This window comes from Glycine soja, chromosome 3 (assembly GCF_004193775.1).
Source record: "Glycine soja cultivar W05 chromosome 3, ASM419377v2, whole genome shotgun sequence".
Lineage (NCBI taxonomy): Eukaryota > Viridiplantae > Streptophyta > Magnoliopsida > Fabales > Fabaceae > Glycine > Glycine soja.
Window position 1 is genome coordinate 18,812,786 of NC_041004.1, and position 60,948 is coordinate 18,873,733.

The 60,948-nt window shown below is 35.7% G+C and overlaps 1 protein-coding gene and 1 non-coding gene across 4 annotated transcripts; both read left to right on the top strand.

The window, feature by feature from the left end:
- The first annotated feature begins 39,481 nt into the window (after positions 1 to 39,481).
- LOC114407894 lies at positions 39,482 to 39,588 on the top strand. Its single transcript, XR_003665706.1, has one exon. It is a non-coding gene; the product is annotated as a small nucleolar RNA R71 (small nucleolar RNA).
- Positions 39,589 to 55,502: 15,914 nt separating this feature from the next.
- Positions 55,503 to 60,274, top strand: LOC114406247. 3 transcript variants are annotated; one of them, XM_028368895.1, is made up of 3 exons: positions 55,503 to 55,725; positions 56,823 to 59,523; positions 59,622 to 60,274. In XM_028368895.1, exons 2-3 carry the CDS (start codon positions 56,923 to 56,925, stop codon positions 59,901 to 59,903), a joined length of 2,883 nt encoding a protein of 960 aa, XP_028224696.1. In that variant the 5' UTR covers positions 55,503 to 55,725; positions 56,823 to 56,922; the 3' UTR covers positions 59,904 to 60,274. The 3 variants fall into 3 exon arrangements, with proteins under 3 accessions (XP_028224696.1, XP_028224698.1, XP_028224697.1); XM_028368897.1 differs by lacking the exon at positions 55,503 to 55,725 and adding an exon at positions 56,126 to 56,337; XM_028368896.1 differs by lacking the exon at positions 55,503 to 55,725 and adding an exon at positions 56,426 to 56,539.
- Positions 60,275 to 60,948: the final 674 nt, after the last annotated feature.

Consider the following 60,948-nt stretch of genomic DNA (forward strand, 5'->3'; position numbering starts at 1 on the left):
GAGACCGATTGACATTGACATAATTAATTAACACTACTTAATTACCTGTTGATACATGAAGAACAACTTTGAGTTTGGTGCATTGTTTAGCAAAGTTCATCACATGCTTAACTCCAAAGGTATTTAGACCCAACGCTATATTGTACCTGCATTTAATTTTCAATGGAGAGAATTCAAATAAAGAAAATCCATATCACTCGAGAAAATAGATTATATGTGTTGACAACATAAAACAATTTAATGTTGTTGAATGCCATTTAATTACATATTGACAAGTTTATTAATTTCTATAATAAATATCTTTAAAATCATATTAATATATATATATATATATATATATATATATATATATATATATATATATATATATATATTTACATTAACGGTGCATATTTATTGAACTCATTAAATTAGTGAAAGAAAAAAAGTCTTATGATACAAAATAAGTCCTTTGTAAATCTCTTCCTTTAGAATGGAATCCTTTAGGCCCAAGTCCTCGTAAGAAATGTCCCCTGACACCAGAGTCACTTTTTTCGAAATAAAGGACTTAAAATTTGCACCCAATTTCTCCTTTAGCACAATACTATCAATTTATTTATTTTAAAATATTTTTTAACGCACTCTTGCTTATTATTTTATTTTCTAAATTATCAACACATTTTTAAAATGGGACATGTTAACAAAACATTTAATTTATTTTTAAATAACAAACTGATAATAAATAGTATGTTAAATTACTAGTATTAATTTCTCTATTCATGCTTTTGGATCGATGGTGTGAAAGCGAAAAATAAACCAAAGACTATGAAACATAAACCAAAGAGATCACCAATATAGCAAAAAAAGTGCACGTTGAAGGAGAAAGGGAGAGAGAGTGCATACTTTTGGTGAGAAAGCCAGTGGCTCCAACAATTAAAATGGTATTGTCCTGAAGAAAGTTAAGAAACCAAAGTGGCTTCTCAGACAAAACAGACAAAATGGTGTGAGAATCTAATGCGAGCCATTTCATATAAGAAGAGAAAAAACAATCAAATAGAGCACTCCAATACTGCTTGCAGTGACTCCAATACTTGGTAATAGTCTAAAAGCTTCATACCAAACATGCTTCATAGCTTTAACAATATAAAATCATTAAATCTTGATCAGTATTTTATATGAACATCAAGACCCCCCCCCAATAAAAAACTTTGAAGTAGTAAGACAACATTATCAGGCCTGGAAACTAATCAAAAGGGACAAAAGTAGTAAGAAAATGAATTACTTTTTTCTTATCAATGTCTGGAATGTCACTTCTTCCAGCTTTCTCCACAATCACATGCACACAATTGCAATATATGAACAAGAGTTTTAAAAGAATAAATAAATATATAAACAGGGTACCTAAACAGAGTACAATCTTAAAGGTATTCTATCGGGATATTTCTCTCTAATGCGAGAAGCTTTAGCCTGCCTTCTCTCTGACACGTAAAAAATTACCAAGCAGTTAGTGTGGTCCAATGAACCAAGGGTTTTAGAATCTCAAAACAAAACACTCACGCGAACATAGTAAACACGTTCGTCCTTCTATCCCTATAGATAAAAAGCTAAAAAGATCCTTTTCATTCCCCAATAATTTCGAAATTATTATTTTTACAATACAAAAGGCAGGGCCAATAAAAAATCTTTCAATTCCCAACAGATTATATAACAAATTAGAGAAAACGAAATATTAAAGGGGAAAAAAAGAGTACCGAAAGGATGCTGAAGCTTGAAGGAGGTTTTGGCCATGACGAAATTGGAAGAGAAACTGGTATCTACAAATTTGAAACACGAAAACATTAAAATTTTCGTATAACTACGAAATCGAAAAGGGGGGAGGTGCAAAGTTTTACAAAAACAAAAGCAAATTCACAAACCTAACAGAAAAGGATCAATGATTGAAACGAGGGTTTGGTTTCTCAAAACGAAAGAAAGAGGCTATGTCTCTGTCTGGGAGTGAATCAAATGAAACAAATGAAGTTGAAACTAGGGTTTGATTTGATGATGGGAAAGAGTGGAGGGAAAAAGTGGACGGAGAAATGAAAAGTCAAGCGAGGGAGAAACGAAGAGTCGAGGCTAGGGATTTCAAATTAAAGCACACGCACACAAAAACAACGACGTTTTTGTATAAAAGCCCGACATTGTTTGTGTTCCCCCTAGGACATTATAAGGCGGTTTCGTGAACCCGTCTTAAAATGTGTGTTATAAAAAAAATTCATTCTTCTTAATTACAAAATTGTCACCGTGTAACATTCTAAGACGGTTATATATAACCGTCTTAGAATACGCGTTGTAAAAAAATGATTTTTTAGTAGTGGGGGGGGGGGGATGCAGAGTGACTGAGGGAGAAGGTACACACAAACATCATCCTAGAGAAAGTTACATGAAAGGAAGGAGGAGATATAAGGTTGAATTCTTGGTAAAAGGTGAAGGGAGGAAGTTACACGAAAGGGAGGAAAAGATATAAGGTTGACTTGGTGGCAAAAAGTGAAGGGAGGAATAGGTCGTGGGTTCAAATTTTCTCACTAAAAAAATCTAACAAACTAATAATTAATATTTGTTGATAAAAAAAACACGAAGGGGAGGAACAATGGACGAATCACTACTTACTTCTTCTCTAAATTTCCAAAATCATTTCATGAGATGGATCTATGGAAATTGTTCAAGAAGTGGGGAAACTATAGGGAATATATATAGTGAATAGGAAAGATAAATGAGGAAATAGGTATGGATTTGGTAGATTCCTGGATGTTGCGAATGCAAGGATGTTGGAGATGAAACTTGACCAAATTCATATCAAGATGAATGTTAACATTCCTAGATTCAGAGGACCTCAGGGAAGATACAACATGGACTATTTTGAAGATGAATGGAAAGCAAAAGGAAAAAAGATTAACAATCAAGGAAAAGAAAAATAAGGAACCTTTCTAGACAAAGGGGAGCAGATCGCGGGGGACAAATGCACGAGTGGTTCATGAACATTAAGGATGTTTAGGATGGAAGAGGAAAGACCAGATGAATCAGACAACTAGATAATCAATATGATGAAGCAAAGAGATACAAGTCGTTGATACTCAAAGAGAATGACTTAATCAAAGTTGGATAGGATGACTAAAGGACTTAATGTTATTTGACAAATTAAGTGATATTTTCTTGTTTCAAGATAGAGGCAACGTGAAATTGCAATACATTGGGGAGAATATGGTGTTGATATCAGAATTTTTTAAGAGATTTTTGATAGAGAAAGTGAACATGAAATAGGAAGGGATCTTATCAATATTTCATTCCATTCATAAATGGATTAAAGACACAACCACAGAGAATCGCCTAACATGTATTAGATGTACTAGCATTCCCTTACACATTTGAGGGGGCTAGAATGCTTTACAAAGATTACAAATCCATTAGGGCAATATGTGGCATAAAAAAAGAGACATAAACCATGGAACGGGTTGAAGATGCTAGAATCCTGATTAAAACTTCTAGCAACATATCAACTACTACGAAAAAATTTAGATAAACAACATTGCTCATATTATCATAGCAGTGGAAGAGGCTCCTTATAAAGGTTAGAAGTGTGAATGTTGGAGATGGAGAAGATGAATCGACAAAAGAAGACTCGGCGAGAAGCATCTATAGGGTAGAAATGTTCATATTATCGTTGAACATGAAGGGGTGCAATAGCCAGAGGGGACCTTCAACGGCGGTCAGAGGGAGATAATAGGAAGTTATTTGAACAATAACATAAGGGGTATTAACCTCCAAATATTCAGCAATACAGAGGTACAAAAGAAAGACATGGTCAACATCCCATCAACAACTGGTAATGAAAGGGAAAAAACCATAGAAATATGTGAGACTGAAGAAGACAGGGGAACAAAAATGGCAAAAAAAAGTAGAGGACACAATAATTGGGTCGAATGAAAATGGGGAGTGAATTGAAAGTAGATAGATAGAATTTGATGATAGGAGACAAGACAAGGAAATTCAAAATAGAAAGGGGAAATATGGAGAAGACGAAGGGGATGGTCCACATATGGTAACAATCAACATAGAAAAGGTTGAAGAGGTAAAGGTAGTTTTGCGCCAAAATAAAGAGGTTATATGCATAGATAATACGACCCATCGACAAAAGTCAAGTGGCCCATTTGTGTGTCATATTGATTGTAGACAAAGGATCAAGCTGAATGTTTTGATGATGACAAAGGTTCACATGCGTCTCAAAGCTTTATTCAAGACAAAGAAATTAAAGATATTCAAGATGGATGATCAAGACAATCTCTAGAGTCTTAGAAAGGGTATATTAAATAGGAAGGGAATTCCAATTGAAGTAGCAAAAGGTTTGGCCAAGAAATTTAAGTTAAAAAGTATTTTTCAAACAAATTTACTCTCTGGTAATCGATTACCAGAGGATGTAATTGATTACCAGTGGCCAAAACTGATTTACAACAGCTATTAAAATTTGAATTCAAAATTTGCACTGTGTAATCAATTACACATATATGGTAATCGATTACTAGCAGTTTCTGAATGTTTTAATTCAAATTTTAAAAGCTTGTAATCGATTACACATATAGTGTAATCGATTACCAGAGCAGATTTTCAGAAAATATTCTCAACAATCACATCTTTTTATGTGGTTCTTGAATGGCTATCAAAGGCCTATATATATGTGACTTGAGACACGAATTTGCTAAGAGTTTTTCAGAACAAAAAAAGTCTTATCCTCTTATAAAGCAAAATTGTTTTATCCTCTTACAAATTCCTTGGCCAAATTACTTGTGATTCAATAAGGAATTTTTTAGTGCTCAAATTGTTCAATCTATCTCTTTCAAGAGAGATTTCTTCTTTTCTTCTTCTTCATTCTGAAAAGGGATTAAGAGACCGAGGGTCTCTTGTTGTGAAAGAATTCTAAACACAAAGGAAGGGTTGTCCTTGTGTGTTTAGAACTTGTAAAAGGAATTTACAAGATAGTGGAACTCTCAAGCGGGTTGCTTGGGGACTGGACGTAGGCAAGAGGGTGTGGCCGAACCAGTATAAATCTGAGTTTGCATTTTCTCTTCCCTTAAACTCCTTTATTTATTATTGTTTTATATTCATATTCAAATTGTTCTATTTGAATCAATATTTAAGAAATTCATTATTAAGGGAATTTATAACTTGAATAGAAAGTGAAATAGAATTTTTAATTGGGGAAATAAGTTGTAATATCTTAATTCAACCCCCCCTTCTTAAGATATCTGAGGCCACTTGTCCAACACTGATAACATAGCAATTGGGCTAGATAAAAAGAACAAAAAAAGAGAAGTCTATAAGGGCATCATCAACAACTGAAGGCATTGGAAATAGGTTTTGGCCACTAATAAGAGGCATTGCAAGTGGGCCTATTAGAGGATAATCAATACTATGTGAAGGTTCAACATCATGTGGAACACATGCAACAAACAAAATCATCAATGTTGGAAGCAATAACAACAATGTGGCGATGAATAGCGAGATTAATAATCGTAACAAAATGCTTTTGGTCAATGAAGAAGGGAAACAATCTAAAAAGTCATGGAAACTGGGCAAAAATTGTGGGGTTTCATTTGAAGGAAAAGATAAGGTGGTGGAAGAAAAGATAGAGGAAATGGAGAGAAAAGATAACCTAGAAGTCACAAAGGCCAAAGAAAAGTTTATGAAGTTAATAAAGGTGGTCAATGAAGATTCTCACACACAATATAAAGGGCATAATGAGGGAGGGTAAAGAGGAAATTTATGAGAAAATTGGTGCAAAAGGAGGAAAATCAGTTTTTGTGCATTCAAGAAACCAAGATAGCGAAGGTGGATTATGCATTTTGGTGTTAAATATGGGGAGATGAAGAGTTACAATGGGTGGCATCTCTAGAGGAGGGTAAAGCCAATGGAATTTTGTGTATTTGAGATAAAGTCATTTTGTGGCAAATGAATTTATTGGTGAGGAAGGGGTGTGGACAAACAATGGAAAAGAAGTAACAATTATAAACACATATGCACTATGTGATAGTTTGGGAAGGAGGTGGATGTGGGAGGACATAAGGAGTAGGAAAGCTAATAGCAATATAGCTACTTGGTGTGTGATTGGAGACTTTAATTGTGTTAGAAGATCTTGCGAAAGAGTTGGTGTCGGAGGGGAGGATATAAATGTAGGTGAAAAAGAAGAATTCAACAATTACTTGGTAGAGATGAGCCTAGAAGACATGCCTTTTATGGGAAAGAAAATTCACATGGTATAGGCAAAATGGTAGAGCAAAAAGTAGGATTGATAGAGTATTGATATCCAATGGTTGACTCAACATTTGGCTGAGGTGCACTCAATATGTACTTGATAAAAATGTCTTATCATTGTCTTATTTAGGTGAAGAATAGTGTGGTGGATTGGGGACCTAAATCATTTAAGGTCCTTGATTTTTGTTTTTTGGATAAATTTTTTTATTAAGTTTATGAAAGATACTTGGAGGAATTTAAAGTTTGACGGTTGGGGGGCATTTTGATAAGAGAACACTTAGGATTGTCTTGAAAACAAGTATAAAGAGAAAGGAACTTGATCCTAATCGCGACTACCGATAGAACCAAAGTTATAAAAAAAGGAGCATGACCCTAACTGCGACCTGCCGGTAGAACCAACACTATCAATTCTTAACCCAAGAACAAAGGAAAAACTCTTACAATAGAAAAACTCTCAAATTTTATTAATCTTCAAATTCTCTCAACAAAGTGTTTGAAGAGTATATTTATACTCCTACTAATAACCCTTGTTAGTGCTTAGCTTTACTGAGTTTTAAAAGATTGGCTAAAATTTTGTTAAAACATAAGCACTTAGACAATGAAGGAAAGCTGGAGTTGCTGCACATGATGTCCAACGTTATGTCAAGGAATCAGATTGGGCTCCACAATGCACAAGGCAAGATAAAATGTCAAATGAAGAATTGAAGCTGCAGGATCCACGATGTCGGATACAATGTCCAGGACATCCTGCCCGAAAATACTGGACACATAAATCTGTTATATCTTTAACAGATTAATGTGCAGTTAGCAACAGATTTGGCGATCTATCTTTAGGAACGAATTAAAAGATAATCAAAGTTCGAATTACAAACTTGAATAGTTCGTTCAGGGATTAAAGATTAAAGATAAAAACTAAAAGATCAAACTTTATCTTTTAGATCTTTAAGTGCAGATTTTCAGGAGAATGATAGATCTTATCCAGCGCAAGTTGTTGCAGCCCAGATACGCACACTGCTATATAAACATGAAGGCTGCACGAGTTTTCTACCAAGTCCGGGATTGAAGAGTTATTTTGTGAGTTTTGGGACTTGAGTGTTTTGTGAGCCACCTTGATGTTACCCTAACATCTAGTGTTGGACCTGAGTGTGTAGAGTTGATCTCTTTTGTTCAGAGAGCAATCTCTGGTGTGTCTTTGATTTATTTGTAAACACGGGAGAGTGATTGAGAGGGAGTGAGAGGGGTTCTCATATCTAAGAGTGGCTCTTAGGTAGAGGTTGCACGGGTAGTGGTTAGGTGAGAAGGTTGTATACAGTGGCTGTTAGATCTTCGAACTAATACTATTTTAGTGGATTTCCTCCCTGGCTTGGTAGCCCCCAGATGTAGGTGACGTTGCACCGAACTGGGTTAACAATTCTCTTGTGTTATTTACTTGTTTAATCTGTTCATACGGTCATATACAATCTGCATGTTCTGAAGCGTGATGTCGTGACATCCTGTACGACATCTGTCCCCAGTATCAGAATTTCAATTGGTATCAGAGCGGACACTCTAAATCACTGAGTGAGATCTAGGGAGATAAATTCTGATGAACATGGAGAGAGAAGGAGGACCAGTGAACAGACCACCAATTCTGGATGGAACCAACTATGAATACTGGAAAGCAAGGATGGTGGCCTTCCTCAAATCACTGGATAGCAGAACCTGGAAAGCTGTCATCAAAGGCTGGGAACATCCCAAGATGCTGAACACAGAAGGAAAGCTCACTGATGAATTAAAGCCAGAAGAAGACTGGACAAAAGAAGAAGACGAATTGGCACTTGGAAACTCCAAAGCCTTGAATGCCCTATTCAATGGAGTTGACAAGAATATCTTCAGATTGATCAACACATGCACAGTTGCCAAGGATGCATGGGAGATTCTGAAAACCACTCATGAAGGAACCTCCAAAGTGAAGATGTCCAGATTGCAACTATTGGCTACAAAATTCGAAAATCTGAAGATGAAGGAGGAAGAATGCATTCATGACTTCCACATGAACATTCTTGAAATTGCCAATGCTTGCACTGCCTTGGGAGAAAGGATGACAGATGAAAAGCTGGTGAGAAAGATCCTCAGATCTTTGCCTAAGAGATTTGACATGAAAGTCACTGCAATAGAGGAGGCCCAAGACATTTGCAACATGAGAGTAGATGAACTCATTGGTTCCCTTCAAACCTTTGAGCTAGGACTCTCGGATAGGACTGAAAAGAAGAGCAAGAACCTGGCGTTCGTGTCCAATGATGAAGGAGAAGAAGATGAGTATGACCTGGATACTGATGAAGGTCTGACTAACGCAGTTGTGCTCCTTGGAAAACAGTTCAACAAAGTGCTGAACAGAATGGACAGGAGGCAGAAACCACATGTCCGGAACATCCCTTTCGACATCAGGAAAGGCAGTGAATACCAGAAGAAGTCAGATGAAAAGCCCAGTCACAGCAAAGGAATTCAATGTCGTGGATGTGAAGGCTATGGACACATCAAAGCTGAATGTCCCACCCATCTCAAGAAGCAGAGGAAAGGACTTTCTGTATGTCGGTCTGATGATACAGAGAGTGAACAAGAAAGTGATTCTGACAGAGATGTGAATGCACTCACTGGTAGATTTGAATCTGATGAAGACTCAAGTGATATTGAAATCACTTTTGATGAGCTTGCTATATCCTATAGAGAACTATGCATCAAAAGTGAGAAGATTCTTCAGCAAGAAGCACAACTGAAGAAGGTCATTGCAAATCTGGAGGCTGAGAAGGAGGCACATGAAGAGGAGATCTCTGAGCTTAAAGGAGAAGTTGGTTTTCTGAACTCTAAACTGGAAAACATGACAAAATCAATAAAGATGCTGAATAAAGGCTCAGATATGCTTGATGAGGTGCTACAGCTTGGGAAGAATGTTGGAAACCAGAGAGGACTTGGGTTTAATCATAAATCTGCTGGCAGAATAACCATGACAGGATTTGTTCCTGCCAAAAACAGCACTGGAGCCACGATGTCACAACATCGGTCTCGACATCATGGAACGCAGCAGAAAAAGAGTAAAAGAAAGAAGTGGAGGTGTCACTACTGTGGCAAGTATGGTCACATAAAGCCCTTTTGCTATCATCTACATGGCCATCCACATCATGGAACTCAAAGTAGCAGCAGCAGAAGGAAGATGATGTGGGTTCCAAAACACAAGATTGTTAGTCTTGTTGTTCATACTTCACTTAGAGCATCAGCTAAGGAAGATTGGTACCTAGATAGCGGCTGTTCCAGACACATGACAGGAGTCAAAGAATTCCTGGTGAACATTGAACCTTGCTCCACTAGCTATGTGACATTTGGAGATGGCTCTAAAGGAAAGATCACTGGAATGGGAAAGCTAGTCCATGATGGACTTCCTAGTCTAAACAGAGTACTGCTGGTGAAGGGACTGACTGCAAACTTGATCAGCATCAGTCAGTTGTGTGATGAAGGATTCAATGTAAACTTCACAAAGTCAGAATGCTTGGTGACAAATGAGAAGAGTGAAGTTCTAATGAAGGGCAGCAGATCAAAGGACAACTGTTACCTATGGACACCTCAAGAAACCAGTTACTCCTCCACATGTCTATCCTCCAAAGAAGATGAAGTCAAAATATGGCATCAAAGATTTGGACATCTGCACTTAAAAGGCATGAAGAAAATCATTGACAAAGGTGCTGTTAGAGGCATTCCCAATCTGAAAATAGAAGAAGGCAGAATCTGTGGTGAATGTCAGATTGGAAAGCAAGTCAAGATGTCCCACCAGAAGCTTCAACATCAGACCACTTCCAGGGTGCTGGAACTACTTCACATGGACTTGATGGGGCCTATGCAAGTTGAAAGCCTTGGAGGAAAGAGGTATGCCTATGTTGTTGTGGATGATTTCTCCAGATTTACCTGGGTCAACTTTATCAGAGAGAAATCAGACACCTTTGAAGTATTCAAAGAGTTGAGTCTAAGACTTCAAAGAGAAAAAGACTGTGTCATCAAGAGAATTAGGAGTGACCATGGAAGAGAGTTTGAAAACAGCAAGTTTACTGAATTCTGCACATCTGAAGGCATCACTCATGAGTTCTCTACAGCCATTACACCACAACAAAATGGCATAGTTGAAAGGAAAAACAGAACTTTGCAAGAAGCTGCTAGGGTCATGCTTCATGCCAAAGAACTTCCCTATAATCTCTGGGCTGAAGCCATGAACACAGCATGCTACATCCACAACAGAGTCACACTTAGAAGAGGGACTCCAACCACACTGTATGAAATCTGGAAAGGGAGGAAGCCAACTGTCAAGCACTTCCACATCTTTGGAAGTCCATGTTACATTTTGGCAGATAGAGAGCAAAGGAGAAAGATGGATCCCAAGAGTGATGCAGGAATATTCTTGGGATACTCTACAAACAGCAGATCATATAGAGTATTCAATTCCAGAACCAGAACTGTGATGGAATCCATCAATGTGGTTGTTGATGATCTAACTCCAGCAAGAAAGAAGGATGTCGAAGAAGATGTCAGAACATCGGGAGACAATGTAGCAGATACAGCTAAAAGTGCAGAAAATGCAGAAAACTCTGATTCTGCTACAGATGAACCAAACATCAATCAACCTGACAAGAGTCCCTCCATTAGAATCCAGAAGATGCACCCCAAGGAGCTGATTATAGGAGATCCAAACAGAGGAGTCACTACAAGATCAAGGGAGATTGAGATTGTCTCCAATTCATGTTTTGTCTCCAAAATTGAGCCCAAGAATGTGAAAGAGGCACTGACTGATGAGTTCTGGATCAATGCTATGCAAGAAGAATTGGAGCAATTCAAAAGGAATGAAGTTTGGGAGCTAGTTCCTAGACCCGAGGGAACTAATGTGATTGGCACCAAGTGGATCTTCAAGAACAAAACCAATGAAGAAGGTGTTATAACCAGAAACAAGGCCAGACTTGTTGCTCAAGGCTACACTCAGATTGAAGGTGTAGACTTTGATGAAACTTTCGCCCCTGTTGCTAGACTTGAGTCCATCAGATTGTTACTTGGTGTAGCTTGCATCCTCAAATTCAAGTTGTACCAGATGGATGTGAAGAGCGCGTTTCTGAATGGATACCTGAATGAAGAAGCCTATGTGGAGCAGCCAAAGGGATTTGTAGATCCAACTCATCCAGATCATGTATACAGGCTCAAGAAGGCTCTCTATGGATTGAAGCAAGCTCCAAGAGCTTGGTATGAAAGGCTAACAGAGTTCCTTACTCAGCAAGGGTATAGGAAGGGAGGAATTTGTTAGTGCTTAGCTCTACTGAGTTTTAAAAGATTGGCTAAGATTTTGTTAAAACATAAGCACTTAGACAATGAAGGAAAGCTGGAGTTGCTGCACATGATGTCCAACGTTATGTCAAAGAATAAGATCGGGCTGCACAATGCACAAGGCAAGATGAAATGTCAAATGAAGAATTGAAGCTGCAGGATTCACGATGTCGGATACAATGTCCAGGACATCCTGCCTGAAAATACTGGAATTGCTAAAAGCATTGAAGCTGCAGGATCCACGATGTCGGATACAATGTCCAGGACATCCTGCCCGAAAATACTGGAGTTGCTAAAAGCATTGAAGCTGCAGGATCCACGATGTCGGATACGATGTCCAGGACATCTGGCCCGAAAATACTGGACATATAAATCTGTTATATCTTTAACAGATTATTGTGTAGTTAGCAAGAGATTAGATGATCTATCTTTAGGAACGAATTAAAAGATAATTAAAGTTCGAATTACAAACTAGAAGAGTTCGTTCAGGGATTAAAGATTAAAGATTAAAGATAAAAACTAAAAGATCAAACTGTATCTTTTAGATCTTTAAGTGCAGATTTTTCAGAAGAATGATAGATCTCATCCAGCACAAGAAGTTGCAGCCCAGATACGCTCACTGCTATATAAACACGAAGGCTGCACGAGTTCTGTACCAAGTCCGGGATTGAAGAGTTATTTTGTGAGTTTTGGGACTTGAGTGTTTTGTGAGCCACCTTGATGGTACCCTAACATCAAGTGTTGGACCTGAGTGTGTAGAGTTGATCTCTTGTGTGTAGAGTTGATCTCTAGTGTGTGGAGTTGATCTCTATTGTTCAGAGAGCAATCTCTGGTGTGTCTTTGATTTAATTGTAAACACCGGAGTGTGATTGAGAGGGAGTGAGCGGGGTTCTCATATCTAAGAGTGGCTCTTAGGTAGAGGTCGCACGGGTAGTGGTTAGGTGAGAAGGTTGTAAACAGTGGCTGTTAGACCTTGAACTAACACTATTTTAGTGGATTTCCTCCCTGGCTTGGTAGCCCCCAGATGTAGGTGAGGTTGCACCGAACTGGGTTAACAATTCTCTTGTGTTATTTACTTGTTTAAACTGTACACACTGTCAAATATAATCTGCATGTTCTGAAGCGTGATGTCGTGACATCCTGTACGACATCTGTCCCCAGGCTCAAGAAGGCTCTCTATGGATTGAAGCAAGCTCCAAGAGCTTGGTATGAAAGGCTAACAGAGTTCCTTACTCAGCAAGGGTATAGGAAGGGAGGAATTGACAAGACTCTCTTTGTCAAGCAAGATGCTGAAAACTTGATGATAGCACAGATATATGTTGATGACATTGTGTTTGGAGGGATGTCGAATGAGATGCTTCGACATTTTGTTCAACAGATGCAATCTGAATTTGAGATGAGTCTTGTTGGAGAGCTGACTTATTTTCTGGGACTTCAAGTGAAGCAGATGGAAGACTCCATATTCCTCTCACAAAGCAAGTATGCAAAGAACATTGTCAAGAAGTTTGGGATGGAGAATGCCAGCCATAAAAGAACACCTGCACCTACTCACTTGAAGCTGTCAAAAGATGAAGCTGGCACCAGTGTTGATCAAAGTCTGTACAGAAGCATGATTGGGAGCTTACTATATTTAACAGCTAGCAGACCCGACATCACCTATGCAGTAGGTGTTTGTGCAAGATATCAAGCCAATCCTAAGATAAGTCACTTGACTCAAGTAAAGAGAATTCTGAAATATGTAAATGGCACCAGTAACTATGGGATTATGTACTGTCATTGTTCAGATTCAATGCTGGTTGGGTATTGTGATGCTGATTGGGCTGGAAGTGCATATGACAGAAAAAGCACTTCTGGTGGATGTTTCTATTTGGGCAACAATCTTATTTCATGGTTCAGCAAGAAGCAGAACTGTGTGTCCCTATCTACTGCAGAAGCAGAGTATATTGCAGCAGGAAGCAGCTGTTCACAACTAGTTTGGATGAAGCAGATGCTTAAGGAGTACAATGTCGAACAAGATGTCATGACATTGTACTGTGACAACATGAGTGCTATTAATATTTCTAAAAATCCTGTTCAACACAGCAGAACCAAGCACATTGACATTAGACATCACTATATTAGAGATCTTGTTGATGACAAAGTTATCACACTAAAGCATGTTGACACTGAGGAACAAGTAGCAGACATTTTCACAAAGGCATTGGATGCAAATCAGTTTGAAAAACTGAGGGGCAAGCTGGGCATTTGTCTGCTAGAGGATTTATAGCAATTAATTCTATCTGAACATGCTCAAACGTTAATAGCACGTTCACTACTGGGCCAAAACAGATTCGACCGTTGCTTCACACGTCCCTCTACATTCCTCATTCAAACTTACATTTTCGTGGCATTCTCGGTTTCATCAGCATTCCCCAACAGCTCTCAGAGATTTACGAAACCACTCCAAAGGCTCTGCTTCTCCATGGCTACCGCACCAAAAGAAACTTCAGCTCCTGGTTCACCCTCTGTACCATCATCTCCTTCATCCACCAAAGCACCATCAAACCAGGAACGACCTGAATTCAATATCCAACCCATACAAATGATTCCTGGTCCAGCCCCTGTTCCTGAAAAACTGGTCCCCAAAAGACAACAGGGAGTGAAGACTTCTGGAAACCCTAGCCTTGCAACAAATCCTAGGGAAGTAGACACGGAGATGGATAAGAAGATCCGCAGTAGTGTGAGTAGCATTTTGAAAAATGCTTCTGTCCCTGATGCTGATAAAGATGTTCCAACATCTTCCACCCCAAATGTTTCTGTCCCTGATGCTGATAAAGATGTTCCAATATCTTCCACCCCAAATGCTGAAGTCCTCTCTTCATCCAGTAAAGAGGAATCAACAGAGGAAGAGGATCAAGCCACAGAGGAGACCCCTGCACCAAGGGCACCAAAACCTGCTCCAAGTGACCTCATTGACCTAGAAGAAGTAGAATCTGATGAGGAACCCATTGCCAACAAGTTGGCACCTGGCATTGCAGAAAGATTACAAAGCAGAAAGGGAAAAACCCCCATTACTAGGTCTGGACGAATCAAAACTATGGCACAGAAGAAGAGCACTCCAATCACTCCTACCACATCCAGATGGAGCAAAGTTGCAATCCCTTCCAAGAAGAGGAAAGAAATTTCCTCATCTGACTCTGATGATGATGTCGAACTAGATGTTCCCGACATCAAGAGGGCCAAGAAATCAGGGAAAAAGGTGCCTGGAAATGTCCCTGATGCACCATTGGACAACATCTCATTTCACTCCATTGGCAATGTTGAAAGGTGGAAATTTGTATATCAACGCAGACTTGCCTTAGAAAGAGAACTGGGAAGAGATGCCTTGGATTGCAAGGAGATCATGGACCTCATCAAGGCTGCTGGACTGCTGAAAACTGTCACCAAGTTGGGAGATTGCTATGAAAGTCTAGTCAGGGAATTCATTGTCAACATTCCCTCTGACATAACAAACAGAAAGAGTGATGAGTATCAGAAAGTGTTTGTCAGAGGAAAATGTGTTAGATTCTCCCCTGCTGTAATCAACAAATACCTGGGCAGACCAACTGAAGGAGTGGTGGATATTGCTGTTTCTGAGCATCAAATTGCCAAGGAAATCACCGCCAAACAAGTCCAGCATTGGCCAAAGAAAGGGAAGCTTTCTGCAGGGAAGCTAAGTGTGAAGTATGCAATCCTGCACAGGATTGGCGCTGCAAACTGGGTACCCACCAATCATACATCCACTGTTGCCACAGGTTTGGGTAAATTTCTGTATGCTGTTGGAACCAAGTCCAAATTTAATTTTGGAAACTATATTTTTGATCAAACTATTAAGCATTCAGAATCTTTTGCTGTCAAATTACCCATTGCCTTCCCAACTGTATTGTGTGGCATTATGTTGAGTCAACATCCCAATATTTTAAACTACACTGACTCTGTGAAGAAGAGAGAATCTGCTCTATCCCTGCATTACAAACTGTTTGAGGGGACACATGTCCCAGACATTGTCTCGACATCAGGGAAAGCTGCTGCTTCAGGTGCTGTGTCCAAGGATGCTTTGATTGCTGAACTCAAGGACACATGCAAGGTGCTGGAAGCAACCATCAAAGCCACCACAGAGAAGAAAATGGAGCTGGAACGCCTGATCAAAAGACTCTCAGACAGTGGCATTGATGATGGTGAAGCAGCTGAGGAAGAAGAAGAAGCAGCTGAGGAAGAAGAAGAAGCAGCTGAGGAAGAGGAAGATGCAGCAGAGGATACAGAATCAGATGATGATGATTCTGAAGCCACCCCATGACCATCAGAACTTTATTTTTGCTGTTACTTTTACTAGTTATTGGTCTGTAATATTTGCACATTAATTTCATGCATTCTACTTTTGCCAAATTCTATCTAAAAAGGGGGAGTAGTATCTATGATGTATGATGTTGAGCAGCAGTGAGTAGTAGGATATTATATTATGCATGATTTATGACTTTGAGGGGGAGTAGTAGTTATATGATGGAGTAGTATTTATACTACTGCTGCTGATGATGATTGTTGTAAGCTACTAAAACTAGTAGCTGATAGAAGCTGCCGCAGTGAACTGCTTCACAGCAGTAGGAGCATGGAGACAGGGGGAGCAGAAAGCTGATGTCACGTGAGATGTCTTGACATCCTGGAAACGACTTGCAACTTGCAGAATGCCGCAGTGAACTGCTTCACAGCAGTAGGAGCATGGAGACAGGGGGAGCAGAAAGCTGATGTCACGTGAGATGTCTTGACATCCTGGAAACGACTTGCAACTTGCAGAATTTTGCTGTCGCCACTACAGATACCGCTGTGCTTGATTACTCTGATAATGAAAGTTGCTGATCCCACTTGCATAACTGCTCGTACCTGCTCAGGAAGTGTCTAAGTATGTTTTAGACAAAATTTGCCAAAGGGGGAGATTGTTAGTGCTTAGCTTTACTGAGTTTTAAAAGATTGGCTAAAATTTTGTTAAAACATAAGCACTTAGACAATGAAGGAAAGCTGGAGTTGCTGCACATGATGTCCAACGTTATGTCAAGGAATCAGATTGGGCTCCACAATGCACAAGGCAAGATAAAATGTCAAATGAAGAATTGAAGCTGCAGGATCCACGATGTCGGATACAATGTCCAGGACATCCTGCCCGAAAATACTGGACACATAAATCTGTTATATCTTTAACAGATTAATGTGCAGTTAGCAACAGATTTGGCGATCTATCTTTAGGAACGAATTAAAAGATAATCAAAGTTCGAATTACAAACTTGAATAGTTCGTTCAGGGATTAAAGATTAAAGATAAAAACTAAAAGATCAAACTTTATCTTTTAGATCTTTAAGTGCAGATTTTCAGGAGAATGATAGATCTTATCCAGCGCAAGTTGTTGCAGCCCAGATACGCACACTGCTATATAAACATGAAGGCTGCACGAGTTTTCTACCAAGTCCGGGATTGAAGAGTTATTTTGTGAGTTTTGGGACTTGAGTGTTTTGTGAGCCACCTTGATGTTACCCTAACATCTAGTGTTGGACCTGAGTGTGTAGAGTTGATCTCTTTTGTTCAGAGAGCAATCTCTGGTGTGTCTTTGATTTATTTGTAAACACGGGAGAGTGATTGAGAGGGAGTGAGAGGGGTTCTCATATCTAAGAGTGGCTCTTAGGTAGAGGTTGCACGGGTAGTGGTTAGGTGAGAAGGTTGTATACAGTGGCTGTTAGATCTTCGAACTAATACTATTTTAGTGGATTTCCTCCCTGGCTTGGTAGCCCCCAGATGTAGGTGACGTTGCACCGAACTGGGTTAACAATTCTCTTGTGTTATTTACTTGTTTAATCTGTTCATACGGTCATATACAATCTGCATGTTCTGAAGCGTGATGTCGTGACATCCTGTACGACATCTGTCCCCAGTATCAGAATTTCAACCCTAATTTAAGCCCAAGGCCCAATAACTAATCTATTAATTGAAAGACTTAAAAATAAAAATAAAAGGTCGTGCATGTTGGGCTTAATTATTATATAATCAGTTCAATATTAATGGTCCACCAAAATTGATCAACTTAGCCCATGGATGTTTTTTGTCTTGTAAATTGGACTTCCCAAAGTGATTCTTCAAGTTGACCTCAAAACATATTCATCAACTTGTAAGGGAGTGACCCAATTAGGTGTAGCCCTTAGTTCACATTGGTCTTCTTTCTTTTTGATCTTTAGAATCAGGCCTTGCAATGCTTGCTTCATCCTCTTAGTCATGGATCTTGTCATAGGACCTCCAATCCCTAGTAAAGGGTCATTAGATGAGCTAGTTGCACCTCCATCATTCCCTCCCTCTTTGAAAGGATTCATCCTTGAATATGATTTGTTACCTACATCAATGAAAGATATAGATCAACCACATTAAAGTTAGCACTTATGTTACCATATTCTTTTGGCAAGTCCTACTTGTAAGCATTGTAATTTATCTCTTCTAGAACTTGAAAAGGTCCATCTCCTTTTGGTTGCAACTTGGATTTTCTTTGAGCAGGAAACCTTTCCTCCCTTATATGAACCTAGGCTCAATCTCCTGGTTTAAAAATAACTTTGAAGCGACCCTTATTTGCTTGCTTTGCATATTGTTCATTCTTTTTCTCAATGCTGGCTTGAACTTTTGCATGCAATTCTTTGATAGAATCAGCCTTTCTCTTAGCATCAAAATTAACATACTTATTAGAAGGCAAAGGTAAGATATCCAAAGGAGTCAAAGGATTAAAGCCATTGATCGAGGCCGTACCCGAATCAAATAAACATTAAAAATGCAGTATCTAGGAAGTGATCCTAGGTCGTCTCCCAACGAGCAATGGTCAACCAAACGTTCATAACAGATAGTAATAAAACAGTCACGAATTGGGGGGGGGGGTTGTTTGTTTTTGTAAATTAAACAGCAAGCAAATTTGAATTAGAAAATAGCAGAATTAAAACATGTTGTTTCCCCTTGATTCACAAGCAAGTCTCTTATCCTAGGTTACGAGAATTTATCCTTAATAAGTTCAACCACTTAATCCGACCCTAAATTAAATTACTAAGCAAAAATTAACATAAGGCTATCATTATGTGATTAAGCAGCACATACACCTATTAATCATGAATGAAACTGATCATTAAGCATGAATGTAAATTAAGCGCAGAGACAATTGATCAAGCACTAAGCATGCATGGATTAATAGCAACAAATACAGAGTAATTGGTGAAGAGGAAAAACTGATCAGAATTCAATAGTAATAACAAAACCTCAAAGAGAGTTGTGCTTGATCCTCAAGAGAAAACAACGTTGGAGACTTAGCCTTCCATTAATCAACAGAAAACGAAATTGCAGAAAACAAATTTTATTCTACGTGAACAGTGTGCATGAACAGTAATAAAAACTAGAATTGCAAAAATCCTAGAATTATTCTCCTCTCCAAAAAAACTCCCTAAACTAAAACCCTGGTGCTGTTATATAGGTCCTCAGCCCCAAAGCTTACAAATCTATTTTAAGTCCAAGCCCATAAACAAAATAAAATAAAATCATGACAAGATAAGATAAGATTGGATGAAATAAAATCTGGACGAAATAAAATTTAGATGAAATAAAATCTGGATAAGATTTGATAAAATAAAATTGTCTGCTCTCTTCAAGTCCAAACCCAATTCCAGATTCAAGCCTAATTGCTTATAATTCTCCTGGAATTAAATTAAAAACACAAAATTAGTCAAGTAGGCCCAAATGATAAATCTGCATAATTAATTTGACAATTAAGGCTAATCGGTAATTAAAATGGTGACAAAAAGGGTTAATAAATAGGAGAAAATAATGACACATCAGCCATGCACAACTTTGAAAGAAGAATAAGAAATAGTAGAATGAACAGACCTATTATAAGAAAACTCAACATGTGGCAAGCATTTCTCCAAGATTTTCAAATTCTTTTTGACAAGTTCATTTAAAGGAGCATTAGGTGAACTAAAGTTCTTCACAAATCTTCTATAAAAACTTGCTAAACAATGAAAGCTTCTAACCTCATTAGCATTCTTAGGTACAAGCCATTCCCTAATTGCCTTTACCTTTTCTTCATCCACACTTATTCCTTTTGAGCTAATGACAAAACCCATGAACACAACAAATTCAACACAAAAAGAACACTTTTTAAGATTGACATGCAATTTATTTTCTTTTAAAACATTAAAAACAACATATAAATGATCAACATGTTCCTCTAATGTTTTTCTATAGATCAAAATGTCATCAAAATACACCACAACAAATTTCCCAATGGAAGCACGCAAAACATGGTTCATTAACCTCATGAAGGTACTGGGTGCATTAGTTAAACCAAATGGCATCACCAACCACTCATATAAATCATATTTTGTTTTAAAAGTTGTTTTTCATTCATCACCTTCTTTTTCATGCAGATTTGATAGTATCCACTCTTCAAATCTATTTTAGAAAACACACACAAACCATGCAATTCATCAAACATATCATCTAGTCTAGGGATATGATATCTATACTTTACAGTGATTTTATTTATGGCTCGGCAATCTGCACACATGTGTCGTGTCCCATCTTTCCCTTACAATTTCCTTTTGCAAGAACTCATAAACTTGCCTTTGAATCTCCTTTGCTTCTTCTAGACGTGACCTATAGGTTGGCCTGTTTGGAAGTGAAACACTAGGAATAAAGTCAATTTGATGCTCAATACATCTTAAAGGAGGTAATCCATATGCAATTTCTTCTGAAAAAACATCAACAAATTCCTGTAACAAGGAAACAACATCACAAGGCAAAAAGGAGTAAAGATTGTTAGTAAAATAAACATTCTTATACATGAGTACAGGTAGCTTCTCCATCAAAGCACTCTCAACCTCTCTTTTCTTTGAAAATGCACTCACTTTCTTATTTTTCTCTTCTTTTTTATTCTTTTCTTTCTTTTGCTCACTTTTTTTTTATTTTCTCTCTTTTTCTTGAATGTTCAATTGTTCTTCTCTCAACTTACACTTTCTTACAATTCTGATTTGATCGATATAGACCTCAGCGGGCCGAAGAGGTGTTAACACAATGGTGTGATTGTTTCTAACAAGAGCATATCTATTTTTGTAACCATCATGTGTAACCTTTCTATCAAATTTCCATGGACGCCCTAGAAGTATATGCCCAACATGCAAAGGTAGCACATTACAAAGAACTTCATCCTTGTATTTATCAATGGAAAAAGAAACCAACACTGAAGTCTATATGGGTTAGGGTGCTTTAATGTGGGCAAACCCAATTTCTTAACCAACAAGGTGCTAGCAACATTAGTACAACTTCCACTATCAATGATCAAATTGCATACCTTGTCTTTTATGTGGCATCTTGTATGAAAAATATGCTCATGTTGCTTCTCACCACCTTCCACCTTAGGTTGCATGTTAAGAAGACGCCTAGTAACAAGCACATCTCCATTTACAGGTTCAACAACATTAACATCACTGCAATCCTCCAATGGTGACATTTCATCATCACTTGAGTTCTCACTCTCTATGTCTCCATTATCCAGCAATATCATGGCTCTTATATTTGGACATTGAGAAACAATATGTCCAACTCCTTGACACTTGAAACATTTGATATCACAAGATCTAGAAGATGAATTAATTTCCATTTTACCTTTAGGTGCAACAAATGACTTTCTGAACTTAGTTTCATCTTTTGACTGTCACAGATTTGTTGTTTTGCCAATTTGACTTCCATGAAGAAGTGGAAGCAAATTTGGAAGTACTCTTAGATTTAAATTGCCTCTCCACTTGAATAAATTTGTGCAGCATGTAACATGTCATTTTTGTAAATAAATTAAAAAGGATTTTTAGTAAAAAAAAATAAAGTTTTAGAAAATGATGAGGTTTTTATAATTAAATAAATAAAGAGAAATAAAGGTATTAAAATAATGGTTTAAATAAAAAAATATTTAATTTATTCATTTGATAGGAAATAAAATATAGTTTATTTTTTATAAAATAATAAAAATAAATAAATAGAGTAAATAATAGGCTATGAGTATCATATCTATAAATAGATGCATCTTAGGTCAGTATTCAAACTCACGATGCTCTCTACACCTCCTCTTCCTCTCAATTTCGTTTTCCCTTCTCCTTCTCCCAAAACCCTCTCTTTTTCTCGAATATCACCAAACCTATCTTAGAAAAATGACGATCTCAGAGTCATTCACCATCGGATCATTGTAAAATTTTATCACCAGGTTCAGAACTCATTCCTGAACATTCTCACCATTGGGAATTAAGAAAAAAATGTCTAATCTGAGATAAATACCCTTTGCATCGTAGCTTTTTCTTTTCCCGTAGAAACTTGAAACTGTCTTAGTAAAACTATGATCCCGGACTCGTTAACCGTTGGACTATTGTGAAATTGTGATATGTTGTTCGAGATTCATTTACGCACATCTTTACCGTTGGGATTTGCAAAAGAACGTTTGTGGAGGGAGAAATACTCATCGCACATAGACGGTGGAATGAAGACTTTAATCCCTTCTCCTTCTTTCTAACGTTGGGAACCCTATCAGAGCAATCAAAGGAAAAATATGAGGAATCATAGGAAATTGCTAGATAAGCTACTATCACTATTGGAATACACACATGAGCCCACTTAGAGGTAAGGGATGAGTTTATCACAATTGGGGTTAGAATGAACATGTGTAGGGATCCTTAGAGGATTAAATTGGGTTTATTTTGGGATGTATATTGAATTATAATTTTTCCTATTACGATTATAAATACAATATTGTTGTTTTTTATGTACCAATTGATGTTCTGATGAGAATTGATTGATAAACTTGAGTGCTCTTGATGTTTTTGTATTTTGACCTGTGATTTTGATTAATTAATTTTGATATAATTGTGTGAAATTATTTGAGGGGTTTTACTCCCCATGTTGTGATAAACCTTTCGTATAAATTGTTATGGTGAGATTATGAAATGGTGATTCAAATTGTGAGTATGTGATAAATTAAACCTGTGATGAATAGTGAAATACACGTGTATTGAGATGAGATGTGTGTATCGAGTTGTGAGCTATAAACTGTGCAATCATACAATTGTAAGACCCTTTAAGGGCGACGAGTATTATGATGGGATCCACTATGGGAACCCGACGAGTTTAATCACAAGTGTGACGAGTTAAAATGATTTTGAAAACAATTGAGTAATTGTGTGTATTGCATAATTCATAGGTAAAGTGTGTATGATTCATGAGGTGTGATAACATGCTATTTTGGAATTATGCCATTGTGATTGAGACCGAATATATGTGATAAATTGAGTATGTATTGACTCATAATATATTAGTGCATTGAGAGGTTGTGTGCATTGAGTTGTGAGCTATGAATCGTACAATCACACAACTATAAGACCCTTTAAGGGCGATGAGTTAATGCTAAGACCCTTTAAGGGCGACGAGTTAATGCTAAGACCCTTAAAGGGTGACGAGTTAATGCACGACGAGTATTGTGATGGGAATCACTGTGGGGACCTAACAAGTTTAATCACAAGCACGACGAGATAAAACTATTTTGAGAACAATTGAGGAGTCGTGTGTTTTGTACAATTCATAGATAAAGTCTGTGTGCAAAAATGTTTTCTGGGTTGGACTTGAATCAAGAGGGAGAGGCCCTAACGGACTCTTCGGAGTGTAGGCCTTGAGGGTAAATACTCCCGGCTTGAGTGCTCTTTTAAGCCTATGTTGATCCCATATGGTTGGAGTATTCTCGTAAAACAGCATGACCCTGACTAGTCTCCCTATGATTTTACCTAGTGATAGTGACCTGACTTACTAGTGTGGTGGTTTGTCTTGTCATGTACTCCTAGGCGCCCGAAGGTTTTTTACTGATATGGTACCACATTGCATATAGGATTGAGTCTTAGTGTATCTGTTGCATAACGCTTGTGTATTGATCGATATTGATTGATTTAGTGATATTGTGTTTTGATCATTGAGTACATGAATGTTGTGAAGATGAATGAGACGTGTGGTGTTGTGATGTGATGTTACGCGATAAAGTGGTGAAATAACGTGAGCTATGCTTAAGTAAGTTGTATTTGTTTATATGATATTTATACCTACATGTTGTCTTGTTTCTCTCTATTAGTTAGGAATGTGATAACTCACTCCCCGTGTGCTATTTGTGTTTGGATCTTGTAATGATCTCGAACTTTGTGTTCGTGGGAGCAGATGGTTAGGTAGATGACTATGAAGAACCTCATGCTAGAGGACATGGGAACACATTGCTTTAATAGGATGTGACATTGGGGTATAAGTTTCTATATTAATTGTATGAAGTCTTGAACGACCTTGTTTTGAGCCGAGATAATTTATTATTTATTTGGAAAAAATTTATTATGATGTTAAAAAAGTGAATGTGAGCCTTTTACCCTTTTGAAATGCTCCTATTTAAATATGTTTTAAATTTTATTAGTTAATTATGATTTCTTATTCCTTTTATTATTAGTACATATATGTGAGGGGTAGAGGGCGTCACACAGCAAGTCCTCCATCTCCACATAATGTTGTAATTCTACCACATCGATTATCTCCCTCTTTAGACCTTCAATGAATCTGGCCATAGTTACCTCACACTATTTTTCAACATTGGCTCTAATCATGGCTATTTCCATCACCTTGTAGTAGTCTTCCGCACTCATGGAATCTTGAGTTAGAGTTTGCAATTTTTTGTGCAAATCCATATGATAGTGGCTAGGTACAAATCTCTTTCTCATGACAGTCTTCATCTCCTCCCATCTACTAATAGGCCTTTCACCATTCCTATTTTTGCGCCTACTAGTCACAAGTTGATCCTACCAAATACTAGCACAATCGATGAATTCAACAACAACTAGTTTAACCTTTTTCTCCTTAGAATAATTATGGCAATCAAACACATGTTCACCTTTCTCTCCCACTCTAAATACAATTCAGGATCATTTTTACCTTGAAACGTAGGGATTGTCATCTTAATGCTCCCCAAATGATTATCTATTCTTGGTTTGCCTCTTCACCTTCTTCCATGACTTCTTGCATCTAAATACTCCTCATCTTCTTCTTCTGAAGTTGATTGTCTGCGACTTCTAGATCGGAATGGAGATCACAAACAATCCAATCTTAAGTTTAAAGCTTGAAATTTTCCATTAGCAGCTTTAACAAACAACTTGAGATCCACTCCTTCTCCAATCATGATTAAAATTGTTGCAAGAATTGTGTTAGAAGTGATCATAAATGGACAAATAAATATCCTCACACTAACACTCTCTCACGTGTTTACACTCAATAATTTTTTTTTTCAATCTTGTTTCACTCTTTTTGGCTTTTTCCCTCTAATTGTCTCACCACTCTTGCCTTTTACCACTCAACTTCTCCTCTTAAGTAAGAACCTTTGGGTTTGATTATACACAACAAGACACAACAAGGGATCAATGATAACTTAGTGAATAAGAACAAACACAAAGGACAAGGAACAAAGGATTTAAGAAAAGTGTGTTTTCAACTTGTAAACAAATGTAAAAAATACCAATATTTTCTTTTTTTCATTTTTTTTTTGCAGATCCAAATCTAGATTGTAACAAAATTTTGGTTCCAAATTTGAAAATCAAATTCAAATCCTAACAACTTCAATCATCCAAATATGGATTGTAACAAAATTTTGGCTCCAAATTTGAAAATTAGATTTTTTTTTTCCTTTTTTTGCACAATATATATATATATATATATATATATATATATATATATATATATATATATATATATATATATATATATATATAAGACAAAAGGATATTGATACTAGATAGAGTTTAAAAAAGAAAGATAGACTCAAAGAAATAGAACAAATGGAGATGAAACAATAATATGGATTTAAACAAAAGGAAAAGAACAAACAAAGAAGAAAACACATCAGAAGAAATAAAACACAAAGGATAGATAACACCTAATTCAAGAACCGAAGCTTTGATACCAACTGATAAAAGAACACTTAGGATCATCCTGAAAACAGGTATAAATAGAAAGGAACTTAACCCTACTGTGACCTTTTGGTAGAACCAAAGTTATAAAAAAGGAGCGTGACCCTAACCGTGACCTACTGGTAGAACCAACACTATCAGTTCTTAACCTAAGAACAAAGGAAAAGCTCTCACAATAAATAAACTCTCAAATTTTATTAATCTTCAAGTTTTCTCTACAAAGTGTTTAAGGAGTCTATTTACACTCCTACTAATAAACCTAATTTAGGCCAAAGGCCCAATAACTAATGTATCAATTAAAAGACTTAAAAATAACAATAAAAGGTCGTGCATGCTGGGCTTAATTATTATCTAATCAGTCCAATATTAATGTCCACCAAAATTGATAAATTCAGCCCATTGATGATTCTTGTCTTGTAAATTGGGCTTCCCAAAGTGATTCTTCAAATTGGCCTTAAAACATATTCATCAATTTGTAGGGGAGTGACCCAGTTAGGAGCAACCCTTAGTTCACATTGGTCTTCTTTCTCTTTGATCTTTAGAATCAGGCCTTGCAATGCTTGCTTCATCCTCTTAGTCTTGGACCTTGTCATAGGACCTCCAATTCCCTGTAAAGGATCATTAGATGGGTTGGTTGCATCTCCATCACATTTGTTTTAAAAGAGAATTTGATAGCTTTGAAGAATGAGTTAAAAGTATGGAACAAGGAGAAATTTGGTATCTTAGAGAAAAGACAAGCACAAATTGGGAAAGATATGAGTGAATTGGAGAAAAAGGAGAATAACATGAGTCTTTGTGAAGAATAAATAAGGAGGAAAATAGAACTTCAAGAGGAGTTTGGAGGGTGTGTGATGTGTAGTGAATCCTTGTTGAGACAAAAATCTAGAATTAAATGGGTGTCGGAGGGAGATAAGAATTCTAGATACTTTCACTCTTGTATTAATTGGAGAAGGGGGGAAAACTTTTTGAAAGGATTGCATCTTAAAGGAGATTGGGGGTAGGATCCAAGTAGAGTTAAGGATGAAGTGGTGTCTTTCTTCAATGATAGATTTAAAGAAGATCAATACCTAAGACCAAAATTAGAAGGGGTGAGATTTAATTCTTCATTTAGTGAGGATAATGCTCTGTTGATAGCCAAATTTGAAGAAAGTGAGGTGAAGGTGATTGTTTGGGAATGTGGAAACTTGAAAATTTTGGGACCAGATGAATTCAATTTCATGTTTATCAAAATCAAAGTCTTTTGGAATTTTCTTAAGGAGGACGTTTTTCATATTGTATTTCTCTCATTCCAAATGTAATAGATCCACAAAATTTGGGAGAATTTAGGCCAATTTCTCTTGTAGGATGCATGTGCAATATTTTGGCTAAAATTATATCAAATAGACTCAAAAAGATTTTGGGGGAAAGTGATACACCAAAGGCAAAACGTTTTTGCAGAAGGTAGACATTTGCAACAAAGCACCTTGGTGGAAAATAAGGTGGTGGATGAGGCAAAGAGATTGAAGAAGAAATTCAAGATTTTTAAAGTAGACTATGAAAAAAATCCTTTGATTTCATGAATTAGGAGTTCTCGCTCTACATGCTTCACTGATTGGGATTTCATGAAAAATGGATAAAGAGTTGCTTGAAGAATAGTTAGGTATCAATTTTAGTGAACGATAGTCCAACGAAGGAGTTCTTGGTATCAAAAGGATTGAGGTAAGGAAATCCACTTGCTTCTTTCCTCTTTAATATTGTGGTGGAAGGGCTTTGTGGGTTGATGACAAAAGCAATTGAGAAAAATCTCTTCATTAACTACTCGGTGGGGGAAAAGGGAATTCAAGTCAACCTACTCCAATATGTGGATGACACCATTTTTGTGGGAGATGCTTCTTTGAGAAATGTGTTTACTATCAAAATCATCTTAAGGTGCTTTGAATTAGTATCCGGTCTTAAAGTTAACTTCCACAAAAGTAGGTTTTTCACAATAAGAGTGGAGAGAGATGTCAAAGAAAGATACACAAATTTATTGAATTGTAAGTTGTTGAGAATTCCTTTTGTTTAGCTAGGTATTCCCATAGGTGCAAACCCTAGGAAGGTCAACAATTGATAACTTGTGTTTGAAAAATTTGCTAAAAAATTGTCAGGTTAGAAACACAAAATCTTGTCTTTAGCGGGTAGAGTTTGTCTCATAAATTCGATCTTGTCCTCTTCTCCCCTTTTCTACCTTTATTTCTTTAAAATCCCTAAACAAGTGGGTAAAACTTTTATTTCTTTGCAAATGGGTTTCTTGGAGGATAGTGAGGAAAACAAGAGCAAAGGTTGTTGGGATAGTTAGGATCAAATTTGAAAACCTAAAGAATGTGGGGGCTTAGGAGTGAAAAACATTTTCCTCTTCAGAAACACTCTCCTTATTAAATGGAGATGACACCTTTTGCAAGGAAAAAAAGAATTGTTGAGTGAGGTTTTGTGTTCAAAATATGTTGGGTGGATGGAACTTGTAAAAGAGTATATTTCTTTGTACTCGTCTATATGGTAAGGGATATTAGTACACTATTAGAAAATATGTTTTCTACATCGGTTATTTATGACTTTCTATATCAGTTTATAACCGATGTTGAAAGTGCCGATGTTGAATGTATTATCGTTAACATCGGTTCCAAAAAACTGATGTTAACGTTAAATTTACAACATCGGTTATTTAAATAACCGATGTTGATAATAAGAATTACACCCAAAACAATGTATTAATGTTGACAGTTAACATCGATTTTTTGGAAAAATCGATGTTAACGTAACTTAACATTGGTTTTTTTTACAGAAAATCGATGTTAACGTATGTGTTAATGTTGACAGTTAACATCGGTTTTTTGAAATAACCGATGTTAACATATGTGTTAACGTACGTTAACATCGGTTTTTTGTAAAAATCGATATTAACGTATGTGTTAATGTTGATAGTTAACATCGGTTATTTGGAAAAACCGATGTTAACATCGATTTTTTGGAAAAATCGATGTTAACGTATGTGTTAATGTTGACAGTTAACATCGGTTATTTGGAAAAACCGATGTTAACGATTAACATCGGTTTTTCCAAATAACCGATGTTGTTTTTAGGAATTTTTTTAAATACTGTCTTTGTTTTTACAAAAAAAGCAATCATTGTTTTTTTTAACCGATGTTTTCAGGAATGATTGGAAGATACCACAACACCTTCGCTAGAGGGCCCTTCTTTGAGTTTTCATCCGAATTGTCATCCTCATCATCCTTCACTTTGTACCATGATGCCCCACACCTAGGGCATTTGGACATTTCTTCGAATTCATGCCTGTACAGTATGCAGTCATTCGTGCAAGCATGAATCTTCTGATACTCCATACCCATCAGACACAATATCTTCTTGGCCTGATAGTAGCTTTTAGGCAACGTGTTTTCCTCTGGAAGCAGATTGTGCACTACTTGAAGCAGTGAAGTGAAGCTTTTGTCGCTCCACCCAAATCTGACCTTGACATTAACTAGACTTAAGACAGCCGACAACAGTGTCAAGGAGTTCTTGCACCCCGAATACAAAGGCTTCTTTGAGTCACTGATCGAGGTCGTACCCGAATAAAATAAACATTAAAAATGAAATATCTAGTAAGTAATCCAAGGTCGTCTCCCAACGAGCAATGGTCAACCAAACGTTCATAACAAATAGTAATAAAACAGTAACGAATTGGGGAGTTGTTTGTTTTTGTAATTTAAACAGCGAGCAAATTTTAATTAGAAAATAACAGAATTAAAACATGTTGTTTCCCCTTGATTCACAAGCAAGTCTCTTATCCTAGGTTACAAGAATTTATCCTTAATCAGTTCAACCACTTAATCCAACCTTAAATTAAATTACTAAGCGAAAATTAACATAAGGCTGTCATTATGTGATTAAGTAACACATACACCAATTAATCATGAACGAAACTGATCATTAAGCATGAATGTAAATTAAGCACAGAGACAATTAATCAAGCACTAAGCATGCATGGATTAATAGCAACAAATACAGAGTAATTGGTGAAGAGGAAAAACTGAACAGAATTCAATAGTAATAATAAAACCTCAAAGAGAGTTGTGCTTGATCCTCAAGAGAAAACAACGCTAGAGACTTAACCTTCCATTAATCAGTAGAAAACGAAATTGCAGATTGAAGCAGAAAATGAAATTTTATTGCTACGTGAATAGTAAAAATTGGAATTGCAAAACCTAAAATTATTCTTTCTCCCAAAACGAAAAGACTCCCTAAACTAAAACCTTGGTGTTGTTATATAGGTTCTCAGCCCCCAAAGCTTACAAATCTGTTTTAAGTTCAAGCCCATAAATAAAATAAAATCTGAACAAGATAAGATAAGATTTGATAAAATAAAATCTAGATGAAATAAAATATAGATAAGATAAGATAAAATCTAGATGAAATAATATTTAGATGAGATAAAATCTGGATAAGATAAGATTTGGTAGAATAAAATTGTTTGTCTCTTCAAGTCAAAGTCCAATTCAAGCCCAATTGCTTATAATTCTCCTGAAATTAAATTAAAAACAGAAAATTTGTCCAGTAGGCTCAAATGATAAAACTGCATAATTAATTTAATAGTTAAGGATAATCAGTAATTAAAATGGTGACAAAAAGGGTTAAGAAAAAGTAAACCCCAAAACCAAAATTACAAATTAAGCTTTAAAAAGTAAATCCAAAACAAAATCAACCAAGTCCTCAACCAATCCAAGTCTTCAAACCAAGACCTCATTCATTCAACTTCATTCTTTTTTGTTTTTTTGTGTATATATATATATATATATATATATATATATATATATATATATATTGTATTTCTTTTTTCTTTTCTTTTTCCTTGAATGTGAATAGTAGCAATTAAAAGCATTTGAAAAATAAAGCAACAATTAGGCAATATATGTATACATCATCAAGCATGGCCAATAAAAACATATCATCCAATGAAACATACCCCCCCCCCCCCCCCTCACACTTATTCCAAAAAACAATTCCAAAGCTCCAAAATTCCTTAAAGATATGTTTGGATGGAGCAATTAAAGTGAGTAAAGTATTTTAACTGAGATATTAAAATGCTTCCTTGTAAAATGATCTGTTTGGATAGGGTATTTTAGGAGTAATTAAAATGTCATCATTTATTTGAAGCATTTTAATAAGGTAAATTGGGAGAATTTCAAATTCTCACCAAAAATAGAGGAATTAAAATTCCCAGCCACTCTCACGGTCTCTCTCCCTCTCAGCCTCATGCTCCCTCTCCATCTCAGCCACTTTCACCATGATAGTTCTCTCTCAGCCGCACGCTCTCTCTCACGATGCTAGCGCACTCTCTCCCTCAGCACATTAGCTCTCTCCGTACCTCTCTCTCCCTCTCAGCCACCCTCACGCACCACACCTAGCTCTCTCTCAAGTAAGTTCCCCTTGCGATTTCGACCCACTCTTGCTGTGTCATGGTGTGTTCATTTTTTTTTGTTAATTTGTGATTTATTTTTTATTTAGTTGTTTGATTTCATTGGTTTTGTACTGTGGGTCCTCATTGTTTGATTTCGTTGCTCATTGTTTGATTTCGTTAATTTGTACTGTAGGCAGTTTTGCAAATTTGTTAGGAACAGACCATGCACTCTAGGTGCTTGTGTTTATTCTTCTATAAGAACTTTTTAGATGTCTTATTCAGAAACCTTTCTCCCTGATTAATTATTATTTATTACCTAATTTCCGCTTCTTCTTCTTTCCAAAGAAAATGAATTGAAGATCATGATCATGTTTGTGTTGTTCTTCTTGTTGTCTATCTGAATACAATTATTGAGCTATTTTGTTTTAAAACAATATGCACCATTAATGGATAATATCATAGGTATTATGAAGGTGGCATTTCATCAGTTTACATGTGGGAAGATGATAATGAAGGTTTCGTAGCCAGCTTTTTAATAAAGAAAGGTGGGGCTATTATTTGAGTAAACTCTAATGCTACTCATCCTTTTGACCTATTTTCTGATGTGATATTTTTTGCAATTCCATGATTAAAGATGGCTCAAAGACACGGCAGGGTCGACGAGGATATTTAGAGGAAGGTGCATGGGATGCTATACATGTTATAGAGGTAAAGTATCATTCCATTTATAAGACTAAACATGATAAATGCATATGTATAATAGTGACTTTCAATAGATTGGGAAACTAAAATATCTGTATTTAGTTCTAATTTTTCTTATTCTTTTCTTGCAAGTTTATTTCATTAATTCATAGTCCTCATTTTTTTTGTTAATTTAGGTGGGACCAGAGGAAGAAGAAAACACCAATTATCGGTTAACCAGTACAGTTATGCTGACTCTGACTACAAATAATGAGTCATCGGGAACTTTCAGTTTATCTGGATCAATTAGACGTCAGGCAAGTTTTGACAGAATTAGTTCTTGTTGGCAATTAGATCATTTAGTTAACGCTTGCATGCTAAGTTTTTTCTGTCTTGAGAAGCCACATAATGAACAATGCACCTTCATTGAACATTGAATTAATTACATGGTTCTTGTTTGATAAAGTCCATATATCTATATGCTTTTTAGCTTGAGGCAACCTTTTTTTTTAGTTTTTTCTTAATCCTAAATTAGTTTTTCCTTATATTTTAGATGAGTATGAAGCTATCAGTTGTTGATGGTCATCTTTGTAACATGGGAAGGATGATTGAAGAAATGGAGAGTAAGCTGAGGAACTCACTAGATCAGGTACTTCTTGATTATACAGGATTCAACTGCGTGCATGTTGTATTTGAGATCAGCTTCTTTACTTTTTGTTCTTTGATGGGGAAAGGTTTGGGTATTTATCAAATTTGATATTCAGTTCGTTTGTGTTTATGACATTTCAAACTATAAGGCATGTTAATGCATTTTGCAGGTTAAATTTTAAAACATAAAAAATAAGATATTTGATGAAATTCTTGGGGTGGACTATATACAAAGTTTGTAACATATGAATTTGTAAGCTTTGTCTGGTTGAAATGTTCCTTTGTACCTCATTCTTGAATAATTATATTTTCACTTTTGCTTTGTAGTGGGAAATGATAATCAACTTTATAGCTACATTTACATCATTACTTTTTATTTTGGGAAAGACCTTACGCCTCTATTTGAACTATTTGAGATTCTAATTGGCATTAGCTCTAGGACTTATGTCTTCTCAATCAAAACATGTGTGTTGAGCTTGGGGAATACTCCCCAGATTTTGATTGCAGGGGTCTAATCAAACCCAAAAAAAAAACTTCTTTTTTTGTTGTGTATATATAGTTAAGAGACATTTCTTGTCATCCAATTTATATTCTAGGCTCTTGCTTGGGACACACCTAATGTAGAAAAATATGGCCATTAAAATTTAGAGCTTATTTACATCTTTTATCTACATATTTGTTTTAAATCTCAAAATATTATCGTATATCATTATCATGCAATTTGGATTGAGAAGAAATGGATCCTAGCATAGTTAACAATGCAATTACTTCAACTGATATTTTCATTATAGTTATTTGCCTTTGATATTTTCACTTTAGTAATTTGTCTTTCATGTTGTGACTATATTATCTTGTTTCTTCTATGTCAGGTTATCGTGAGCAAGGAATAGAAAGGAATTGCATTCTTACAAAGCAAGAGAAAAAAGTTTATTATTCTAAAATTGTTTGATTATGTTGTTTGTTTTGGATCCTCTAATTTGTAAAATAATTTGTGAATTATTGAATATTATAAGTGAAGTGATATAAATGTTGATGATATATGATTTTAGGTGTTGACATGGATTGAAGTATTTTCTTCTGTTAAAATTAATATCATTTGAATTTTGTATGAGATAAATATCATTAAATTACATAATTATTTAATTTTAATATGTTTTTGAAAATTATAAAGAGACCAGGTAATTAATTTTTTTTAGCAAGAATAAAGAATAACATATCATTCATCTTTTAATTTTGCAGTATTATTTAATTCAAGTTTTTTTGTGTGTTACTACAAGAATATTGTGTAAGATTCAAAATTGTTTAGCATTACAATTATTTTGATTATTTAACTATTAAATATTAAAAAAATTATTATTATATATTTATAGCATTAAATTTATTTTGAATATTTAACTATTTAAAAAATGACTCATGTTTATTTTCATTCAATATTGAAATTTTAATTTTTAAATAAATATTTAAAAATCAAAACTTAAATTTCATTGAAATTGAATTACTTTGTCCAAACAAGGAAATTAAAATACAAGAAATTGAATTGCCTCATCCAAACAAAATATTTACAAATGAAAGGAATTTAAATCAAGGCAATCAAAATGCTGTGTATTTAAATTTCCAAGTAATTTTTGAATCCCCCATCCAAACATAGGGTAAGGGTAGGGTGAAATCATGATTTTTCAAATTCTAACCAAGGGCAAATCTATCACTTTCAATTTGAACTTTCAAAACTAACTTGACATGTAGAGAAAAACAAGGGTTTCAATTCACAAAATGCCAAGAAACTCCTATTTCAAAAACAATTACCCATTACTTGTACATAACCCAAAATTCAAAGAGAAACATGCAATGCTGTACACAAAACATAAAACCAAAATAACAAAATTAACCTAGAAAAAACCTAATAAAATTAAACTAGAATACCCAACAAAATTAAAAAATAATCTCCCCCCCCCCCTCACACTTAAACAACACATTGTCCTCAATGTAGCACAATCATAAGATCAAGAACAATAAAAAAAATCAATAAATTTGGACAAGTGCAATAAAAGTAAAGAAGGAGATAGAAAAAGAAAACTCCCTAAGTCATAGCGGAAGAGAAGTAGGGTGAAGTAAGGAGGTCTCCTCCACCACTACATCCACTAAGGAGGGATTTGTGAGGAATGGTTTCAATCGGTGCCCATTGACCTTGAAGCTCTTATCTGTGGATTCACTTTTGATCTCAACTGTACCATAAGGAAAAACTTTAGTCACCACAAAAGGACCAATCCACTTTGACCTCAACTTACCACTCATGAGTCCGAGCCTAGAGTTATACAATAAAACTTTCTGTCCAACCACGAAGTCCTTCTTAGCGATCAAACTATCATGGAACTTCTTGGTCTTCTCCTTGTAGAATTTGGAATTCTCATAGGCTTCTAAATGGATCTCATTTAGCTCACTGAGTTGCAACTTCCTTTCCTCTCCAGCCTGATCAATAGAGAAGTTGCAGGTCTTTACAGCTTAGTAGGCTTTATGCTCTATCTCTACAGGAAGATGACATGCCTTGCCAAAGACAACCTGATAAGGAGACATTCCTATGGGTGCTTTGTAGGCAGTCCTATGCGCCCAAAGAGCATCATCCAACCTGGTGCTCCAATCTTTTTTGTTCGGTTGCACAATCTTCTCCAAGATCCTTTTTATCTCCCTATTTGAAATCTCAGCCTGTCCATTAGTTTGGGGGTGGTAAGGTGTGGAAATTCTGTGCACGACCCCATACTTTTTGAGCAAGGCATACATGGATCTGTTACAAAAATGGGTGCTTTGATCACTAACGATGGCTCTAGGGACTCCAAACCTGCAAAACAGATTAGATCTAACAAAATCCATAACGACCTTAGCATTGTTAGTTCTGGTGGGTTTGGCTTCCACCCATTTTGAAACATAATCAACAGTAAGGAGAATATAAACCAAACCAAAAGAGACAGGGAAGGGCCCCATAAAATCTATACCCCAGACATCAAACACCTCACAAAATAACATGGGTTGTTGAGGCATTTGTTGTCTCCATGAAGGTGAGCCGCCTGCTCTCTGACAAGGCTCACAAGTGCTACAGATTCTCCACGCATCCTTGAAGATGGTGGGCCAATAAAAACCGCAATCAAACACCTTGCGAGATGTCCTCTGTATGCCAAGATGGCCACCTGGTGCGAAAGAATGATAGAATTGCAGGACCGAGTCAATCTCATGGTCTGGAATGCATCTCCTAATAACCTGGTCACTGCACAACTTCCACAAATAGGGGTCATCCCAAATATAATGCTTAGCATTGCTCTTAATTTTATCATTTTGAGCTTTAGATGCTAAGGGAGGAAAAACATAAGCAACCAAATAATTCACAATATTAGCAAACCAAAGAGTGGGGAAGGAATCAAAAATACTATACAGGATGTACAAATGGTCATCTGGAAAATCATCTCGAATGGGTGAGTCCTCAGACACACGCTCAATCCTACTTAGATGGTCAGCCACAAGGTTTTGTGCACCACTTCGATCACGGATCTCCAAATCAAACTCTTGGAGCCAAAGCATCCACCTGATCAATCTAGGCTTTGATTCAGCCTTCTTCAACAGGTACTTCAGAGCTGCATGGTTAGTATAAACAATAACACGAGTACCAAGCAAATATGAACGAAATTTTTCAAGAGCAAAAACTATCGCTAGTAGCTCCTGCTCTGTGGTAGTGTAATTTGCTTGAGCAGCATCCAAAGTTCTGGAAGCGTAGTAGATCACCCAAGGCAGCTTATCAATCTTTTAAGCAAGGACAGCCCCCAATGCGTAATTGGCTGCATCGCACATTAGCTCAAATGGGGTTATCCAATCAGGTGCCTGAATGATAGGGGTGGTATTCACCGCACGCTTGAGGCAATCAAAAGCCTTTTTGCATTGGTCATCAAAATCAAACTCCACCTCCTTTTGCAGCAGATTGGATAGTGGAAGGGCCACTTTGCTAAAATCCTTGATAAAGCGCCTATAAAACCCTGCATGACCAAGAAAAGAACGAACCTCTCGCACGCAAGAGGGGTAAGCCAATTGTGAAATAACATCTATTTTTTGCAGGGTCTACCTTTATGCCCCTATTCGAAATGATATGCCCTAAAACTATACCTTGTTCTACTATGAAGTGACATTTTTCAAAATTCAGCACAAGGTTAGTTTCAATGCATCTATTGAGAACTCTATCCAAACTATCCAAATATGCATTGAAAGAGGATCCATAAACAATAAAATCATCCATAAACACCTCTATGCAACTCTCTAAAAAATCACTAAAAATGCTAAGCATACACCGCTGGAAGGTACCAGGGGCATTGCATAGGCCAAAAGGCATCCTCCTATAGGCAAAAGTGCCAAAGGGACAGGTGAATGTGGTCTTTTCTTGATCCTCAGGAGCAATATGAATTTGTAAATAACTAGAAAAACCATCAAGAAAACAGTAATGAGACTTATCTGCCAAGCGCTCAAGCATTTGATCAATGAAAGGCAGGGGAAAATGATCTTTTCTGGTTACCTGGTTTAGCCTCCTATAATCAATGCAGACTCTCCAGCTGTTCTGCACTCTTGTGGGGATAAACTCATCCTTTTCATTCTTGATCACTGTGAGACATGTCTTCTTAGGAACCAGTTGGACTGGACTCACCCACTGGCTATCAGAAATGGGGTAGATGATTCCAGCTTGTAAGAGCTAGGTCACTTCCTTTTTCACCACATCTAGAATGACGGGGTTGAGTCGCCGCTATGGCTGCCTCATTGGCTTAGCTCCATCCTCTAAAAGTATCCTATGCATGTAGGTAGATGGGCTAATACCAGGAATGTCTGCTAAAGTTCATCCAATGGCTTTCTTGTGCTTCTTGAGAACTAGCAATAACTTCTCCTCCTGCTTAGCAGCAAGGAAGGCAGAGATGATCACTGGAAATTTTTCCTTGTCCTCCAAGTAAGCATATTTGAGGGTTGCTGGTAAGGGCTTCAACTCTGGTGTGGGTGGTGGCTGAACAGTGGGAGGAACCATGGTAGGAGAAGAAGAAGTTTCCTCAGCCTATACCTCATAAAGCAAATTAGAAGTATATGTACTTCCTGTAACATGGGTAGTGCATTCTGACTCTAAAAAATCAACATCAAGAGGTACAACACCCAGAAAATCAGAACCAGACTCAAATTTAGATTCATTCTCAGCATAAAAATCAGATACAAGATCAAATTCAAACTCAGATTCATATTCAATGCATAAGGAATGACAAGTATGCAGATCAGATAAAAATGGATGTTTCCTACCATGAAGAACAGAATCAAAATCAAACATATAATCATCAACAATCTGATCAATTATCTCAGCACAGAAAATAGAATGATCCTCAGATGGATGTTTCATGGCATTAAGAATTTTAAAATGAACAACAATACCACCAAATTCCATAGACAATGTGCTAGCATAAACATCTATCTTGGTTCGGGCTGTTTTCATAAATGGCCTGCCTAAAATAATTGGAACTGAACCTTGGGAAAATCTCTCTTCCATATTAAGAACATAAAAATCAGCAGGAAAAATAAGTTCACCAACCCAAACCAGCACATCCTCTATGAAACCTGCGGGGTAAGCAACACTTCTATTTGCCAAATGAATCACCACATCTGTAGATTGCAAAGGTCCAAGGGATAAAGAATTGAAAATGGACAGAGGCATGACACTAACTGATGCTCCTAGATCTAGCATGACATTCTCAAATTTATTGTTCCCAATAATGCAAGGTATACAGAAAGTACATGGGTCCTTACATTTCTCAGGAATGTGAGGAACAGATTTACCAATCAATGCTGACACATTTTTGCCCATGCTAATCCTTTCATTTCCTTTGAGCTTCCTTTTGTGGGTGCACAACTCCTTTAGAAACTTGGCACATCTTGGAATCTTCTTGATGGCATCTAGCAGAGGTATGTTCACCTCTACTTTTATGAAGGTCTCCAAGATCTCCTTTTCCGCTTCTTCCATCTTTTTGCTTGGAATTGCTCTAGGTGGGAATGGAAGAAGGATAGGGGGCTGCTGTAAGTCAGAATTACTAGAAGAAGGTCCACCTGCATGAAAATTTTTGTTAGGAAACTTTCTCTTTTGTGCAACTATCTCATCCTCTTTCTCAGGTGTAGAATGAAGCTTGACAGGTTCAGGTGCAGGTGCAGCTACTGGTGGAGGCACTTGAATTTGGTTGCCAGACCTCAAGGTGATGGCACTCACATTTTTTGGATTCTACACAGTTTGCGAAGGCAATTTGTCATAATTTTGGGACTGAGCTTGGTTCAACTGAGTAGCCATCTGCCCCATCTGATTTGTTAGACTCTGAATGGAGGCTCTTGTCTCTTGCTGAAATTGCATATTCTGATGGTCATTTGCCTCACTAACTCTTCTAAGGAAGGTTGAGGAGGAGCCTCAGTTGCTTGATGTCTTTGTTGTGACTGCTGTTGTATTGGAGGAGGAACATATGGCTTGCTTGGACAAGCAGCATTCTGAAAAGGAGGGACAGACTATTGTTGTTGTGGAGGACTTGTACATCTCAGATTTGGATGATTCCTCCAACCTGGATTGTATCTATTGCTTGAAAGGTCATAATTATTCTACTATTGTTGGTTTTGCTGCTGAGGAGGTCTATTATAAATGTTTGCAGCATAAGCTTCAGGTTGCTCATTGATTCCAGATTGCTGCAAAGAAGGACAGAGATCTGTATGGTGATCTGCAGAAGAACATAGACCACAAACTCTTGCAATAGGTGTAGATTTCTGATTCATGGCAAGCTGAGTTACTAGGTTGATCAAGGCATCAAGTTTTTCTTCAAGCTTTTTATTTTCAGTAGATGAAGATGAATCTGTGGCCACCTCATGGACTCCTCTAAGAACAATAGCATCATTTCTTGCACTGAATTGTTGGGAGTTGGAAGCCATCTTCTCAATCAAATTTCTAGCCTCAGCAGGGGTCATATCACCAAGAGCTCCACCAGTGGCAGCATCAATCATACTCCTCTCCATGTTGCTAAGTCCCTCATAGAAATATTGAAGAAGGAGTTGCTCAGAAATCTGGTGGTGAGGACAGCTTGCACACAATTTCTTGAATCTTTCCCAGTACTCATACAGGCTTTCTCCACTAAGTTGCTTGATGCCTGAAATGTCTTTTCTGATGGCAGTGGTCCTAGATGTAGGGAAGAATTTCTCCAAGAACACCCTCTTAAGGTCATCCCAACTGAAAATGGACCTGGGAGCAAGGTAGTATAGCCAATCTTTTGCCACTCCCTCCAGAGAATGAGGAAAAGCCTTTAGAAAGATATGATCTTCTTGGACATCAAGGGGCTTCATGGTGGAACAAATAATATGGAACTCCTTAAGATGCTTATGAGGATCTTCACCTGCAAGACCATGAAACTTGGGCAACAAATGTATTAGTCCAGTCTTGAGAATATATGGAACACCCTCATCAGGATATTGAATGCACAAGCTTTCATAAGTGAAATCAGGTGCAGCCATCTCCCTAAGAGTCCTCTCACGAGGTGGAGGTTGAGCCATGTTCTCATTATGAAAGTTAGTAGTGGAATGTTCAAAATCAGAATATTCAGAATCACCCTCAACAGAATGCTCAAAATGCACAGAATGACCAGGATGCACACTATGCCTAACTAATCTATGAAAGGTTCTATCTATTTCAGGATCAAAGGGTTGTAAATCACCTGGACAGCCCCTAGTCATGCACTATATGCAGCAAATAATGTGTTTCTCAACAAGCACCTAACAAGGGGGTAAAACTACAGCTATACTCAAACGATATCAAAATGAGTTGAAATTTTGTAAGCAACACCCTAAAATCATGAAAAGATAGCACAAAAAATTTCAAACAAAAATTCAAAGTCTAACTATGAAAACTACCTAAGCAAAGTTTAGAAAAATAGGACAATAATACTTAAAAAAAACTTAGTAAACGACTGATTTTTGGAGCTTGGGAGACTTAAAGCCGGTTGTCACAATATGGGAAAATTTTTTCTACCCCAAATGCATATATAATAATAGTCGTTCTGATACCCGAAACAAAAGTTATGGCCGTTTTAAGTTTTTCTAAAAACAAGTTCCCAAAATTTTTGTCTCTCTCAAATACTGCCACACCAAGTGCTCCTGGTATTTTTCACACAAAATATAGATCAAAAGAAGCTACCACACAAAAAATCAGCCAAAAATAACAACTCTAACTATCAAAACAAAAATCGCTAATTAAATTGCAAAATCAGTCGCTAATCATTGTTCATCACTATTCACAGCAAAACACAAGCTGAATCAGTCGCTAAAAATAGTCGCTAAAAATAGTCACTAAACGGGGAATGCAACTAAAATGCAAAACAGAACGCTACACAAAATAAGATAACTAAACACTATTATGAACCTTTGGCCCACTGCTCCCCGGCAACAGCGCCAAATTTGATCGAGGTCGTACCCGAATCAAATAAACATTAAAAATGTAGTATCTAGGAAGTGATCCTAGGTCGTCTCCCAACGAGCAATGGTCAACCAAACGTTCATAACAGATAGTAATAAAACAGTAACGAATTGGGGGGGTTATTTGTTTTTGCAATTTAAACAGCGAGCAAATTTTAATTAGAAAATAACATAATTAAAACATGTTTTTTCCCCTTGACTCACAAGCAAGTCTCTTATCCTAGGTTACGAGAATTTATCCTTAATCAGTTCAACCTCTTAATCTAACCTTAAATTAAATTACTAAGCGAAAATTAACATAAGACTGTCATTATGTGATTAAGCAACACATACACCAATTGATCATGAATGAAACTAATCATTAAGCATGAACATAAATTAAGCACAGAGACAATTAATAAAGCACTAAGCATGCATGGATTAATAGCAACAAATACAGAGTAATTGGTGAAGAGAAAAAACTGAGCAGAATTCAATAGTAATAATAAAACCTCAAAGAGAGTTGTGCTTGATCCTCAAGAGAAAACAATGCTGGAGACTTAGCCTTCCATTTATCAGTAGAAAACGAAATTGCAGAATGAAGCAGAAAATAAAATTTTATTGCTACGTGAATAGTAAAAACTAGAATTGCAAAACCTAAAATTATTCTTTCTCCCAAAATGAAAAGACTCCCTAAACTAAAACCTTGGTGTTGTTATATAGGTTCTCAACCCCCAAAGCTTACAAATCTGTTTTAAGTCCAAGACCATAAATAAAATAAAATATGAACAAGATAAGATAAGATTTGATAAAATAAAATCTAGATGAAATAAAATCTAGATAAGATAAGATAAGATAAAATCTAGATGAAATAAAATCTGGATAAAATAAGATTTGGTAGAATAAAATTGTCTGCTCTCTTCAAGCCCAAGCCCAATTGCTTATAATTCTCCTGAAATTAAATTAAAAACACAAAATTAGTCCAGTAGGCCCAAATGATAAAACTGCATAATTAATTTGACAATTAAGGCTAATCAGTAATTAAAATGGTGACAAAAAGGGTTAAGAAATAGGAGAAAATGATGACACATCAGTCACTTTGCAATCCTTCATACACAGGGGCATGTGCTTCCTGAAAAGACTCTTGTCCAAGGTCACGAATCATATCCTCCAAGCAATCTCCCATTTCTACATCAAACGGTTTAGATTAGGGCTTACCCTACATGTCTATCATTTCACCATGCCATATCCATGTCGTATAATTCCTCTTAATTCAATCACACAACAGATGTTCCCGTATGTCATCCAGTATTTGTCTTCTACCATTCAAACAATTGATGCAAGGGCAATAATATTTTCCATCTTCATCTGGTTGACCTCTTTCTGTAGCAAATTGTAAGAACTGCTCGACGCCTTCCTCATATCTGGGCTGATGTGACTTTCATTCATCCAACTTCAATCCATCTAAGTTATAACTCTGTCATACTTGGTGAGTTGTCCGATGCATGAAAATCACACTTTTTTGTTATAGGTGTGGCCCTATCCCATTCAGGAAGACCGTCTTTTATGGTAGTTTCGTACGTCAAGGTTAATCCTATTTTGTTATATTTGACAAAATTTTGGCAGCATTTCGCATTTGATCTCCAAGTACACGACATGAAATCGATGAAATTAATTTCTCGATAATCAAGTATGCACTCAAAGAACAACTAGAAATGCATTGTACCGAAATTTCATCAAATTAAACAAAATAATGTTAACCTTAACGCATGAATCTACCATAAAAATATCAGTCTCCCCAAACTGTCCAAACAAACAATTCAAGATTGAATACAATGATTAATGCAAACTGTCCGCAAGAATCATTGCATTCAGTCTCAAACGGGAATCTAAGGTTCACTCATAATGAACACAATTTGTATATCATATATCAATTGTCTTTAATGACAGAAATATCAACAACAACAACACAAATCTATAAGACGCAATTATTTATTGAAGTTGTTTTTGTAAAAATTTCAATGGATCTCAACAAGTAATAATCAATAGCTATAAAAACAAGGAATTTTATTTGTCATATGGTACTATAAATACTAATAAAAAAAAAAGAGTTTCTCCCTAAAACGTAACCTCTAAATAAAAGGTAGGTTTAGATACTTGAGTGTGTGAATCAGAAGCACAGACATCGAACAGGAAGATCGTGTCTAATTTGCAGTTTTTACATAAGCAGAAACCACATTTATGGCAGCTGGTACATTACATTTATTTCAATGTCAAGACCACTACAGAACTGCACGTGTACACAACTTTGGTTTAACCAATTCCACCTAGTTTTAACAGTTTTAATGTCGTACTCTACAATGTCAAAAGAAGCAACATACACTATGGTTGCTTCTATTCCTAGCTGCATTGTTGTTAAATACAAACGAGCATAAACTTATGCTCATAAATTGCTCACAGATTTGGTCTAAGCGAAAATATTTCTTATACACTCAAATGGGTAAGTTACCTTGCCATAAACTACCATGATGTTCTTACATATCAAGTGGGTAAGTTACCTTGCCATTAGATACAAAGGCTCGAGAATTTTGGTTTTAGAAACATTGAAAACAATTTGTTTTGGTTCTTTGGATAGTGAAGAAAATTACGAGGATTTTCTAGATAATATAAATGTAAACATTTAGTAGGCGGTAAGTTGATCTCTTTGTTATTCTGTTGGTTTATTCTTCTAGTTTATGATAAGTCTAGTTTTTCTTGTCTCTGCAGTATCAGACATTGAATGAATCTCCTATTGGACATAACCAGTCCCCTAAAGTTACCTCAGAAGTTGTGGCCATCGCTGAAGATATTAATGACATGTAATTTATCAGTGCACAATCAGTTGAAGTCACCTCACATACAACAGACCTTGGATGTGATGGTTTATTGGAGGAAGATGAAAATGGAGCAAAGCAAAGGATAGTATAATTAAGGATGTAGATGTAATTGATGGATTGAGGAATATGTCAGAAAATCTATGTGCAGTGGTTGTGAATGTAAGTGACAAGTTTAGATTGTCTCTTAACTGCAAAATTTCTATAAACTTACAGGATGGGAGAAGGCTGAAAATGAAGGGACGGGTTTAAAGAAGCAAGTCCAGGCACTGACTCTTAGAAATTCAACACTTGAAGATAGAGTCACCCATCTAGACAGTGCACTTAAGGAGTGTGTTAGGCAGGTAAGACAAACAAGGTGTTTATAACCTGGAAAATAAGGTATTATGGTTCCAAGTCTCTATGTTGATTTCTATTTTTTTTTCTTTCTTCGAATGAAGGCTGATTAATTTTGCCTAATGCTGATATGAATTGTTTATGTACTATGTCAGTAGTATATTGCTCTAATTCATATTGATTTATGTAGTCATTTGGACCAAGATCATTCAACATTAGGGTTTACTTGCTTATCATCCAGAATAGTATATATCTAATACATGATGTTTCTATTAATAATATAGCTTATCAGTCACACTAAAAGAATAGAACAGCATTGCTAGTTACCTCAAACTTGAAGAGTGCAATTGATGAATGAACAGCCCTGAAGAAAGCAAACCACCAAGGTAGAGGGAGAGGTACTCCCTACGCCTTGCAACTAAATCTGCCGCTGAGAAGCAACCAAAAGCCAAAGAAGAGAAAATAAATATTAGAACTTGGCATCAACATAGATATACTTGCCTGAGAGGTAATTTGCTGAATTAAAGGAATAGTACTGCCAGTAATTATAATGTCATTGACATACCCAAGGAGATATACAGGGCAAATTGACCAAACTAGGTTATTATAGAATAACAAAACTTGAAACTTTTGGAAAAATCGGTGGTTAAATCTTAAATCCTATTTTTCACCTACTTAGATTCGTTTTTTGGAAAAATTGGTTGACCAAATCCCCTTCTGGAAATGCCCAGGCATTCCTCTTTCAATTTCGAGCATTTTGACATATTATAGGCCTCAAACGGACATTCCTATCAAAAGTTATAACCATTTGAAGTTTACTTGCACAAACCCTAACTAAAGTAAGATAGTCTGAAGCATGGGGGTTAACTATGGAGTACAGGGGTGGTGAAAAATAGCCATATAGGGTTTAACTTAACAAAACTCATTTCAAGAAATTGCAGAGAAGGAATTACCTGACTAAAACTGCAGTTTTGAATGCTGAAGTCGGACTCCAACGGACCCCAGCGATCACGAACCCCGACGACGGTCACGAACCCCAGCGACGATGATGGTGTGGAGGAGACCACAGTGACAGGTCTTCACGGTGAGGGAGAAATAGGCTTTTGTTTCATTTCTGAGACTGAGCTGGCGCGCGGGGGGAGAACCTTCTGGGTTTTAATTTATCTATAACCCAACATCGGTTTTATAAAGAAAATCGATGTTAACATCAATTGGTTAACATCGGTTTTTTAAAAGAACGATGTTAACCAGTTGATGTTAACATCAGTTTTTCAATAACCGATGTTAACCAATTGATGTTAACATCGGTTTTTAAAAAACCGATGTTAACTAACTCGACTTATTTACAAAAATATCACCATGTTTTTCTTAACATCGGTTTTTTGAAAAATCGATGTTAATCTTGCGATGTTAAATCTATATTTTGTAGTAGTTGTAAAACGTGTGGGGCAGGTGAGGCATCCAAGTGGTTTGACTCTATGTTATAATGGAGAGTTGGAGTGGGAGACAAATTCAAGTTTTGGGAGGATACATGGAACAGGAACAGTCCTTAGCGATCAAATTCCCAAGAATTTATCTTAATGCCTAAAATAAAGATCAAGTTATTGGTAATTTGGGGGAGTGGGTACAAGGTGAATGGAGTTGGAAGTTACTTTGGAGGAGAGAGTGATTTGTATGGGAAATGTAGTTGGTTGATAGATTTTATGAGGAGATAAGAGGGGTGAGGATTCATAGGGAGGAGGAGGATGTGTGGTCATGAAGGGAGAGCCTTACTAGAGATCACGGATGGATTCAGAAACATAAAGAAGGGTTGGATTTTTTTTTCTTCCTTTATAATTGTTTATATGTCTAACTTTTAGTAAATAATAATTTAAAAAAGTTATTATTTTTACACATAAAATTAAAATTAATTTTTATATTAAATGATGATAACCTTAATTATTATTATTATTATAACAACAAACACACAATTAATTTTACATTAGTTATCACTTTAATCATTGCAATAAAATAACAAACACAATAAATTTTATGTAATTTTATACTAATAAACATTAACCATTATTATAATAACAACATACAAAATTAATGTGTGTGTGTGTGTGAAAGTTATCTCGAGTCCTTGCTCACCCCTTCTAAATCGGTTCCTAGTGGGAGATTATACAGTGAGAGAAACATACATAGTACTACATGCGTGTGCATTTAAAAATGAGTGTGATGAGGTTTTTAAAGACAATTGGAGGATCAAAACACCACAAAAAAAAAAACGGAGGATGTTTAGAAATAGATTCACCATGAAGGATATTTAGAAATAGATTCCCCATTGGAGAAAACTTGAGAAGGAGAAATCTGTTGAATGATGATACCCACTTTGCATGAAGGAGAAAAGTCCATCTCGCATGTATTGAAGGATAAAATTTTAAGTTGCAGAGGCCAACCTCAACTTCATACACAGGGTCATATCTAAATGTTTAAGGCCTTGGCGGCTATATTTAAAGACTAATTTAATATAATTTGTCAAATCTCATTTTATTTTTTAACGACCGATTACAAAATTGCTAATGAAAGTTATATAATTAAGTATTTCTAAACTTTTACTATCAATAATATATAGAAAAAAAAGCATTCAATTTATCTTTTAACATAGTTAATATTAAACAAAAAATGAGTAGTTATAATTTTACAAAATCACTTTCAACAATAACAATAATTACAAGTATTATCAATAACTCTTTAAAATACAATGTATTTGAAATTTTTTTTTTAAAATAATTAATATTTTTAGAAAAATATAAATTTCTTTTGTCTATACATCTTGCAATATCTTTATAATATTATATAAAAATCCAAATAAATAATTAATATATTTTTAAAAACATAACATTTTTTAGGCCTTAGATAATTTGAGGGCCTAAGAAAACTTCCTAAATGACCTTATTGCCACGACCCTATTCATACCCGAGAGGTAGCTTTGATGAAGACACTCGTAATAACCTTACGTGAAGATGGATATGATAATATGCTGAGGTATTTTTATAGCATGAGAGTGGGTGGTTACATAGTATTTATGATGCTGTCCTCTTATAAATATGGAGTAACCAATGCATTCTGGTGCTTTATATTTCAGTTACAATAATACTCATGTACAGTTATTTCTTTTGTAGAAACTCTTGGCATTTCTGATGCCTAGCCTTTTGATCAATACATAATTCTATTGCCGATAAAAAAAATTATTTTTGTTAGGCAGCAAATAATTACTTTTATTACATTAATTTATAACTTTATTTTATTAACTTTAAAAAAACTATATTCACATTTCAATCAAATATTTGATAAGTAAAATATTAACTATCCATAAGCCATTAATTATTAAGAATACTGCCCTTATTACAAAAATAGAGGATAATAATTAAAAAAAGTAGTAGCTGGTTGAATCAAAATTAGGTATGCTTCATGTTTAAATATTATCAAGTTGAATTACATTAGATCATAATTTAATAATAAATTGAAAGATTGATTTTAAAAAAAAAAATCATCAGCGTCCAAAACATGTTAGATATTTGATATAGTTGAACTATATATAAGACTACTAACATAAAATTTTCTTTCTAATTTGTTAACACAACTTGAGATAACACGGGTAGTTAATTTAATGTACTAAATTATTAATTAATTGAATTAATTAAATGATGACATGAGAATTTCGTTAATTAATCTCCAATTTAAAAACATAAGCTAAGAGCCTAAGAGTATTTTAAAGAATGCGATTTTGAAGAAAAACAATTAAAATATAATTTCCATTGAATAAATATATTCTTATTAAATAATTTATAGCATAAAAAATAATATATTAACATAGATGTTTAACGGTACTTTTCATTCTTCAAATTTCATGATTAAAAAAATGTCGTGATTTTATGACTTTACTAGTCAAATTTCAGTTGCGCGTGAATTGGATACCTAAATTTTCATCTCATTTATCATCAATTTTTTTTTAAAAGATGATTGTACCCCTTCGGTACCTTGGGTCGGACTTAAGTCGAGCAGGCTTTCTTGTCTTAGTCCCTTCGTACTTACACACCTAAGACTGTAAGACTATGTACCTCTTCGACCCCCTTAGTCGAACCTTTGCTTGATGCCCCCATTCGGCATCCAACCAATCATGAGCTTTTAGGCAATTGTCTTTCTTGTCGAGCACGTCATGAGACCCTTAGCCCATGCACAATCATAAACGCTTGCGATGCTTCCTAGATAATCTTTGTGTAATAGCTAGATGAGATACGATGAACCACCCCGGAAAGATCGGGTTTAGGGAGATATGCTAAACCTTAGATGAACCAAACGCAGGGCAAAATAGAAGTAGATTTCACTTCACACTAAATGTTTTTAGGCTAAAGGGATGTGCAGGATCATGATTTTAAAAGACTATTTTAAACAATTAGCCGATACATGATAATTTTCATGAAGATTTCATTGTCACAATCGGGATATCATGTCTATATTGTTGTATATATGCTTTGCCAATAAATTCAACACAATTGAAAAAACGATGATCTTGATATCCTGTTGCACCACAAAGAAAAAATTGATATCAAGAATTGGAGAAAAACCTAATAGCTTGATATTGGTTAGAGCATTGGAGAACAAAGAAACATGGTATTGATGGAACCCTGATTTGCGGATCCAATTTTTAGCATCAACAAACTGGGGAACCAATTTGGGGCTTTATGAAATTGGGGAAAAGAAAATGAAAAAGCGGAATTAGAAAAAGAGATGAAAAGAACAATGTCACAATCTTGGAAGATTGATAAGTTGAGAAAGATTCGCCATAAAGAATAGAATTCTTTGATAAGAATCTAAGGTTTCACAGAAGAACCAATAGAAGCATTCTTTAACTGTGTCTAATTTGGAAATTTCATCAAAATTGTCTACAAAGTATTTAAGGAGTCTATTTATAACTCTCACTAATAATCCTAAATTCGTCCCAAGTCCCAATAACTAATCTAATAATTAAAAGACTTTAAAATAATAATAATAAAGTTAGTAGCTCATTACAAGTCCAAAATAGGCCCAAAAATATAATTAAAAACAAAAATAAATCTTATTATAAAAGTTGACTAAAATAAATGAACTTCACTCATTCTTCTCTTCCCTCCGTGAGAGAATTTAGTCTCTTGCCAAGTTCTTCTTGAAATCTTTTACTCCTTGCTGCTCAAGTGATTGGTCCATCCATATTGAGCTCACCTAAGTCAAACTCTTCCTCCTTGGATAGTCCTCTATCATGCCCTCAAATTGATGTCAAAGGTACCTACATCACAAAGAGTCAAGTCAGTCACATTAAAAGTGTTGCTCCCACCATAGTCTAGTGGTAAAGCAATTTTATATGCATTATAGTTCATGCACTTTAAAACTTGAAAAGGACCATCTCCCTTTTCTTGAAATTTACATTTCCTTTAGGAAGTAAATCTATTCTTCCTCAAGTGAATCCAAATCCAATCACCCGGTTTGATAACCATTTTCTTTCTCCCCTTATTGGAATATCTAGCATATTGTTCAATCTTTTCTCAATATGTGCTTTCCCCTTCTCATGCAAACTCTTAACAAAATTGGCTTTAGAAAGCTCATCCCTATTCATCATAGCAGAAGTGTTAGGCAAAGGTAACAAATTAAGAGGGAACAATGGACTAGAACTATAAACTACCTCAAAAGAAGAATAAGTAGTAGAGTTTACTATCCTATTATAAGAAAATTCAGCATAGGGTAGGCATTCCTCCCAAGCTTTCAAATTCTTCCCTACCACGTACCTTAGAAGTTGAGATAGAGTTTGACTTACCATGATGACGGGGATAGCACATGGGCTCAAGATTTCTCTCACCCATCCTTTTTCCATCAAGCTCTCCACTTGCCTTTGGATCTCTTTTGTCTCTTCTAGATTGCTTTACTAGCTTATTTGGTAGGGAAGCTCCTGGAATGAGACCAATTTAGTGCTCTATCCCTCTCAAAGGAGGTAACCCATGAGGGGTGTCTTTGAGAAAGAAATCCCCAAACTCCTTCAATAATTCTTCCGCACCTATAGGCAAAGAACTAGCAATAGAAGACAAACAATAATCATGATGCATTAGTAAATACGTAGGTTGCCTAGCTAGCATCACTCTCTTCACCTTTTTTTCTCTCATGAACAAGCTTTGTATTTCTCTCTCAGAATTTTCATCTTTTTTTTCTTCAGTTTCACTCTTTTTTTTTATCTCCACTCTTTTCTTTCTTTTCTTTCCTTTCATGTTTCTCTCTCATTTCATCAATTTTTTTTCTCTTCTTTTCTCTCTTGTTCTCTTTTCACTCTTATTTTTATTTAATCCTCACAAACTTCACTTGGAGACAAAGGTTTAAGGGTAACCTTTTTCCTTTTATGTACAAATGAAAATTTGTTTGTGACACCATTGTGGACAACATCCCTATCATACTGCCAAGGCCTTCCATGTAAGAGATGGCTAACCTTCATAGGAACTACATCAAACAATATCTCATCAACATATTTTCCAATGGAGAAGCATATCAAAACCTGTCTATCTACAACTAGCTCCCCATTCTCACTCAACCATTGAAGTTTGTAAGGCCTAGGGTGAGGGGAAGTTTTCAAAGCAAGCTTTTCAATTAATCTTTGGCTAGCTACATTAGTGCAACTACCCCATCAATAATCAAAGAGCATATTTTCCCCATGACCATGCACCTAATATGAAAAATGTTCTCCCTTTGAGTTTCATCTCTATCCTTACACACACTCCCTATTAACCTCCTAACCATCAAAAGATCACCTTCCAAGGGCTATACATCATGTTCACTTTCACTCTCGCTAGAAGAACTGGAAGAGCTAGAAGATGATGCACTAGTGATATCCCTATTGCCCAACACGATCATAGTCCTTTTGTTAGGACATTGGGAGGCAATATGACCCTTTCCCAAACACTTAAAACATTTAATAGAACTCGCCTTTGAAGAAGTGAGAGTAGGGTTAGAATTATTTTTACCAAGGGCAGCACCTTTTTTATAATATTTGAATGAAGATCTTCCCTTCTTCTTGAATGTCTCCTTATGTTTCCAAGTTGAAGATCCTCCAAAGAGTCATAGTGGTGCAACTCTACAATGTCTTGGATCTCCCTATTGAGACCATGCAAAAACCTTGCCATGGTGGCCTCTTGAGACTCCTCAATTTGAGCCCTAATCAAGGAAATATCCATCTCTTTGTAATACTCATTCACACTCATATTTCCTTGAATTAGTCTTTGGAGCTTGTTGTGAAGGTCTCTCCCATAATAGGACAGCACAAATCTCTCTCTCAAAACTCTCTTCATGTCTTGCCAAGTATTAATCAAAGGCCTTCTCATCCTCTCAACATCACTCCTCACTTGATTCCACCACACTAAGGCATATCCCTCAAACTCCAGGGAGGCCAATTTGATCTTTTTTTTCTTCGTTGTAGTTGTAGCAAGCAAAGACTTGCTCAACCTTCATATCCCACTCAAGATACACTTCCGGATCACAAGTTCCTTTAAAATTAGGGATCTTTACCTTCACTCCCTCAATCCCTTCCTCCTTTGTCTACCTCCATATCTTCTATGATTTCTTCTCTCCCTATACCTCTCATTCCTCCATCCTCCCTTATCCTCTTCATACCCCTCATCTTCTCCATGAGAAGAATTAGATGATCTTACCATTCTTCTTCGCTCTATATTTTCAATCCTCACACTTAAAGCTTCACTACTCCGGTGTATTCTTCCCAAACTCTCCTCATTCTCCTTTCTCATTCTCTCCATCCTTTCTTCATTGTCATAACTCATTCTTCTCATTTGATCACCAAGTTTAATCATCTCTGTCATGAGCCTTGCAGTTTTTGGAGATGGTGGAGTAGCATATCCACTTATAGAAGTCATACCTACAAGAAAAGTTGGTGCACAAGTAAAAAATAGAATAGGACCTCACCACTCAACTTAGTGTTTCACTTAAGTTCACTCGTGTATCACTCTTTCAAGGTTTTTTTTCTTTTATAATATGCACTCTTTCCTTTTACCACTCTTGCTTCTTTTCAGTTCTTATGCAAAACCTTCAAGCTCAAAATCAAGAAATATTCAATGTGAAATATGTCACAAATCAAGACTCAACTCAATAAACCAAGAAAAGAAATACTCTAAGACAAAACTAAGGAATTTTAAAGACAAACAAAAATAATAAAAGGAATACTCAAAAAGAATGCCAAGGAAGACAAAATAAAAGACTCCAGAATGAAGAAAAGAATTGTCCAAGAATTGAACTATACTAGATGTAAATAACTTACAAGATAATTTTATTTTTTTTGAAATAGAAGTATGTAAAAACAAGAAAGACTCCGAATGCATTTTTTTGTGTTTTTTTTCTTCCTTTTTTTTTTATTTCTACACTTTTTATTTTATTTTGGCACACAATTCAAATTTGAATGCAAATATCTGATTGGAAAAATTCAAATCTAAACTGTAACAGAATTTTGCCTCCAAAATTGGATTTCTTTCTTCTTCTTTTTTACTTCTTTCTTTCCTTTTTTTTTGCACGAATTTTAATACTATATTTATAAAAAAAAAGATAAAATGTTATTGATACTAGATATAGTTCAGAAAAGAAAAATAGACTCAAAGAAATGAAACAAAGGAAGATGAAATAATGATATAGAGTTAAACAAAAAATTGACCGAACAAACAAGGATAGATAACACCTGATTTCAAGAACCAAAGCTCTAGTATCAATTGATGGAACCCTGATTTGCAGATCCAATTTTTAGCATCAACAAACTCGGAACCAATTTGAGACTCTATGAAATTGGGGAAAATAAAAGGAAAAAGCAGAATTAGAGGAGATGGAAAGAACAACGCCACAATCTTGGAAGATTGATAAGTTGAGGATGATTCGCCACGAAGAATAGAATTATTTGATAAGAACCTAAGGTTTCATACAAGAATCAAGAGAGACACTCTCTTAACTATCTAATATGAAAATTTCATCACTGTCAAGAAAGTGTTTAAGAAGTCTATTTATAACTCCTATTAATCATCTTAAATTAGGTCCAAGGTCCAATAACTAATCTAATAATTAAAAGACTTTAAAATAACATTAAAAAAGATAGCAACCCATTACAAGTCCAAAAATAGGCCCAAAAATATAATTAAAAACAATAATAAATCTTATTCTAAGAGTTGGATAAAATAAATGAGTTTTGTTTTTTCTTCTCTTTCCTCCATGAATTTAGTTCCTCGCCATGTTAGCTCACCCAAGTCAAACTTTTCCTTCTTGGATAGTCCTCTATCACATAGCAACAAAAAAAAAAACGAAAGTCAAAGGTTTGAACCATATTGTTTAATGAGTGTGGTATTTATATTTTCTACTAAAAAGTTTCATAAAATTCATTGAAATCTATTTTTTTATAAAAAAAATCATTAAAATTTAGATACTTTTAAATACCACAAAACTTTTTATAAGTTGAAAATAATTTAAGCGAACAATAATCGATATACATTTAGGGGATGTTTGTTAGGTGAAACTTTTAATTTTCTAAAAATTTTAATTTCTGATGTTTGATATCCATCTTAAAAAAATTAACATTCCTAGTAAAAGATATTTTTAAAGAATGTTTTTTAAACGGTTTCCACATAAACTTTAAAAACTTTTTCATAGGAAGATGTATAAATCTTACTTTTTTGAGTTTAATTTTTCTTTTATAACAAGAAAAATATTATATTACTATTGTTACATTAAAGTAAATAATAAAAATATTATATAATTCTTTGATTCCTAAGAATCTTATCTAAATATTTTCAATCACTAATCAAACGAATTTAATTCATTTCAAGAAAAAAAAAATTCAGGATTCATCATGATTCTCGTACATTATTTTTTTTTATTACCCCATAAGCTTAACATCAAATAGTATTCTAACATATAATTTTTTTAATTTAAAAATGAAAAAGTTGTCTTAGCTTCAATTTTCCCCTAACACATCCTAAAACCACATGCCAAACGTTGATTAGCACGTTGAAATTGGGATATCTCCGGATCGGCGTGCGATGCGACTTTCACTATTCGTGGCGCAACGATATCTCCGGATTGGCGTTCCCGCGAAATACGTTTGGTTTTTTCGTTCCCATTTACTCTCTTTATAGCAAAAGACAAAACCACTGAATTAAACACAAATTAAAATAAAAAAGACAAAACCACTAAACTGAAATTAAAATAAATAAAAGGCTAAACGCGCTCAGCATTCAGATATGGCAACACGTAAGAGGGCCCCATGTTCCCGAACTTCGGGATTCGTGACAGCGAAACAAGTCTTCCATTGTGGGTCCCACCTGTTTCTTTCTTTCCTTCTTTCCACCGTTTCCATTGAAAACGAAACGCTATCTGCTTCAGTCACTCACTTCACTCCCAGACACACTCCCACTCACTTAATTAAAGCCAGTTCATCTTCCTTTTATTTTTTTCCCCACTTAAATATTAAAAAAAAGTTTTACTTCATCCTCTAATTAGATATCCTTTTTTCTTTTTATATTATTGAGTTTGTTAAATTTTTTTAACAAGTAAAAATAAAAGCAGAGATAACAAAAATTTTATAACGACTCACCCTCATACTTAATTAATTATGTTATTATATATAATTGTGTTTGTTAAATGTTATAATGAGAAATTTATAAAGACATTAAAAATTTTATATTATCCACTAATAAAAAATCAATGATATATTATATTAATAATTATAAAAATAAACAAATCTATTATGTATGATTAATAATTATAAAAATCAATGATATTCTAGTTTTTAACCTACTGTTTCTAACAGTATATTATATATTATTAGTTAAAATTTTGTTATAAATTATAGAACTCATTAAATATGAAGTATAGTTCATATTTTTTTAAAAAAATTAATAAAAAAAATTGAATTTAAAAGCATTTATTAAAAAATTTGTTACAAACATTTATCTTAAATAATAATATAAAAAATGATTTCCATGTATAAACAATATAAAATCTTTTTGCAATATCATTTAAATAGAAATCAAATGATATATAAGTAAATTTTTTTATAAAATTTAATAAATTTTCCCTACATTATAATTTCTGATTGAATAATCATATAAAAACCTTTTATATCATTATAAACTATTTTCTCATAAGAAAGTAACGTTTATATTCTCAAACATATATGTTATTTATTTTTTGGTAACTGCCTTATAAATCATACTATTACATTAACAGTTACTACTAGTAACTAAACAGTGCATTAAAACCAAGTTTTTTTTCCCCTCTTTTTCTTTTCTCTGTAGTAACGTAATCGATGATTATTCCTTTTCTCTTTTCTCAGCGAAAGAAAAACGCGGCACGTTAATACAAAACCGAAAAATAAAAGAAAGAAAGAAGGAAAGAAAGGAGAGAAAAGAAAAACATATACGAAGATGAACGAAGAAGAAAGAACGAAATGATGAAAGAAACAACAACAGTGGCCTCATTGTAATTCTTTCCTTCGCTTCTAAACTACGTCCCTTTTCGTTTTCCCATTACGCTTTGGATCCTTCTCTCGATCATTGCAGCCACACCCACGTTTCTTTCCGTTTTTCTATTTCCTTTTCTTTTCTGGGTAAGATTTCATGTTCTTGTTTCCTCAGAAATTTTTTGGACTGCGTTGTTGAACTTTGATTATACATTTTGCATTTTGCATCTGTTTTTTTTTTCTTCTGTGTCTGACTCTGTTTTTCTTTTTTGTTAAAAAATAGCGAATTTGATCGTTATTTTTCTTTTTTTTTTTCCTTTTTGGAATGTGGATTTTGTTGCTCTTGATTTTCTACGAAGAGGGTATCGTGCAGTTTTTGTTCTTGTTACAATTTTCTTTTCTCTCAGCAGCCAAACAGAGCTTAATTAGCTTTGTATTAATTTTCTGATATTTTTAATTAATTTTTTTTTTGTTCTTTTTTCGGTTTTTGGATGGGGTTGGGTATTAGAAATTAGAAATCCGTCGTTTTCGTTATTAACGACTTTGTAGATATCACTGTCACAGTGTCGGATATGTCATTTTATGTTAAATTAATGGTGTGGATATGGTTCTTTGTATTTGGCTTGTGTCTCTGTTTCGGGTTACACGATGTGGGATTATGTGTAGTTAGCACCAAATTTAGAACAAAAATTATATACCTTTTTTTTATGGTAAATGGAATTTAGTCACTGTTGTCTCTGTTTTGGAACTGAGGAGTAGGTATACATCATCACTTTGTTCATTGAATTAGAAAGTTGATGGGTTTGAACAAGTCTATGTGCATTTTTATTTATTCAATGCATTCAATTGTTTCCCTTTCACGTGGTTTTTCTTCCATAATTCATTCTGATCAATGTCAAAATCTTGTTCCATTCTTTTCTTGATCAATGTTGCTATTTGTGTTTGGTGCCATGAAGAAATGGTATCCGCTTTAATTTCATCCGTTTGTTTCCTTTGTAGATCGTTTGATTGTTAATTGTGTCATGGCATGGCGTGAACCCTTCTTTTCACAAACCTTGTCTCATAACTTTCACACTGTCTGAGGCCCATTTTTATTATCATTATTTTACTTCTGTTGGGCTATATACTTCTTGATATTTAGATAATGCAAAGTTTTTGTGTTTGAGACTTTGATTTATAATCATTTGTACCTTATTTTTCAAACACTTGGTTAAACTGATGCAATTGTGAACATTTACTGACAGATAATTGCCAGAGCGAAGAGAAACTATTTTGCAGCAATTAGCATATGGGTGAAGAAGCATCTGACTGAAGTGTGAAGTTTGAGTGTATATATATTGTGCCATGCCGATCAATATACATCCAAGTAATGGATTTTTGAAGCCTGCTGAGGACATGGGATTTGGTTTGGAGTTCAGAAAGAGCAGCACAAAACAGCATAGCAGTTCAAAGACAGTGAAAGAAAGTTTGGTATTGCCCCATTCGAAACGAAGTTCGAAGGATGCTGATAAGTTGAAGCCAAAGAGTGATCTCAAACAGAAAGGCAAGATGGATGCAGAAGGGAAGATTCAGAACTCCGAAACTGTGAGGAGGAGGGCAACAGAAAGAGATGAACTTGTCAAGCACATGTCTAATTTGCCAGGCTATCTCCTGCGCACCGATAAAGTAGAAAACTTTCAAGAGAAAGCTTTTAATGTTGGCGTTCTAGACTGGTCTCGGCTTGAGAAGTGGAAGCACAAGCAGAAGCATATCCCAGTACTAGCTAGTAGTTTCACATCTCTCAATAGCAGTGAATTGTTATCAAGAACAGCTACCAAACCATCTACCAGTGTTGGTGGCAAGGAAAAACTTAGTGATAAGAAAAGTTTGCCTTCTTCAGGCATCATCAAGTCATCTTATAGGGAATCCCTTCCTGAAAGTGCCAAGCTTCCTTTTTACGATGTCAAACGATTTGAATCTTCCAAAAGTGTAACTAAGAGCATTGGAGATGAGAAGAGCTTGACACCCAGGGCGTTTGAGTCCTTTGGCAACAAAACTCACTTAGATATATCACTTGAAAAGAAGAGGAGGAATGGCTATAGTAAAAGAAGTTCACATGCCAAAAATTTTGAATCAAAGGCGAAACTCCATGGGATCTCATATCTTCCTAATGAAAATGGTAGGGACGATGGAGCTAAGCAGAACATGGAAGATTTGCAAGAGCATAAACACAAGAAAAAAGAGAGAAATCATAAGTCCAGCTCTGATATGGGACATCCATCAGTAAAATCAAAAGGCAAAGGGGCCTCATCCAGTTCTAAGAAAATGAGTTCCAGCTGTAGTGAAACCAGGAAAAAGGTGGATCAGCTGCAGGAATTGGATTTTGACGGTGGTCAGAAACATTGCCATAGCAAGCCAAGTAATATTGTGCTTCTTTGTCCCGGAGAAATTCCCCAGTCAAGTTCTTCAGAGGATTTTCAGCTTTCTGAATCAAGAACATCCTCGGTAGAAAATTTTTCGGAATCAACCAAAAGTAGTTTGTCATATGTTTCCCTTCCTGATGAGGATTACACAGCAGATGGATGTTCCGAAATCCCTCCATCAGGGCCACCGTGTTCTGCAGTTGAGTTTTCTTCTTCGGAAACAATGCAACACAGCATTAGTACTGATATGGGTGTAGACCATTCTTCTGTTGTGTCTAAGACACCATCTTCCATAATACATAAGATGTCTAGTCTGCAACCTGCAAGTGGTTGCTTTGAAAAGGATATGTTAGACTCTAAGCTGAGAGATCAGTATGCCTTCAGTAAGTTGAAGGAATCACTGGACCAGGAAACTGCTGAGCTGACAGCTCAGAAGGAAATGAATCCATCCCATAACCGTCGGTTTAGCTTCAGCTTAAGTCGAATTGGAAGAAGTTTCAGTTTCAAAGAGGGGCCCACGCTGCCACAATATAGTTCCGTGTATGTTAGTGCAAAGTCTGGTCCGGTGACGCCTCAATCTTCTGTTCGTTGGGATAATCCAAGCAAAGAGAAGGTTAATAGTCATATCAGAAACCGGTCCAGCCCCTTGCGGAGGTTGTTAGACCCTTTATTGAAGCACAAGGCATCAGATAAACACAATTCAGCTCAAAGCAGTCAGGCACTAGAGGGTGGAAGTGCAAATTCAAGCTTCAGGACTATTGGTGTCAATGAATCACTGCTGGCTGAAAAGAGCAAAGGATCATCAGTTCAAGGCCTCTTGCAGCTTACAATAAAAAATGGAGTGCCCTTGTTTAAATTTGTGCTCAACAATGAAAGAAAGATTTTTGCTGCTACCAGGAATAGTTTAGCATCACTCGAGAAGGGTGATTTAGGCAGCTGTTTTACATTCTACCTGGTTAATGAAATTAAGAAAAAGAGTGGTGGATGGATAAGCCATGGAAACAAAGAAAAAAGCTGTGGCTATGCCTACAATGTTATTGCTCAGATGAAGTTTTCTAGCTCTAAAATTGCCGAACCAACCAATCAGAACTCCAGTAGAAAGTGTATGGTTAAAGAATATGTTCTGGTGAGTGTTGAAATCGGCCAGACAGATCAAGGACCACCTAAGTTCATCCAGAGCGTGGAGCTGGCAGCTGTTGTTGTTGAGACCTCATGCGAAAAGACCACTGAAGGACTGCATGATGATAACAACATGCTGAAGAAAGGATGCTCAAAGTGCTTGACAGATGAAAGATGCTTGTGCAGTTCAGGAGAAAATGAAGCTTCTGATTGCACTACTGTTATACTTCCAGGTGGTGTACATGGTTCACCAAACAAAGGTGAACCTACACCTTTGATCTATCGATGGAAAACCGGGGGATCATGTGATTGCGGGGGTTGGGACATTGGTTGCAGACTGCTTGTGCTCTCCAACCAGAACCAGAATTCAAGTATTCCAAAGAGCTATAAACCTTATAATGATCGTTTTCAACTTTTTGTTAAGGTACAGCTTTATAGTTCTACATGAGGGGGTGCTTCTATACAATTATAAATATTGTGGACTTCTCATTTACATAGTATTATCCTTATCATTGCTTTCAGGAAGGAACTGAGAAAGACACATCACTTTTCACTTTGTTACCACTGAAGGATGGTTTCTACTCGGTTGAATTCGACTCAACAATCACTCATTTACAGGCATTTTTCATTTCAGTTGTGGCTTTAAGCTGCCAGAAACTACCAGGTTCCTTGGAAATGGGTAGCATGCATGAAGAGGTCCTTAACCTTAAGGAACCCAGTTCCATGAACAACAGAAAACTTCAGGGGAAAGCACCTTTAAAATATGCTCCAATACCTCCACTATCCCCTGTTGGCAGAGTTTAAGTTCACAAGAGGTTTACTTTTTTGTTGTTCATACTTCATAGTTATTATTACTATTAGCTTTTAAGATCATCAAGTAGCTAAGAAATAGCAAGTTAATGCAGTTCAATGCAATTGTGTCATGAATGTTACTCTTACACTTGATTTTTACACTTCTATTTTACACCTACCTTCTATGTGATAAAGGGATGGAGGTGGAAAAAGGAAAATGTGATTTTCCCCCCTCTTTCTTTTTACTGTAAAAGGTGATGTATAAAACGAAAGTGTAGAAAATCAAGTTTAGGAGTAACATTTTTGTTTCTCTTTATTTTCTTCTGTTTCCCTTTCATACATGCAATCCAGTATAGAAAATAAACAAAAGTTCATTGCAGAAACTGGGATGGTCGATGTATTATCGTAATCATTGTACAAAAGAAATCGCTGCAGCAACACCATCTTTTTAGAAAACGAAACCTCAATGAATAAATACCAGCAGGGACATCCTCTGCACTAGTTGAACTCATTAAAAAGGAAACTGAAACTATAAAATCAGAAATCCTTTTGGCAACTCACTGAACATTATTGACATGGGGATGATCAAGTATATGTTCCAGCTTAGTTACTAGTCTCAAGTTCGAGGCTGAGGATCAATACCAAAAAATGTGAACTCGCAAATTAGTCATTGAGAGTGACAAGATAACGTTTACTCAGCTTAAATATCTAAAATTAGTCATTCATTGTAAACATTTTATTTTTGGTCGATATATACTTAAAAAAATAAGAATACGAACTTAATACCATTTTCTGAAGTTCGGATTAACAGAGAATTTTAAATCTTAAGCCAAAATGCTCAACTCAGCTAATTTGTACATCTCTATTCATTGATTTTTTTTTTTTTTTGTATATTTTTAACAAGATATGCTATTGGATATGTCACACATAATAACAGATTCAACGGTATATGTTTTGTTTTTGTTTTTTTATAAACCACGAGTTAATATTTCGAATTGAATAAGTTTATGTATGAAACCGAATATTTTTACTTGAAATTAATTGGCAAAAAAGGCAC

Bases quoted from the DNA above. Each gene is read 5' to 3' on its own strand.
- LOC114406247 (XM_028368895.1), top strand. From the start codon at position 56,923: ATGCCGATCAATATACATCCAAGTAATGGATTTTTGAAGCCTGCTGAG. The intron at 59,524-59,621 runs GTACAGCTTTAT...CATTGCTTTCAG, and splicing joins GTTTTCAACTTTTTGTTAAG to GAAGGAACTGAGAAAGACAC.